This window comes from Gymnoscopelus braueri (assembly GCF_963280865.1).
Source record: "Gymnoscopelus braueri genome assembly, chromosome: 5".
NCBI lineage: Eukaryota > Metazoa > Chordata > Actinopteri > Myctophiformes > Myctophidae > Gymnoscopelus > Gymnoscopelus braueri.
Window position 1 is genome coordinate 9,873,633 of NC_137606.1, and position 72,089 is coordinate 9,945,721.

Sequence of the window (72,089 nt, forward strand, 5' to 3'; positions counted from 1 at the left end):
AGACACACTGGTGTCTACATGACAAGAAAGACACACTGGTGTCTACATATTGACAAGAAAGACACACTGGTGTCTACATATTCACAAGAAAGACACACTGGTGTTTACATATTGACAAGAAAGACACACTGGTGTCTACATATTGACAAGAAAGAGACACTGGTGTCTACATGACAAGAAAGAGACACTGGTGTCTACATATTGACAAGAAAGACACACTGGTGTCTACATATTGACAAGAAAGACACACTGGTGTCTACATGACAAGAAAGACACACTGGTGTCTACATGACAAGAAAGACACACTGGTGTCTACATGACAAGAAAGACACACTGGTGTCTACATATTGACAAGAAAGACACACTGGTGTCTACATATTCACAAGAAAGACACACTGGTGTTTACATATTGACAAGAAAGACACACTGGTGTCTACATATTGACAAGAAAGAGACACTGGTGTCTACATATTCACAAGAAAGAGACACTGGTGTCTACATATTCACAAGAAAGACACACTGGTGTCTACATATTCACAAGAAAGACACACTGGTGTTTACCTATTGACAAGAAAGACACACTGGTGTCTACATATTCACAAGAAAGAGACACTGGTGTCTACATATTCACAAGAAAGACACACTGGTGTTTACATATTGACAAGAAAGACACACTGGTGTCTACATATTCACAAGAAAGAGACACTGGTGTCTACATATTCACAAGAAAGACACACTGGTGTTTACATATTGACAAGAAAGACACACTGGTGTCTACATATTCACAAGAAAGAGACACTGGTGTCTACATATTCACAAGAAAGACACACTGGTGTTTACATATTGACAAGAAAGACACACTGGTGTTTACATATTGACAAGAAAGACACACTGGTGTCTACATATTCACAAGAAAGAGACAGAGGAGAAAGTGATACAGTCAGCTGGGGCATTAAGGCCACTGTGGCCTCAGGGCATGCCATTTTTTAAAGGGGAACAAGGTCAAACTGAGGGGCAACGACGGCCATGGCCTTCGTGGCCTCCCTGAAATCCCTGCCCTGTACACAGCTATAGGGATTGGGAATCCCCACGGGAAGGCATACAGTTTTTCAACCGTTCATTTGTTTTCAGTTTGTTTTGAGTATTTTCGGTTTATTTTCTTGTCACATGTTAGTTGTTTAGTTATCCATTAAATACCCAGCTTTTGTTTATGCTGTCATCATCCTGCATCAAAATAAACATTTTAAATGCACTCAAGAGAAGACCTGATTTACTGTCAACACCACGCGTTGGAAAAGCTTCACACCATATCCCTCACTGGCAATTATTTGTTGTTGGGTTGCCTTTACAATATGTTTTATGACTATATCTGTTCTGTCCTCTTCTCTGAAAAGTATGCACAAAGTTTCTGATCACCGAAATCCCTCTGATCTCATCTATCCGTCCAATTTCACGCAGGCACCACAGCCTTGTGGGAATGGAGGACTCTGGAACTGCCAGTCAGCTGTCCAGAAACGTGAACTGAATTCAACCTCATTTCAGTCTCTGCAATTCCTCACTCTCACTGGGACTTGGACAACCCTAGAGAACACTGCTAACACTGCCACTCTTCACAGAACCCTGCCACTCTCCCAGGCTTTTGGAATATGTATATGTTCCCCCAGCAGAAAGTGTGTGCGTGCGAGTGTGCGTGCGTGCATGCGTGATCGCGGTTTTAGCCGCGGTTGCCGCAGTTAACCGCAGTTTGGGTGGATTTGGGTCAATCAAATATAATTATTAATTAATATCGGATAAACCGCGGGTGAAATATTGCGGTAAATAAATTAATGACATCTAATATATCTATCCATAAAATAGCTAAATCTCTGCATGCTTGTGTCTGTGTGAGTGTGTAGAGCAGCCTCTGTGCGATGCGATCACAAAATGCATTGATTTAGCCTATGGAATGTCGGTGCGTCTTTTTTCTTTTTTTTGTGCTGCGCTGCGCTGAACATACAGACTCTGTATGTTCAGAGCAGAGCAGCACCGATCGCATCGCACAACTAATACTAAAACTAACGGGAATACCAGAAAATAATAATATATACAACGGTTGGTGCGGATGCAGATATTTAAATTGGATAATATAATTATTGTGGTTGGATAACGGGCGGCTAATTAATTTGTACATGCGGATTCGGGTGACGTGAGAGGCCATCCGCGCATCTCTAGTGTACGCGCGTGTGTGTGTGTGTAATCGACACGGTGATAACAGCGAGAGACGTTGCGGACAAGCCGTAAAATCCAGACTGCTCACCAAAGAGCTGTGTGGAATTTCCCATTATCTCTCCCCCATCCTGACATCAAAGATGAAGACAACAGATCAGGAAAAGGGGGGGGAGAAAGCCAGGCCAACCAAATGGCCACATACACACACACACACACACAACTTCCCCCCTCTCTCTCTCTCACACTCTTTCTCCCTCTTTTTGAGCGCATGGAAAATTATGTTTTCACCACAAAGAAGACATTACACGTGACCTCATGGAGAGACATGTGGACAATAATGGACAATAATGTGAAAATGTAGTACTATGCTGTATTTCCAAATGTATGCCTGGTGTTTAGAAGTGACCGGGGCCTGACCCAAGGGGGGCCCATGGCTGACCTGGGTCATAAAACCACACGGAAGGGTTCTGCTTCCCCTCCCGGTGACTCAGAGTCAGCAAATCCCACAGCAGATAAGGATTTAGCATAGTAATGACATTTGACCACACTTCAAAGACATTTTAGGGTATATAGATCCCACACGAACAACACTCTTTGCTCAAAGCCGCCAAGGGATGAACCACCCCCTGGCTCTCCCATCACCAACCAACCAGCCTTCCTAGGGCTCTTCAACACGGAACCACCAAGGAGGAGGTCGAGGTCCAGGCCACTGCAACCCGCAGCCGCGGCAAGAGCAGAGACGGATCAGAAGGCCTCCGCTCCACTCATCTCCATCGCACACGCACCCGAGCCGTGAAATGCGCCCTTCTCCAAGAGGACATCACCGCGGTCAACTCGGCGACCCGGCCTCCGCCACCGTCGACGCCAACTCAGTATTGCCTTTGCACTGAGATTCCCGAACTCTGAGACCACTCGCTAGAACCAGTGCCAAGTTGGGCTTTAAAGCGCGCCTGTGTACCTTTCTCCCGAAATCCAGAGTCTCCGGACTCAGGCCCCTATCCAGGGTCTAAAGGTGTGTTGAACCATTTTGATTTGGGCATTAATCTTAAGGCGACGTTACTGTGTTTACAAGAGAATATCTGTTATAGTTGAGCATAGCTCAGAAGGTTTTACAATAATGCATCCCCAATGCGATTCCTTCTTTTACTCTCTGTGACTTTTTCTCTCTCCTGTTTTCTTATCTCCCCACATTAACTCCATACACAACATAAGTTTCTGTTTCCCAAGCGTTGCTTTATAAATACTTGTAACGGTGAAGTCTGAATAAACCCAATTTTATTGTAACAAGGAAAGTAAGGATGTTTGGTGTCTTTTGTCCGACCAGTTAAAATGTATCTCTCTCTGATTAAACAGACATTTATATAAACCTGTCCAAGAACTCACGTTACATTACAGTGACGTAAGATTCAATAATAATAATATATATATATATACCTATATGTATGTATTATTATATTGTAATTGATTCATAAATTATATTTATATGGTTTATGAGCTAATTACGTCCTGTGTTCATATGCTGCGATCTCATCCAGTGTCATGATCATAACAGGTGGTGCCCCGTTATACGAGGCAGGTTTTTGTCTTTAAGCAGAGAGAATACTAGACTGTGTTGACAAATGATACCAAACATCTACGTTTGAAAACAAACGTGGGGAGCAGTAAGAGCGAAAACCAACAGAACGCGCACCGCGCTTGGATAGGATGTATGTCAGCAAAATTACCGTGCCCTCTTTTTAACTAAACCCTGAGTCCCACTGCAGGCAGTGTGTGCGTCAGGCAATAGAAAAAAAATAGAGTGTTATTTCCCCCCGGAGATAATAAAAGGAAAAGTATTCTTTTAATGTGAGTCCAGCACTCAAAAGGTTGAAAAATATTCTTTTTAAACTAGCTACTTAGAAAGAGCCTTTCCCTTTTAAATTCTGACAAAGTTTTTACCAATGGCCAATTTATGAATAAACACCGACACTCGATGGTAAGTAACTCGAGCCGGTAATTTTAATAAGAAGAGAAAGCGAGATTAGTTAACACAAATCTAAGCTACACCAAGGTAAAATTACGTCAAAACTGGACTGAGATTTATTAACTTTTGTAAGCTTGTTATAATCTCTAGTATCCTCTTAGACCGTTTATTAAATCGTCTATGAGACGAGGATCTCTAAAGTGAACCGCTACTGTAATGCTTCAGCTCACTTAGAATCCTAAAAAGCTAACAGATCAGATAAAGAAAAAGAAAAATACTCGTACTTTTATTTTTCAAACTGGTCCGTAATTTAACTGGTTTCGTGACGATTGCTGAGTGAAAGACTGGGATCGTGTTTGGCCACAGATAGACTAAGAAGCAAAAGACAGCGACAGAGCTGTGTGTTTTTTTTTTCTCTGATCAGAATGCACAGAGCCCATTCACAAATTCTCCAGCAAACGCCATTTTGAATTACGTAAGCAGACCCCGCCCGTTGGCAACGTGACAGCATGTACCACGGACACTAGGAGCGTAGGACTCCTCCTCCACCAACTCTGAGCTCCACAGAAGCCAGGGAAAGCGGGCTCCCTTTGTGCGGGTACTTCTTGGAGTAACGCTCCAAGTATCACGCACACTGCACTGTCGATCAAGCGACAGACACCCTTATGAGTTAATAACTATAAGTAAGCCGTTGTTAATTTTGGTATCCTCTGAGACAGTTTAATACAGTCTCATGAGAAGGGGAAATTCGAGTGAATCACTATTATAGCGCTTAATAGTCACTTAAAATCCCAGTAAAAGCTTACAGATCAGACGAAGAGAAAGGGAATAACCACAGTCGTATCCTTTTTCTCTTCAAACTGATCCGTAATTTAACTTGTGCCGACATTGCTGTCTGAAGGAAAGTCGTGTTTTTAACACAAAACAGCGCCAGGCCTGTACAACCTGCTGACTGATCCTCTCGTGACAATTCAGTTGGCGCCATTTTGGATTGCGTAAACACACCCCTCCCCCGTTGATAACGTCACAGCACGGGCAGAGGCTTTGTGGAGCTAAGAACTCCACCCCCACTATAGTCGAGCTCCAGTGAGACATTCACTTGAGATAAAGATCTGTTGTGGTGACGTTGTGTGAAGACAGACTGGTATCCAGTGTTATATTTGGAGGTTGTAGCTATGAACGGTGCGTTCGAATCGGCGAGAGTTTGACTGTGAGTTGACAAACAAAACCGGAGTGACAAAAGTTTCATCTGGGTCATTTGGTTGACAAATCACAGACAGAGCCTGGTTGATCCAAACCCAACGGACCATATTAATTTCCTGAGTTAAAGTTTGAGCTCGTTTTAAAGTAAAGGGTTAATAAGTTAACTGCTTAATTCGGAAAGTTAATCTTAGTTCAGAATTGGAAACAGATTATTAATTTTTGTTCCTTTGTAGGAAGAAACACAATAGGTCTGGAGATTGTGCAGAGTATTTTCGGCTATAATTCCCGGAAATTTTTCAATGTTCCGGTTTCTAAAGATACTCTGCAGATTGTTCACGTTTATTCTGAAATTTCTATAAATGGATAAAATTATTTAAAAAAAAAAAAAAAAAAAATTTGATTTTTTTTTTTTTTTTTTTGATTTTTTTTTTGGAATTTGGATTAAACACATTTTTTTTTTTTTTTGATTAATTTTTAGAGATTGAATTTAGTTAAAGTTAAAAATAAAAAAAAAAAAAAAAAAATTTAATTTTTCAAATTGAATTTTTTTTCTCATGCTTTTTCTCACTTCTCTCTGATTAGTTTTTCCAAATTTTAAGGAAAGGTTTTGTTTCCTCTCTTCTAATCTCGGTTATTTTGGGGAAAACCCAAAGGAACCTTCAAAGACTTTTCTCTCAATCAAAGATACTTTACTATTCGAACCGAATAAACGTTTATTTAAAAAAATAAATAAACTAAACTAAGGAACCTGGGATTAATAATCCCTCTTAAATTTGTAGGTCTCAAACAAAGCTAAACACCTCAAAATAATTATCAGGGAAACCTTGTCTCATCTTCACACGGCCTACTAAGTACAATTCCACTGTTACTTCACCAGTATTGCTGCATGTACCACTCCTTCTAGTTTTGTCCAAAGTAATAGCTAACACTAGCTGAACGTATTTGGACCAAATACCGAACCCTAGTAGTCGCTCCTTTCGCCCTGACCATTAAGATGGCCTCTGTGAAACAGGTCGATGAGCTACAGGACAAGGTAAAGGATTTGGAAAGTAAAGCTGCTTTGCTGACAACAGCTGAGCAGGAAATAGTACAGCTAAAAAACCAAATTGCCACGATGGAATTAGCCATAAAACAAACTCCACCTTCCCCCAGCGCAGGGCCTGGACAATCAGGTCCCGCTAACGCGAGGATAATTCAGCTAGAAACAGAGGCGCTCGACCTTCAAGACCGCCTCTCTGAAGGACAATTAGTGAAAACTAGACTAACCCAAGCACTCCTGGATGTTCAAACTGATAACACTGACTTTCAAAGTCAAATTAGCGACCTGCGGAATGACGTAAACGTCGCCCAGGGTACGGTAACTGTCAGAGAACGCCTCATGGGGTCCTTAAGGGCGGAAATACATGGTTTTACACAGGAAAGGCAGGCATGGCATAAATACATCTCAGAAACTGACACTCTAATTGCAAAATTGAGACAGGATCTGGAAGTCTCCACACACCAGGTCACTAGCCTAAAAATTGAAAGCCAAATTGCCAGCCATGACTTGACTAGACTAGCACATAGGGACACTTTTCTCCCGCCAGGGAGAGAAGTACTTCCCCCGTCAGGCGGAGCCCCAACTCCCCTACCGGGGATCCACCCTATGTACACTAGCCCAGGTCACGCTCTGCTAAATGGTAGTCAAACCTTTCCAAATACGGGGAGCCACCCTCCACCCTCTGTAACACCAACTGTCCAAAGGTATGAGGCGCCTCTCCCCTCCGGGCAAGCCGGCCTGAGCCTGCCGGGGCAAACCCAGCCAGTGCCACACGGTACAGGTACTCCCCCAAGGTCAGGAAACGGAACGGTGTCACCTCACGCTAACCCAGCCGGTCGACACCTAACCACTGACAATTTAAAAAAACTTGCTAAATTTATCCCACGCTTTAACCCCACAACAGATGGGGACGTGGATACCTACACCTATTTGGAGGACATTGACTACCATTTAGAAGAATATGCCCCTGTCACGTCTGAAACCAAATTAAGACTCATTACGCTAACCTCCAACCGAGAGGTCAGCAGTTTTGTTAGACGGCAGACAGAACAAACCCGCCAAGACTGGCAGGCTATACGTGCGGCAATTATCGAGGAATTTGCCGACCACCAAAGCAAGAGTGGTATTACCGCCGCCATAGGAGTTCGCCACTCAAAGGACGAACCTATTAACGTATACTATGCAAAACTGCGTAGAGCGTACTTTGGCGATCAAAATCTACCCAATATGGAAGAAAACGAATACTTTAAAGCCTTGTTCTTAAGTAATTTGCATCCTTCCATTAAAAAGCAAATTCCCCTTGGGGTCGAACCGAGACATACGCAAGCTAACAAACTCCGCAACCTGGCCCGAGAAGCGTTCGATAGAGATCGCACTAAACCCCAAGACCATACGGTATGCCCAATAGAAAGCCTTGAACTTGAGGGGGGGCACCCTCGCACAGACAGGTCCAACAACGGACCGGGTGACTACCCCTCACATCAAGAGCAAAACGATTGGGAACAATATGAAAGGCAAGACGTCCGTGATCAGTATAGGAGAAGCGACCGCCAGTCTCCCTCCTGGAGCCGACCTCGCTCCCCCTCATACGACCGCGATCGTCCCTCCTCCCAAGATCGTAGTCCAGACCGCGGTCGCTCGCTCTCACGGTATAACTCTGGGACAAGACCTGGATTCCCTGAGTTGGTACAACAGCTCCCAGCTGAAGTCCCCAGAGAATCACGATGGCAAAGCCCAGCCCGTGACGACAAGAATTTGAGAGAACCTAATCACTTTGTTCCAACGTATGCTTCATATGACACCACTTCACAATAGTTCGTGTTTCATCTAAAACATAAGGGGGGTCCGGTATATTTTTAACTTTTTGCGCATAGGTTTCTCAAACTTTGTGTCAAATGTTGAAAAATGGTTTACATTATCATTCATAAAACGTGACCAACCTAAGGGGGGGGCACGATGATACATACGTCAGGGTTACCACGCCAGACGTGGTGGCCCACAATGACAGCAACCCCGACCTGTATCTTGACACCAACACGGCCCAAGCCTGTTGGAAGTAGGACTACCTTCCCACCACAAGGTGGGATGACCGCCGTGTGTGTTGTATTTTGTTTTGAAAAAAAAAAAAAACCTTTATATACATTTTGCTTTGGCATTTTATTCTTACACTTTTATAGACATTTTTCTTTTGCATTTTAGTTTACTTTAAGTCAAAGGTAATTTTGGGTGCAATACCCGCCCAAACGGGCTCTTGTTTTACTGTTATAAAAATCCCAGCATGCGATCTTCCCCTTTCCTCCGGAAAGGCAAGCAAACTAAAACTTTAGCGCATACTGAGTGTGGCCCTACTCAAAACCACCTGTTAGGTTTCAAAGAAAACCCTGTAGGTTCAGTTAGATGTTGGGCTAATGTCTCATTGGCACTATGTTTTTGTTTTTTTATTCTTTCTCTGTTTTTCTCTTCTACTGGGCCCCCATAGAGATTCAGAACCCCATGTAATACCCTGTAAACACTGGCCTTGGCCAGAGTTAACTCCCCCGGTTCTAGGACACAGACGGTCCTGATATCAGCATGGTTTTATTGATTTCTTTTTGGCCCCATTAGAACCTTCTTAGCCAACAGCCAAGCCCGGCGGGCTAAGAACCCCATAGAGAAAGAACACCTTCTTTTCCCTCTCTCTCTCTCTGTCCTTTCACCTCTGTGCCTTTACGTAGGATGCATGCCACTAGACTATAGCAGTGTCGCCTTAGGGTTATTGCCAAGTCTAATGGTGGCCGCCCTAGAAGGCCAGATGGAATGTGTGCCACGCTGTGTGTTCTCTCCCTGTTATCCAGTCGCTGAAATTCTGGTACGCCAGCAGAAGACCCTGGACCTGCGGTCCGACCTTCGCTGGCCTAAATGGGGGTTTGTAATCGACACGGTGATAACAGCGAGAGACGTTGCGGACAAGCCGTAAAATCCAGACTGCTCACCAAAGAGCTGTGTGGAATTTCCCATTATCTCTCCCCCATCCTGACATCAAAGATGAAGACAACAGATCAGGAAAAGGGGGGGGAGAAAGCCAGGCCAACCAAATGGCCACATACACACACACACACACACAACTTCCCCCCTCTCTCTCTCTCACACTCTTTCTCCCTCTTTTTGAGCGCATGGAAAATTATGTTTTCACCACAAAGAAGACATTACACGTGACCTCATGGAGAGACATGTGGACAATAATGGACAATAATGTGAAAATGTAGTACTATGCTGTATTTCCAAATGTATGCCTGGTGTTTAGAAGTGACCGGGGCCTGACCCAAGGGGGGCCCATGGCTGACCTGGGTCATAAAACCACACGGAAGGGTTCTGCTTCCCCTCCCGGTGACTCAGAGTCAGCAAATCCCACAGCAGATAAGGATTTAGCATAGTAATGACATTTGACCACACTTCAAAGACATTTTAGGGTATATAGATCCCACACGAACAACACTCTTTGCTCAAAGCCGCCAAGGGATGAACCACCCCCTGGCTCTCCCATCACCAACCAACCAGCCTTCCTAGGGCTCTTCAACACGGAACCACCAAGGAGGAGGTCGAGGTCCAGGCCACTGCAACCCGCAGCCGCGGCAAGAGCAGAGACGGATCAGAAGGCCTCCGCTCCACTCATCTCCATCGCACACGCACCCGAGCCGTGAAATGCGCCCTTCTCCAAGAGGACATCACCGCGGTCAACTCGGCGACCCGGCCTCCGCCACCGTCGACGCCAACTCAGTATTGCCTTTGCACTGAGATTCCCGAACTCTGAGACCACTCGCTAGAACCAGTGCCAAGTTGGGCTTTAAAGCGCGCCTGTGTACCTTTCTCCCGAAATCCAGAGTCTCCGGACTCAGGCCCCTATCCAGGGTCTAAAGGTGTGTTGAACCATTTTGATTTGGGCATTAATCTTAAGGCGACGTTACTGTGTTTACAAGAGAATATCTGTTATAGTTGAGCATAGCTCAGAAGGTTTTACAATAATGCATCCCCAATGCGATTCCTTCTTTTACTCTCTGTGACTTTTTCTCTCTCCTGTTTTCTTATCTCCCCACATTAACTCCATACACAACATAAGTTTCTGTTTCCCAAGCGTTGCTTTATAAATACTTGTAACGGTGAAGTCTGAATAAACCCAATTTTATTGTAACAAGGAAAGTAAGGATGTTTGGTGTCTTTTGTCCGACCAGTTAAAATGTATCTCTCTCTGATTAAACAGACATTTATATAAACCTGTCCAAGAACTCACGTTACATTACAGTGACGTAAGATTCAATAATAATAATATATATATATATACCTATATGTATGTATTATTATATTGTAATTGATTCATAAATTATATTTATATGGTTTATGAGCTAATTACGTCCTGTGTTCATATGCTGCGATCTCATCCAGTGTCATGATCATTACATGTGTATATATATTAGTTCAAAACGGACCACTCCTGCAGAACTTGAACACATGACTGTAGAGATAATGTGTACCGATTTGCGTGATGTTTGGACAAAATCTGTAGGAGTGATATAAAAAAAACTTTTGCAAAATAACGGCCGATGTGAAGGATTTGGGGCAGAGATTCTGCTCTGGCATCCAGGGAGTGTGTGTGCACAGTTTCACACCGATCGGTCCAACAGTGCCGGAAATTAACTGTACACGGACGGACGGAAGGACGGACGGACACACGGACACAAGGACAGGGGCAAAATCATAGCCTCGGCCACTACTTCGGCCTGGCGATCGACAAAAATCACTGATAAAAAAGAGGGGAAAAGGGGAAAACAAACAGGAACACAGCAGATTTGAAAAGTAGCACAGTCAATCCAGTAAGTAAGATAAACCAAATAATGTCTATGTTCTCATTTGGATGAGTTCAAATTAGTTTGATGTTAGTTGAGGTCACAGTTCCTGTGAAGGCAATCAGAAGGATCAACACAGTTTATCCCTCCTTGCAACATGCAAATCAAATTTGTTGCCGACCGGATACTGCGTTCGTGATATACTGTATAGCGTTTTGAGGGGATTGATCCCCCCCAAAAATCATGTTTTTGCATCAAACGGTTACATTTTGCACATTCGTGGCGCCCCCTGTCGAAGTGGCAATGTTTTTGGCGCTTTGTTGAGTACATGACTCGTGACAGGTTGATTGGGCGTTTCGTTCATGATTTTGGATTTGTTTTTGTTAAATAGGCCCCTCCCACTAACTTTGGCAGCCAAGTACAGTATGTACTGTATGATGTGTAAAATACTGTATGATGTGTTTTTATCACATGGGTCCAGAGATAATGTGTACCACATTTTTGTGAGACTTCAGAACATGAAGCCCAAAGCTGACTGATTGATTGATTGAATACTTTATTTAGAAAAGACATGGAAACAAAATTCACAATACAAGGTCCTCTAAAATGGATCGCTCATAAAAGCACAATGGCTTATTTAAAATGAGATCCCCACGCACTCAAATCATGATGACATTTAAGAAAACAGGCAAATATACACTACTATGCAGAACGTCATACAGTCAGCTTACAGGTTAATGGTATGAAAAACTAAACAAAAAAATCAGTTCAAGGAGGGGGGGGGGTTAGGTTAAGACAGCGCTACTCAACACGCGGCCCGCGGGCCGCATGCGGCCCCAACGCAGCGTCTCTGCGGCCCTTCATGGACAAGCAAAAAATAATAATATATATATATATATATATATTTTTTTTTGTGAAGCAAAGGATAGAAATATACATTTCCGTTCAAATATATGGGTTGCTTCCTCTTTTTTCAAAAACAAAGTGACATACAGTACACAGGGGTGTCAATTGGGTATGGCAAGGTAGAATAGTAACCTAATGCAGGTGTAAGACCATTGTGTTTGTATTGTGTTATAACTGTTATAAACTATGCACTATACCATAGTTTTCTATGCATTTCGGGGCTTTGCCGCGCGCCCAGGATAGGTGTCCCTTATTTCAATCTCTGGGAGTTGGCAAACCTAACCTTGCCATACCTTAGCTTTTGCTGTAACTGACGCCACTTATACACACAAAATAAACAGGTACAGTGAAAATAATATGATGTAAAAATGAACATTTTCTTATAACAATAACAGTGTGTAGTGTTTTACAAAATCAAAAAATCCAAAATAGGACCGCCATTTTTAGCTTGCGGCCCTTTGGACTTTTGGTATTTTGCTGAGTGGCCCCTGAGCCATCTTAAGTTGAGTAGCCCTGGGTTAAGACTTTGACAGGGGCCAGTTTGGAATTGCAGCCTCCTGAAGGTGTTTTTTTAAGGCAGTTTTGAAAGTGAGTAGGGTTTTACACTCCTTTACTCCCTTTGGTAGGGCATTCCACATTTTTGTTGCATAGCATGAGAACGAGTTCATTCCCTAACCACACATTGTCGCAATGGTGTCAAAATGTATAAACCTAATTAGAATACTAAAATCCATCTGTGTTGTCTAGAAAGATGAAGTAATCTGTATTGTAAGCAACACAATACAGAGATACATTACAATATCCACAATCCCTCCGCACTCTGCTTAGCTGTTCAGAATGCTCATTTGTTAACTGCATGGGCTGCTTTGTTTCAAGTTCAATCTATTCTGTTTCTATGGCTTATTGAGCGTATTGCATATTGCCTATTGCATTCCTTTGGCCCCCGTATTGCTGCTTGCAGCTATATTTGTTATTGTTATTTTAATGTGTCCTTTTTCTTCTGATTATCTTTTGAACTGCCATTCATGGAAGCTTGTACAGAACATACTTTCACCCAATCTTTTTACACCTGTAAATGTGTGATTTGAAAATACATTTCAAATTGAAGTTAAAGATTCTACACTTTGTTCAGCATTGACTATTGTGGTTGCTAACAATACTGTACAAAATGTGCCCATAGGATTCATTCCCTTCAGAGCCATACGAGACAGAGCAAACTACAGCAGCCGATCTGGTGGTAATGGATGAGTTGAGCATTAAAGGCTTTTGGCACAAGATAATCCGACCTTTTGCACCACTCCATGTCAGGATTTATGTAAACATACCAATAAACCATCATGTGGCTCGTGTGTAGACATGGTTAGTAATAGAATTGTAATAATTAAAGGCATGCGATGAGAGAAACATAAGGAATGTTTGTCTCATAACGGTCTAAATGCTAGTCTAAATCTTATTGTCTGAATTTCTAGATATATTGCACCACATATATTGCCAGATTAAAGTATTTACCGTAGTGTAATTGTATCTGTAATAGAGAAGATAGATAGAGAAGGTACTGTATAGAAATATTTTGTTCAGGCAAGGGCACTTGAATTGGACACTGTAGGCTTAATGTGGATCGTAACTGATTAAAAGACTAGCCGATGTGCAGCATTTAGTTCTCTCAGCCCTTAGTCCGTTAGCACAAAGTTGAGTGGATTGTGTAACATACTGTACAGTTCCAGCATGTTACCTTAAATTACCTTGGCATGCGAAGGGCCCAGAATACAGTATAGCTATCACTGATGTTAATTTACCCTGTCTGGCCTATGAAGCATATACAGCTGTAGTTAGTATTTGGTCTGTGAAAAAAAGTCTACTGCATCCCTGCAAACAGAGCAGGGAAATGTCCACCCTTTTCTGGTCCATGCAGACAGATGGCTGGTTTTCTCCTCTGAACCGTAATCTCCCCGCGGAAGAGAAAACACAGCAAAGCTGAGATAAAACAAGTCTAATACGGTGAAATCCCAAGGTTTTAGCCATGCTCGGGTGATACCACACATATGGCTCAACATCTGGGTGGGGGCAGGGATAGGAGAAGCTGTGTTGCATCATGTGGGGGGGGGGGGGGGTGGCGGCGGCTCTGAGCCAATACTGTAGGTGAGCAATGTGTGATGGCGCTCTGCGCTCGATCACATTTTGGTCAACCTTCACTAATAGCAGTGGTGGAAAAAGTACTCACATTTTTCACATAAAAAAACGTTCGAAAACAGCAGATACAAGCTCACAACGCATCGCGATGCGACAATGTTGTGAGCTATTTTCAAATGGCCGAAATATATATGGCTGAGGTGGTTAGTGTGTTTTGTAATAATAATCAAAATCTACAACGTAACTACAACGTAATCTACAACATATTCTACAACTCAGCAATAGCAGAGTGGTTAGTGAGCCCGCCAAGGGAGCCAGAGGCCCTGGTTGCCCCAGGTACGATTCCAGACCAGGCCAGCAAATGTGTCGATGAAATGAAATTTGTCCCTGAGCAAGACTCTTAACCCCTAATTGCTCACAGGCCCTCATTGGAAACAAGACCGCAAGGACTTTCATGAAAGGACCTGTTAAAGGAATTATCCTTTTTTAAAGTTTTCATATAATTGTAGTGGAGTAAAAGTATCATTTTTGCCTCTAAGATGTAGTGGAGTAGAAGTAAAAGTATTGAAAATTGGAAATACTGAAGAAAGTAAAAAATACCTCAAAATTGTACTTAAGTACAGTACTTAGTTACTTTACACCACTGCATTTGGTCAACCTTCACTAATAGTAATAACGTTATTCTCCATTGCCCTTTTGGTTTAAAATCCTATTTGTGGATGTTTAAGTAATGCAAAACACTAGTTTGTTGTTTGTTCATTGAGCATTAGTGGTGGATGTGTTACGGATGTTTCCATGGTGATGTGCCAAAGAACAAAACCTTTCATTTCATTTGCATTCCATGGTCTTTTGACTGTTTCGTTCAGCCCAAACCAACCATGCATCTAAAGGTCACACCAAAACAAATCTTCATAAAGCAAAACATAACAATAAAAAAACTATGATGAGAAAGAAAAGGTCAAGATTTGAGATAATGAGAAGTTAAAGATCACCTTTATTATCATTTTTCACCCATGGAGAAAGTTGACTGAAGTCGCATCTTGTTTTTCAGTTCCTGCCCTCATGCTACTGTATGCCCTGCTTCACCCTCGCACAGTTACAACACAGTCAAATCCTGAGCGTTAACTTAACTCTGAAAGTGAGCAAATGGAATTTCTTCATTCTCAGGAGTTAAATGAACACCCAGGGTTTGGACAGTGCACACATCATCGCCACCTGGGAGTTTCCCATTACACGCACAGCTCTCTACAGCTGGCCATCTGAGAGGCTCCAGCAGAGCAAACACCAGGGTTATTATGCTAAACGTCTTGCTCAAGGGCACATTGACAGTTATAGCGATGAAGGGGAGGAGGGTATTCCTCCCCCACACATTGTCACAGCTGGCCAGGAATTCAAACCATCACTAAAGTCCACTAATCTTTGAGCTTTTTTGGTTTGAATTGCATTTTAGGGAAACATTTTTTTTTACTTAAGTGAAAGTATCAATACTGCAATGTAATAATACAGGTAAAAGTCTGGAATTCAAAATGTACTTGAGTAAAGTACAAAAGTATTGCTATCAAAATGTACTTAAAGTACCAAAAGTAGAAAGTACTCATTGTGCAGAATGTCCCATTTCATGCGATGAAAAAAGCTTTTGAAAATAGCAGATCTACAAGCTCGTGAGCTTGTAGATCGGCTATTTTCAAATGGCCAAAATATATATGTATAGGGCTGAAATGGTTAATGTATGTTTTGTGATAATAATCAAAATCTACAAAGTACAGTAACTAGTAACTAAAGTTTTCAAATAATTGTAGTGGCGTAAAAATGCAATATTTGCCTCTGAGATGTAGTGGAGTAGAAGTAAAAGTATTGAAAATGGGAAATACTCCAGTAAAGTAAAAAAAAGTGTACTTAAGTACAGTACTTGAGTAAATGTACTTAGTTACTTTACACCACTGTGGATTCCACATTATGACATTTGTTTTTTTCAAACTGTGCGTGTGTGAGTATGTGCACACACGCTCTCAGCTGATTAACCCAGGTTTTACCACGGTTCTCCGTTTACTACTCACTATGGGATATCAGCGCCCTCAGGCGATGACACAGAGCAACACACACGCTCCCGACGCCAATACTGATTGGCTAAGGGTATGTCACGAGTCCGGAAGACCCGGGAGTATAAAGCTCCCTCGTGACGTAGGCTCTTCCTCTTTTCTCCACTCTGCATGCGAATGCGCAGAAATTCACACACAAGAAAGCAAGGAAATTTTCAACTATAACCCAATGCGGGAATAAGGATTATATCCCCACGGGAAAATCCTTGCAAATAAGTTTTCTCCCGGAACTTATTATTAAGTATTTATTTATTTACCTATCCTCTCAGTTTTCCTTAATTCTTGGTCTGTTCTGGAAAAGCCGGTTAGCTGAAAAAGCCGGTTAGCTGCTAACACCGGTTAGCAGCTGCTAGCTCATTCATTCATTCAGTGGCTAGGCTAATACTAGCAGCTACTAGGCTACGCTACTGGCTAGGCTTTAGCCTGTTGTTTTCCCAGACCGAGGACCAAGATGGAACCACCGAGGAGTTGCGGGTTCGCGGAATGCGACCCCCTCATCGCCGCAGACGACCCCCACCGCGTCTTCATCCACTGCTTGGGGGTCGATCACGCGTTCTGCGCCAGGACCCACCCAGGTGAGACAGATGCGTGCCCTAACTGCACGAGGTTAACCGTTTCTCAACTTGACGCTCGGCTCGTCAGGGCTAGGACCCTGGTCGGCTGGACTAGACGAGATAACGGTGAGACCTCCACCGCCACCGGACCGGGGACCCCAGTCGGGCAGCACGAGCGGCCCCCCGGCTCATGGGACCCCCACCGATGCCAAGACTAGAGCGTCAAGCGTCCACGACGCTGACGCCACCTCCCGCCGCTGCTGCTGCGATGGGGGCTTGTCCCCACCGCAGCATGCTAGCAGTGGCCCTCCCTCCCCCCCCTGCCAGCGAGGAGTCGATGGCTCTTCACGATGACGACATGGCGGAGGACGGGGAAGATTTCCTGGAGCTCCCGTCGTACCAGGACACCCAGGAGGTGTCCACGACGAGCCCCGGACGGGGAGAACCTCCCGCAGCCACCGAGGAAGGGATCCTCGAACCTGTGGCGGCTGGTTTCAACGAATGGCTAGCCTCACTAAGCAACAGGTTGTTAGCAGCGCTGTTCTAGCTTAGCTTGCTAGGACAACACCAGCTCGTTAGCCTCTTCAGAGCCGGCGTCTGTACCACGAAGAACGAGGCTACAATCGGGTGCTTTGAGACACATAAAGGGTTTTCATAAGAGTATGTTGAACTGTTTATGCTGTTTCCGTGTTTTATTCTGTTCCATTAAAATTTCCCAAAATACACAAGCACACTTCCAGCCCCGGTCAGGAGGTCACGACGCTAGGGGTCCCTGGGGGTCCCCGGGCGTCGATGCCCTCCTCTATAAGCCCATTGTCTGCCTATCAGGCCTGCTTTCACAGCATGATAGACAATAATGGGATACTTCTCTGCCTGTTTTCAACAACTGTCGGGGGGCATCGATGCATAGGGATCACTAGGTGGTCCCCGTGTTGATAACCACCCCTTATAAGCCCAAAGCGCTTGGAAAGTCCCTTGGTGACTTTCCAAACGCTGCTGGGATGAATACTGTGCATGGTATGAACAAGACAAAGGTAATAAACCCATTGCTAATTCTATACACCAGTGTACATGGGTCACGCCAGAATTTTCCAATTCTACCATCCATCCGGCAGAGGGCGCCAGAGGCCCACTGTGGGAAGGAAGGTTTGCAAGATGGCGGCGCGGGTCGAAGGTCACCCCAATATTTACAACCTGCCAAGTACCGTGTCACGCCAGCCTCTGGAGGGCGACAGAGTGCTTCCTTCGGTGGAGGTGGCTCCGTCGCTTCCTTTAGCCAGGCCAAGAAGCCTAGACAAGATGGCGACGGACTTTGTAAACACCAAGGGAGCAGCGTGGAATGCTTCCGTACTCAGTCACGTGACCCCCACGCTTGCACGGGCCCTGTGGATTAGGTGCCGACGTCACCTGTTTCCATGGAAACGGATGTCAACGTCTCTTCACTCCTGGTGAGTTAACCGTGACTATTACTGGCTATGGTATGCTAGGTTAGCATAGCCTCCAGTCAGACTGCTGTTGTTTCACTTAGTGGCTGACTAGCCTCACTAACATCGACACAGTTAAAGAGCAGTGTTGTTTTGGTGCAGTGCTTAGACAGTCCCCTAAAACAACACGTGGTGACCATAGCTCTCCTTCGTTCTTGGTTAGCCAAACGACTACAGGTAGCAGCTAAAGGCTAAAGGCGACCTGTAGCTAGGCTAGACTAGACCAGGCTAAGCTTACAGGCTAAGCTAGTTAGCCCTTTGTCTACACTACCACGATGGAGGCTCAGGTTCACTGGTGCCTTGAGACAAACATAAAGGGTTTTCATAAGAGTATGTTAAACTGTTTATGTTGTTTTACACTGTCTTTGTGCTTTATTTTGTTGCATTAAAAATGTACTAAAATACACAAGCACATTATCCAGCCCCGGCCAGGAGGTCACGACGCTAGGGGTCCCAGGGGGTCCCTGGGCGTCGAAGGCCTCCTCTATGAGCCCATAGAGTCAGGCTGATGTTGTTTCACTTAGCGGCTGACTAGCCTCACTAACATCGACACAGTTAAAGAGCAGTGTTGTTTTGGTGCAGCGCTTAGCCAGTCCCCTAAAACAACGCTGCGGTGGGCATAGCTCTCCTTCGTTCTTGGTTAGCCAAACAGCTACAGGTAGCAGCTAAAGGCTAAAAGCGACCTGTAGCTAGGCTAGACTAGACCAGGCTAAGCTTACAAACTAAGCTAGTTAGCCCTTTGTCTACACTACCACGATGGAGGCTCAGGTTCATTGAGTGCTTTGAGACACACATAAAGGGTTTTCATAAGAGTATGTTAAACTTTTTATGTTGTTTTACACTGTCTCTGTGCTTTATTTTGTTCCTTTGAAAATGTGTTAAAATACACAAGCACGTAATCCAGCCCCGGTCAGGAGGTCACGACGCTAGGGGTCCCTGGGCGTCGATGGCCTCCTCTATGAGCCCTTTGTGCCTGACAGGCCTGTTTCACAGCATGGCAGACACTAACGGTCTCTAATGGACGCCACAGTACGAGTCCGCTGGACCGCGTGGCGACGTCATCGGTCCCCGTGGAAATGTGCACGTTGCCCACGGGACTGATAACAGCAGCGCCTCCTCCCGACTCGCTCGCTCGGTGAGCAGCTTTTGGGAGGGTTGCAATCCGAATCTGTTTTTATCCCAGTACATCAGCGTTGCACTGTGTTTTACTGGTTAAGCTCAGTACGGCAGTGACACACTGTGGTTGTACTGGCCAGGCTCCCCTGAACAACAACAACACATTGTGGTTGAACTGGGGTGTTTTCCACATGCCTTGTGTTACTTCCTATGTCAGACGAGTGTGTCTCTCTCAGGCGGAAGATAAAAGCAGCCATGACTCTAAGAGAGAAGGTTCTCTCTCTCTCTCTCTTGAGCATGAGCGTTACCAGAGAAATATCTACGAATCAGAACCGACTGGGTTTCTGTTCAAAGCTTTTTCTGGTGAGAAAAAGGGGGGGGGGGGCGTACGGCCCTTTCTGAATCTGAAGGGCCTCAACAAGTATCCATTTCTTTGTTGACGACCGTAAAAGCTGTTGCAAAACGGTACATCAGGGGCACTGATGGGCGGGCATCAACCTCTAGGTTGCTTGCCTCCACGTTCCAGTCTGGCCTCCACACAGAGAATTCCTGCACTTCGGCTACAAAGGGGAGTGTACGAGTACACGGTTTTTCCCTTTGGTATGTCATTGAGCCTGCGAGTGCTCGTGCAGTGTACCAATGCGGCCATAGCTCCACTGCGGCGACAGGGGATCGGTCTGTCGACTTAACTTCGACGACTGGTTAATTGCTGGCTCAGAGGTGGAGGTGGCACGGCACACGGCCGTGGCCCTCTCCCACCTGACGTCGCTATGTTCACAATCAACGTCCAGAAGAGCGTTCTGGTTCCATCTCAGCGGACCACCTTCTGGGGGATCTCGCTGGACTCGAACACGCTCAGAACGCGGCTGTCCAAGGGCAGGTTAGACAGCGTCTTAGCTTGTGTGAGGTCTTTTCGCGTAGGGCGTCAAGTCACTTACAAACTAGGCATGCAGGCGGTGAGTCTCATGGCTTCAGTCATTCACTTAATCCGCTTGGGCAGGTTCTACATGAGACCTGTATAGAGGTGGCAGCGGGCTCTTCGGATCCCACTCACCTCAGGCTTTCAGCTAGTGGTGGTGTTTCCAGGGTGTCGTGGAGACACTCGGATCGTGGTCGCAGGTGGCTTTTCTGTCCCAAGGGGTCAGTATAGGCGCTGTGATATCACAGAAGGTCATCACCACGGACGCCAGCCTCACGGGGTTTTTCCTCGCTCTCAAACAGTTCGGTGCTCGGTTTCCGGGTTGTTCTGTCTCGATCAGAACATACAACACCGCGACCATGTGCTATGTCAACAGGCAGGAAGGTTTGGCCTCCCTGGTGTTGGACGGATTGGCGTGCGAGATGGCGCTGTGATGCGACTCACGTCTCGCGTCCATTCAGGCGTTCCAGGTGCCGAGCCTCCTGAACGAACTGCTTTATGCTTTCCCACCAATAGAGCTGATCCTCCCCATGTGGGGGAGGGTCAGGCTCCAAGGGTTGTTGATGTTGCTGGTGGCCCCAGCATGGGACACGTAGAGGTCAGGAGGTAACTCCTCTCCTTCACGACGTGCCTTGGGCCCTCCTTGTCGGCAGGGACTTGCTGCGGCAGGGAGGGGGGACGCCCTCAGGACCTAGACCTATGGGTCTGGCCCGTGAGAGGGTGAATTTGAGCTCGTGTGGCCTTCCCCCTGACGTGATGGCTACCATCCAGGGCGCAAGGGCCGTGTCCACGAGGAATGCTTACGAGGTCAGATGGGGGTTGGAACAGTCACCAGTGGTGGTGGCTTTCCAGGCCTCGATGTGTAGCATTCTTACTTTCTGCAGAGAAGGCTAGATCGGGATTTATCCTTCTCAACAGTGAAGGTGTTTTGGGGCGGCCATTTCGCTTGCCACGAAGTTTCGATGGCAAGACGGTGGGCCAGCACCCCTTGGTGCGCCGGGTTTGTGCGGCGCCAGGAGAGCCAGGCCGGGTAACAGGCTACTGTTCCCAGCCTGGGATCTGACGGTTGTGCTGGAGGCACTATGCTGTCCATCGTTCGAGCCTTTTGAGTCTGTGGATCTGAGGATCTTTAGTCTCAAAACGGTCCTCTTGGTGGCCCTGTCTACGGCTGGAAGGGTCAGTGACATGCATGCACTCTTGATGAGTCCGGAGTGCATGAAGTGTTTTAACAATGACAGGAGGGTTTTGCTTAAACCTAACCTGACGTTCGTTACCAGGACCGGGGTGGCCCCGGATCCGGGTGAGTTGGTAGCCTTCCATCCGCCTCCCTTCGTTTCGGCGGAGGATAGGCGGTTGCATTGTTCTGTCCAGTGAGAGTTGAAGCTCTATTGTCAGAAGACAGCGGCCAATCGCTCATCGACGTAGCTCTTTGTCTCTTTTGGGCCTTGGGGTTCAGAGGAAGGCGGTCAATAAGGCAACGTTTTCTAGATGGATCCGAGATGCCATTAGGTTGGCTTATGTGAGTAGTGGTGACCCTGTCGGAGGGTCTGAGGGCTCACTCTACTAGAGGCATGGCTACATCCTGGGCTCTCTACAGGGGAGCTTCGATCCAGGAGATCTGTGCAGCCGCAAAATGGGTCGTCCCAATCGACTTTTGCGGTTTTCTACAGCCTGGACGTGGCGGCGTCATCCTTGGCGCGCGCGGTCCTAGGCGTAGCGGCTGCCTCCAGGCCAGTGGAGGGAAGGGAGTAGGCTTGGGGCTTTCTCCCTATTTCTCGACTTCCTCTGGGGTTTCCGTGGGACCAGCTGGGCTGGCTCCCAGGAGATGGGGCCCTGTTCCTCATATTGAGTTATGAGGCAGGCTTGTGTCTGCCTGTTAGTAAATAGGCGGACTCTGGAGTCTGTCAGGGCCTAGCTTGATTATCTATCCCGCATCCCAGCCCGGTGGGTTGGGGGCGCCCATGGGGCCATAGGTCACGTCCAGGGGGGACGTGACCTAGGAGCTGAGGGACGTGCGGGGTTGTCAGGGTTGTGTGGCTCATTACCTCAAGGGGGGTTTATGAATCCCATAGTGAGTAGTAAACGGAGAACCGTGGTAAAACTAGAGGTTACGAATGTAACCCCGGTTTTAGTAGGTTCGGAGTTTACTACTCACCAGACACCCCTTTCTGTGCGCATTTGGCATGCAGAGAGGAGAATGTTAAGAGGAAGAGCCTACGTCACGAGGGAGCTTTATACTCCCGGGTCTTCCGGACTCGTGACATACCCTTAGCCAATCAGTATTGGCGTCGGGAGCGTGTGTGTTGCTCTGTGTCATCGCCTGAGGGCGCTGATATCCCATAGTGAGTAGTAAACTCCGAACCTACTAAAACCGGGGTTACATTCGTAACCTCTAGTTTCTCAGGGCTTTAATTGACATTGATTGGCTCTGTACTCTATCACTAAGACAAGGTCATAGCTGCTTGTTAAATCCCTATTGGCTGTAAGTAACCTACAGAGAATCACATGAACGCGGCTTCATTCCAGTAATGAAAACCTTCAATGTACAACACTGGCGCAGCTCATGGTTTACATTAATCTTTGGATAACAAAATCAATTGTGTGTTTCCCACATAATGGATAGTGATGTGTGTTGACAATCAATTTCCTTCCATATGCATGTAACCTAGGGACTTAATGTGGTTGGTTACTAATAAAGACATACAAAAATATCAGTGGTGTAAAGTAACTAAGTACATTTACTTAAGTACTGTACTTAAGTACAATTCTGAGGTATCTGTACTTTACTTGAGTATTTCCAATTTATAATACTTTTACTTCTACTCCACTACATCTCAGAGGCAAATATTGTACTTTGACTCCACTACAATTATTTGAAAACTTTAGTCACTAGTTACTTTTCAGATATAAAGTATGATATTATGAAACACACATTAACCACTTTAGCCCTATTTTATACCTAGGCTATTTGAAAATAGCCGATCTACAAGCTCACAACGTGTCGTGAGCTTGTGCTATTCTCAGACAATTTAGTACTTTTACTTTTGGTACTTTAAGTACATTTTGATGCCAATACTTTTGTACTTTTATTCAAGTCAATTTTGAATTCTGGACTTTTACTTGTAACAGAGTATTTCTATAATGCAGTATTGTTACTTTTACTTAAGTAAATCATTTGAGTACTTTTTCCACCACTGAAAAATATACATCTGACCAGTCAATTGATATGGATTTTTTATGAGCGCATAAGCATTATAATGCCTAAAACTCTGATTGATAAAAGACAAGCTCATGGTGGTATACTGTACCATAGATACACACAGACCAGATGGGTACGTGAGGTTCTACCAGAATGCCATGCCTGACTGTCAGCATCACAGAATGAAAGGGCTGTTAATTCTCACAATTCTACAGTCTGTTGACTGCAGAGTTAACAACAGCATGACAGGCTAAGAGAAAACTACAGAATAGACAGTTAGATTTCCTTGGCTGACAGTTTGGGAATGTCAGACTATAGCTTAGTGGTAGAGTGGGGTCTCTGTGAGTCTCTGTGTCCTTCAACATTTACTGTATGTTGAAACATCCCTGAGCAGCACAGAGTCCTTCTGTTCACTCACTCCATGTTGCCCTGGATAAGAATGTCGATGTAAATGGTTGAATATATATATAATAAAAAAAGAGAGACATGTGGTTCTCTGCAAATATTGATTATTTTATTAGCAATTTAGTCTATTGATTCCTGTTTTGATTAATTGGATGATTAATAAGAATGAATGATAATACGTTTTATCAACGTAATCGAGTAAAACGATTCGTCTGATTAACCACTTAAGCCCTAATTTATACTTTGTCGTAAAATGGTGTCACACACAAATAGCCAGACTAAGCTCACAATGCATCACATTGTGACGTGTTGAAGATCTGCTATTTATTTACTATGGAGATATGTTCGGTTCCACTTTCTATATTGTATTCAAAAAATGTTAAAGAAAAAAATATATACTTTTTTTTTTAACCTTTATTTGATTAGGCTAAAATGTATTCTCTTTCATAATCGATTAAATCAATTAGTTAAATTAACGACCGCACCCTATATGGCTCTGCAAGGCGACTATATAATAGGTGGATGGATGTGTGTGTATCATGTTCTCTCCTAATACTTCCTCATGTATCTATCTATAGTCGCAGCCACGATCTTGTACACCTGACCTTTGCCTGATAGGCCATAAACGTGATTAATGCAGAATGAAAATAGAACACATCGGCAGCATGACAGACGAGGACGTGGTGAGCAGTAATCTTTAAGGACTATTAGGAGCCACAATGGATACTCACTGCCATGACATAGAGCGCAAATTAGCACCGCTATAAGGTGTCTGACACATACAGACATGCCATGATGCCGTACATATCCTGAAGATCACATAGAAACCATGTTTTCTAGTCAGGCACCACCATCATCCCTGGGATGAGAGATGAATTATAAGGCAAGGGAGCTGACTGCACCCGAGCTGAAAAGCATGAGGACATTAATAGCTCTATCATGGGAATACATTTCACTATTCATTACCTTCCCCAGTACTGAAGACATCCTTTTAACGTTAAATCATTGTACCGTGGTACAGTACAGTACTGCTATCTGTCTTGTCTCCCGATGGCGTTCTTTTGAAAGGCGGTGCTGCTGTCTGTGTGAAGGGGCTTTATCATAGTTAATACACATTAAGGTGTGTAATAACTCAACGGGGAGGGGGCCGGTTGGGGATTTGACAGCTTAACTCATTCAATCCGGGAACGCATTATCTGTCATTTTTTGATTTCTTTGTGCTATTCAAAAATAGCAGATCTACAAGCTCGTAGCGCGGCACCGAGTGCCGCGCTACGAGCTTGTAAATCTGCTATTTTATTTTGAAAAATCGTGAAAATGTGTGCAAATCTTTGAATACATATTTTTTAAAGCAAACATTTGTAAAATATATTGTTCCAGGGACCCCCCCCCCCAGAAGCAAATATTTGAGTTACTAATGTTTACTTAAAAATATATATATTCAAAGATTTGCACACATTTTCAAGATTTTTCAAAATATAGCAGATCTACAAGCTCACAGCGCGGCACTCAGACAATTGTAAATGTAAAATGACAGAGATGCGTCCCTGGAATGAATGGGTTAAATTGCAGATGGAAACATTTAGGTGGTGCACAACAGTGCTCTGGAAGTCATACAGTATGACATGGAAATGATCCATCGTGATCAATCAATCGCTCAATCAGACTGTATTTATGAAGTACACTTGGTACAGTACATTAAAATGCAATACAATGAGCTTTACATTAAGTGAAAGGGCACAGATGGACAGTATAATGAAAAGATTATACAAAAATACCAACATTGACAGATAAAATCGACGTGGGGAATCAAATTGGAATAAATTGGAATAAAATTCCAAGGCATTTAAGTTAATTAATTTTAAAGGATATAGATTTATTTTTAAATCTATGTCGGGGTATTATTCCTTTTTCATACACAGTAAGTAAGTACACTCTAGAGTACATTTTTTAACTCTGAGTACATATTTGTATGGAGTTAAATCCTATTTAGACAATATGGTGAAAGGTGACACGTGTTCTAAATAGCGACTCTGCTCATGCGCAAGGTGAAAGCACACAACCAGCTACGCGAGCAGCATTAATATAATATGATATAAGGATGTCAGGAAACTGGGAAAACAAAAACTCTCTGCTCACCAAAAACGAGAGATGGACTAACCGTAGTGGCTGTACAGGGCACGCAGTAGGCCTACAGAATCACGCCTTCCTCCTGTAATGTCTCTTCATTCATGTCCAAATAGACATCTGTGATATCTTGACTTAATATTATCTTAATAATCACAATGCTTATTATCAGTAAGGTTCTTTATTTAAACCACCCATTAAAGCATGTGCGTCAGAGCTCCCAAATGGAGATAAACTGTTACTGCTGCATGTTGATCAGAGATAGATAAAGAAAGCCAGCTATTTGAATATTATACTAAAAAGCAATCAAATGTGACTACTTACTCACCGTCTCTCCTCCTCACTGCTCTCTCCAAAAAACGCACAGCAACGACTACTTTTCAACTGTTTTCTCATTTCTTATTAGACATATTATTAATGGTTAATGGTTTATCTGCCATTTCCGAGCATGACAATTATTCACGTTTTTGGTGCCTCCAAGCATGGCAAATTGGCTTGTGCCACCAATGAAACAGGCTCTATGGATAATCTGGCCCTCGATCATTAATTATATTTGAACTTCATTCCTCTCAGCAATGTCATTTACCATGTTGAAACATGAGTGATGTTTTGAATTAAATGGATTTTGATTGCAAACCGTGTGCGCAGGTTGCAAGCCCACAGGACAGTCAATCTGGACTTTAGACCAGGTCAGAGCTGGTCTGAAGCGCAATCCCCTTAATATGAATATTATTATCTTCATTTATTTAAATCAAGACCATGTTCACATGGTATGGAGCACAGATCCATAAACAGTTTACAATACATAACGATATTCGTACAGACGCAGCAAAAGGCATGGCATGCATTATTTGAACAGAGGTAACGTTTTTCAGAAAAGCACCCAATTTGGCTTATCAGATTGCATTAATAAAATTCATTTCAACATACAGTAGATGGGTGAGTTAAATACACCAACAATGTGCCTGACCACACCTAATTTTTTAAGATGAAGGCACCCATTGGCGCACATGTGGGCCCAAGTACATTTGGTATACAATGTGGGCGCTGGGCCTGAAAATATATATCAACTGCGTAGCAATGACCCTTGCTCTGCACTTTGTGCTGTAATGTGCCACGTGTAAGATAGGTCCTTTACAATGTACTGTAGATGCACTTCTTCCTCATATATAACATAATCTGATACATAAATGATACATTTATACATAAATTACATTATATATTATACATACATACATACATACATAATATAGATGTTCTAGCATTCCTATTTCATGATGATTGACCTTGCCACTTTGAGATTGTTGAAACTATTAGTTGTGCATTCAAGCATACATTGCAATTCAGTCCCCTCAACACACGTGCACACGCACACGCACACACACACACACACACACACACACACACACACACACACACACACACACACACATCACACCACCATCACCCGTCTTTCCTTTATTTGGCTTCTGTCACAGCATTCATTTCCTCCATTTCCTCTCCGCCATGATGTTAATAAGTACACAGGCTGCTGAGAGGGACAGCAGGGCTCGGTTGACAGCGGAAACCATGTACCGCCGAGCATTAATACCCTAGAAACCCGGTGGTATGGATGAGACAGATGGAGCTGACAGTCAGACAGGCTGAGGGCAGCCTCACACAGGGGGACATTACTGAATGACTAAGGAAGAAAGGGGAAGTGGGACGTCCGGCTCAGTGACAAGAGACGGGGGCAAAACAAAAAGTGCAACCATATACCAGTGAAAATCTATCGTACAATTCATCAAACTCAAAGTGCACCCATCTCCTGTGCACAGGCAGCATGCATGCAAGCATTTCACACGTTGGAGGTACATGTACAGTACACACAACGCTACATGCTCTGTAGCCTATGTGTAACACATTGAAGTTTTTAGATCTAGTTCAATTTAAAACTGAAAAAATTGTTGCCTGCTCGGTTTAACATGTTAATTTATATGTAATCTTCTCTGTAGCTGTCTGTCTGTGCTGTGTGCAAAAAATCATCCATTCTCCTCAGTGCCTGGAGCAATTGATCTGCATTTGCACACAGCCATTGACCATTACCATGCGAACGGAACACAAAGCCCGTTTTTCGCTTTCCCAAAATGTGAGTTGTTTATTAGCGTTTTTATGTAAAAGAATGTTGCCATGGTTACGGCTCCCCAACTGTGGGATAGCCTTCCGACCTATGGGATGAATGATCAAACTGCGCATGCGTCCAATCCATAGACCCACTGTGTTACACTGTTGCCGTCTGCCACAAGCACACACAGAGAACGTGCTTAAGCGGCGGCGGGACGCGCGTGCGTGCGGGTCTGCCACAAGCACACGCAGAGAACGTGCTTAAGCGGCGATGGGACGCGTGCGGGTCCGTCCTGCCGTGTGTGTTTGTGTGTGTGTGGGGGGGGGGGGGGTTCGCGTGTGTGTGTTCACTGTGGGTCCAGGACGGCGCGGCGGGACACGTGTTTGTGTGGGGACGCGGCAACGGAACGCGCGCACGTGTCTGTTGGAGCTGTTGCAGGTACCAACAGTCACTTTCCATCCCTGATGTACTATCTGTGCACAGTGCATAACCCAAACTGCATACACTTTCGCTGCTCATATCCCCCGGCGGGTATGGTCTAGTAACTAGTTAATTGATGGGTTGAGGGGTATGGTGTGATGTGGTAGTGTTGGCCTCTGTGTATATACGTTATGTATATTTGAATGTGCGTATATGGGTATATGCATGCATTCGGGTGTATATCTAGGAGTTACCATAGTCAACATTCAATATTTACATTCATGACTTCATTCTTACACACACCATGTGTGTGAAAGTGTGTGTAAGAATGAAGTCATGAATGTAAATATTGAAACATTTTGAGTGTTCAATTAATACGAACAACGTAAGTAGTTTTGAATGTAATTCCGGATCATTTTTGAGTGTTCATTCAATATGAACTTTGTAACTATAAATAACTTAAACCAACATGTATAAAGGATAGGCATAAATAAGCTATGAGCTTCAGCCTATTCCTTTTATAGTATGAAATATTGAATTACAGTGTGTTATGTTTTGGGATAGTGTTGATGTGGATCGAAATAATAACTAAAAATAAAAATAAATGTCTGAAGGATCTTTGTTTGGGGCTATAGACATGCCTGTGGGATTCACGGTATGATGATAAATGTACTTACTGTAAATGTTTTGAGTACATTCAAGTGCTGAAGCAAATTTAATCATCTATTTTGTACTTTGTCTTGCAACAATGTTGACTATGGTAACTTCTATCTCTGCAGTCAACAGATTGTAAAATATTAGGAATTTACCTGGTATTCTGGTAGTAGTGGTGTGTTCTTAACCTGACTCTGCCAGATGGGGGCGGTATTGAGTAACCACGTTCCTCAAGACAGAAACAAATGTGTGACGCAAGCTTCTTGGATCTAGAAGCGTCAGGTTGCTTCAGGTTAGAAGCATGTTTAGCGCTACCATGTTACGCTATAAACGTAGTTTGACCTGCAGAACATTTTCGAAGCCAAGCGTAGCCATCCAAAAAACTTCTGAGAAAGCGTAGCTGATACACAGGAGGAGGGGCTGGGGGCAGCAAGAATGTAAACTTCAGTTCAAATAGCCTTTTTCAACTGATAATGTGACGTCTGAGGTGAAGGCTTATGTGAATAGTGTCTTGAGGTGATAATGACCAATGGTCATTGGAGTTTTTAAGTAATTCACACATTAACTACTTAATTAAGCGTGGTTATTTCATTCTGTGACATACGCGTGCATATGCGCGCGTATGTGCCGTGCGTATGGGAGGGAATAATTATAGTATGCCCTCAAAAAAACCTAGAACACACCACATGGGTAGAAGCGCTAGATTTAGCCAACAAGTACCCTATTTGTCTGTGTGTATGATACAGTACCACCTCGATCTTCTCTTTTAGAAATGTTTTCGGCATGATGAATAATATGCGCTGGTGGTTCTCGTTCCAAAGTGAGCACAGCAAGCTAGCACAGCAAAGCACAGCAGGCTCTTCTTCAGACTCTGCTAGACATAATGTGCTAAATTGTTATGTCTTCTGCCTCTCCAAGTAATAAAGTTGCATGGTCAGAGTATGGCAAACAAGAAACAAACTATACTGAGTGTAATGTGAAAAGGCAGAGACATTCTATGGAAATTGCATTGCGAACGATTTGATACCCCTCATTGTGCTTCCATTATGAATATACTAAATTACTTGTACTAATTTGATACCGTTCCTATCACTTTACTAGTACAGACAAATAATGGTTTTGTTCTTTTGTTTCTCGTGCATTTAGATATGGCCCACTCTGCACCAATTTAACGCCTGTCCGCCCTGGAAAGCAGTCTGCTCTTTTGTGCTCCTTCCAAATGTTTCCTCCTTTTCTTTTCCCACAGGGTCTTTCATTTTGTTTCCTGTCTTAATTGTGGGCCTGTAAAGCCCTTTGAGACTGCAACAGCGATCAAGGGCTATACAAATACATGTGACTTCACTTTACTTGAAAGGCTGAAATGCGAGTGAAATCACCCCTAGAGAAAACGTGGGTTTTGTCTGTCAAGCTGTTTCGGCAACGCTTCTCATTCTATTGCCTGTCGGCTATTCCATTACTGTTCTGCCTTAGCGCTGCATCACTGTGTGATATTTTTTGATTCTCACAATTTCCGGAAATAATGATGTGCAGCGTGAAGGTTTTATTGAGACATAATAACTACTGACCAATACAGTATGTGCACATATTCATGTTGTTTTTTTTCCCTTCCATTTTCTAATGGATAATCTGGCCTGACTTTGAAAGCCCTTGCACACTGAATACAAATTAGTTTTTTTTTTGCACAAAATAAACAGTCAATGAAAATGTTTAACTAACACACACTTCTCTCTATGACCTCTTGCACATCTACTCTGAAACGTTCATCCAGCAGAGCTGTGACAGTGGGTCAAACCGAACCCAGTTCGATTCCTGCGTGTTTTTTTTTCACAAAACAAACGTTGGTTCTTCAGCGGTTCTTTGCAGTGGTTGCTGTGCTATATGGCAAAACCTCTTTGTATGAACAAAGAGCATGTTCAGCACCTGTATGTGTTTCTAGAGGTTCTTTAGGAGTTCTCTATTGGTTCTTCAGCTTAGTATATTCACCTCTAAAGGTTCTATACATCACCATTTGACAAAGGTGCTATAAAGCACCTTTAAGATAATAGGTGCTGTATAAAAGAGGTATTGGTACCTCTCTCACCCTTTAACCCCTTAAACCCCTTAAACTATATTTGGTTCACTTGGGTCCCTTAGGAGTCTATACTCGCCCCCCCCCCCCCCCCTTTCCCCCTCTACATAACAGTATATATCTTGCAATTTGCAACTGGACCTAGACAAGTATTCTAGCTTGCCAAAATAAATTATTATACTTTTACTGCTCCTAGTATTGTATGTCTTTATGTCTTGATGGATTGAATACACAGGACCACAATGGAAACAATCCCTCAGGGCTTTTTGTGTTATACTTTTAGCATTATTGTATAACTGTACTTGCAAACTGTTAATTAAAGTATTCAATCAATCAATCAATCAATCAAATGTCTGGGGCACAACAATTGAAAAGTGATTAAGGACCACACCCTAAAACAAAAAAGAAAGCATGACAGACATAGGAATTGACCAACCACAGACCTCCTTAGACCAACCATGGACCAACCATGTCGCCTTATTAAAGACAATATATTAATTAAATATTAATTCATTCATTCATTCATTCATACAGCCAGGCCAATCAAAGGCTTCAGAACCTTCCTCACTGGAATTGATGATGGGAATTAATGCCGGTCGGTCGACTCTGACCACATGAGATTATCTCTGCAGTAATCTTGCTCCTCGGGCTGGCAGTGGCTTCGCAAGATTACTGCCACAGAGGTCAGTGCTTTCATAGAGATAAACAAGGGTAGATGATTTTCTATGAGCATTTGATAAAAATGTGACCCGTTTTGGAGCGCAGCGCGTAAAATGTATGCTTCACCGCCACGGTTCGCCGTTTTAGCGCTCCTTCAGCAGCTGCTGCTTCTAAATTTCTGCGCTTTTCGCCGTTAGTTGAGTCTTCTTTCACTTTCTCCCCGCCGTTTGGTGCCCCCCAAAGGTTGGTGCCCTGTGCTTCAGCACCTAAAGCCCTTGCGTTAATCCTGCACTGTCTGTTAGGGATTCTTTTTACATGTAAAATCATTTACATTTCATTTAATTTCAATCTGTATTTCAGATTCATAATTAAAAACACAACACAATACAATTTAAATAAAATGAGAAAGTTCATGGCTGTGTTGGAAACATAATTTGTCAAATCAAACAGGTACCAGCTGGCATATTATGCATCAATTACTTTCTAAATCACAGATCCGTCTTTGGCGTGACAGTCACCACACACCACAGCATAACTCTCAAACTCTCTTCTCCAATCACAAGGTGTTCCCCACGAGTAAACTATAGTATCACTCCCACTGAGTTCCACAGTCATGCAAACACGTTTCTCCTGCGATGCCGCACAGCATGTAACAGTGGTGGGAAAAGTACTTTTTTACGTACAGTAAGTAAAAGTATCAATACTGCAAAATAGAAATACTCTGTTGCAAGTAAAAGTCCGGAATTAAAAATGTACTTGAGTAAAACATCAAAATGTACTTAAAGTAACAAAAGTAAAAGTACTCATTATGCAGAATGTCCCATTTCAAGTTTTCAAATGATCTTTTAAAAATAGCAGATCTACAAAAAAATAGCAGATCTACAAGCTCACAATGCGTCGGATTGCGATGCATTGTGAGCTTGTAGATCTGCTATTTTGAAATGGCCGAAATGTATATAGGGCTGAGGTGGTTAAAGTATGTTTCGTAATAACAATCAAAATCTACAAAGTAACTAAAGTTTTCAAATAATTGTAGTGGAGTAGAAGTACAATATTTGGATCTGAGATGTAGTGGAGTAGAAGCAAAAGTATTGGAAAATGGAAATACTCAAGTAAAGTAGAAATACCTCACAATTTAACCTATAAGTACAATACTTAAGTAAATGCACTTAGTTACTGTACTTTCCACCACTGGTAACAGTACCTCCGAGCCTGGCAGTCTCTCCTCCATTCCCAGGTCTACACTTTACCTTCGCTCGGCTGACTTTTATTAATGCCGTCCCTGCTTCAATATCCATCACTCTTCTCAGGCAAAAAGTCTCTGACAGTTAATTAGATGTGGGATTCTGTAGAACTATATTAGAAGTCAAATCCGAAAGGAGCTGAACAGTAAAAGCCAGCCATCATCGTTCACAAGCGTATGAAAGCAGGGAGACACATAACTTTAGAGATGCTACATTCTGTAAACTGTTAGATGCTAGTTTCTGGAGAGATATATTTTATGTAATGTTAAGCTAATATTTGAAATGCAAAACCATGTAAACAATCTTCTGGAATCTAAAACAAAAGAGCATTAATGGACATCACAAACATGGACTCTTAGATAATCTTTATAATTAAATAGAAAAAAATAATATATAGCCATTTCCAGTTTTGGCAATTAATTAAATACTCATCTATCTATCTATCCTATCTATCCTATACTATAATTCACAGAATATCTGTCTGTCTGTCTGTCACCAGTGGTGTAAAGTAACTAGTACATTTACTACAAGTACTGTACTTAAGTTAAATGTTGAGGTACTTTTACTTTACTGGAGTATTTCCAATTTTCAATACTTTTACTCCTCTACAATTATATGAAAACTTTAGTTACTTTTAAATAAATAAATTATAAAAATAAATGATTATATAAAACGTACATTAACCACTAAATGGGTTCCAAATTGTGGGATAAAAATGTAAAAAAAAACTTCAGCCCTATCCTAATATACACTAGAGAGTCGTGCGCATGCGTGGCTGTTTGTGTGTCTGCCTCTCCAAGCTGTCTGTCTGTCTGGGTCTCCAACAAGGCTTCGCTTCGCTTTCGGTTTGCATGTTGCAGTGAGGTTTCACTTTCGGTTCGCATGTTGCAGTGAGGTTTCACTTTCGGTTTGCATGTTGCAGTGAGGTTTCACTTTCGGTTTGCATGTTGCAGTGAGGTTTCACTTTCGGTTTGCATGTTGCAGTGAGGTTTCACTTTCGGTTTGCGTGTTGCAGTGAGGTTTCACTTTCGGTTTGCATGTTGCAGTGAGGTTTCACTTTCGGTTTGCGTGTTGCAGTGAGGTTTCACTTTCGGTTTGCATGTTGCAGTGAGATTTCACTTTCGGTTTGCGTGTTGAAACAAACACCGGTGTTGCAATGAACGTCAACACGCTCTGTCTCTGTCTCCGATGTGCGGCCCAGGCTACTAGACGGGAGGCCCGCGCAACCTCTAGTTTTATACATAGGCTATTTGAAAATAGCCGATCTACAAGCTCACAACACGTCGCGAGAAAGTGAACATGTTAGTACTTTTACTTTTGGTACTTTAAGTATTGATTTGTACATTGCAGTATTGATACTTTTACTTAAGTAAAACATTTGAGTACTTTTCCCACCACTGTCTGTCACACACAATTTGTCCCGGGCGTAACTTTGACAGCATTGGACCGTTAGGTCTCAGAATTGGCACGTGTGTCTCATGAGCTGAGCCGAGCGGAATGGCAATTCACACTATTACTCAAAAGTCTGTGACCGGTGAGGCGGTCAGGGAGGTGGCCGGTCATTTGATCAGGGAGGACATGCATGGCCACCCTGGGGGCGCCACGTCTGCACATGTCATGGGCCCATTCTGTAATTCAGGAATATTTGTATAATTCTGCTAATATTTCATGTTTTTACAATTATTTTTGTTCCATAGAATCCAGATATGTCAATAAGAAAGAGAGGTTGTGCATCAACAATGGGGTTTCTCAGTGGAGTGCTAGATCCAAAATCCAGTATACACATCAAAAATAGGAATTGAAAAAATCCCAAAAAGGTAGCACATCTAAAATTTCAAATCAATGGAGGACAAAATCCTATTTTCACTGCACTGGCTCCCCGTCTCAGCCAGGATCGACCGCAAGGTCCTACTAATCACCCACAACTGCATAAATGGACATGTCCCTCCCTATACCTACAGAAATGAATTAACCCCCCACAAACTTCCACCCACACCCTCAGATCTGCGAGCAGATTCCTCCTCGATGTCCCTGGTACAAATCTACGTACTATGGGGGACCGGGCCTTCTGCTCGGCAGCGCCGCGCCTAGGGAACAGCCTTCCTATTGACCTGAGAGCACCACAGACCCTGGACTCTTTTAAATAAATAGGACTGAAAACGTTTTTGTTTCAGAGGGCATTTTCGTGTTGAACTGTTATTTAGTCACATTTTTAACTTTATATGATTGATGATTTGTTTTACCATGTGGCACTCTGAGATTCCTTGTGAATGAAAAGTGCATTACAAAAAAAAATATATTATTATTATTATTATTAAGTATAGCCCACTAACCCCTAAACGCGCCAACAAACCTGCAGTATATCTCCCTATACTCACATCCCTTCGACTTTTCCTTATCTTAGCATTCAGTGCAACAGAGAATCAGAGATCTTTATTTTCTGTCATGTTTCAAATCACCAGGCATGACACAAAGATTGCAGCACAACAGAACAATACTATAGCTCGCTGCATCACTGTCACTGATGGCCCAGGGTGCAGACATACATACAGTGTAACAGCAAAAGAGGACCAGGCCTGGGAAAATGACAAAGAAGGCATTGAGCTGGCTGGGCAAGCAGGGTTTGGCTTCATGGTCAGAACGAGGTCCAGCTAGGGAACCAGAACAGAGCAGCCAAACAAGACGAGGACACCAGAGCAGGCAGACTGGGGTCCATGATCAGGAACAAGCAATGTAGAGAATACGTTTAATCCATCTGACAAGGTGAGAAAGGCAGGGGAGCGTATAAGGCTAGATTTCGGAATAGTTGCTGCAATCTGCCTCCCACACACCTGTCTGAGGCTGTCTCTATACTCAGACAATCACAAAGAGAGAGAGAGAGAGAGAGAGAGAGAGAGAGAGAGAGAGAGAGAGAGAGAGAGAGAGAGAGAGAGAGAGATTAGAATGCATGCAGATCTAAAAATAAATGTATTCCCGCCAACGGCTCACACTGCCACTTCCAAGACACTCCCTGAATATTTTTTTCCAATCTGTATGATTGTGAATGCATTACTTCAGACCTACCGTGCCTCCAGGAAGGCCTGTGATGTCCCCGTTCACAACAGAAGTGCTTCTATGGGCTACACCAAGCCCCCAGAGTTGCTGAGAAACATTGAAGCCGCCACTCCAGTGGCCAAAGCTAGAACTGCAGGCGGGGAGAAATACATGCACGAGCAAAACATACTGAGATATTTATATATATAAATATAAATATGTAAACATATTACACATAAATACATAAGCATTTACATTTAAATATGCATCTCGAGTGTATTTGATAAATATCAATTTCGGCACTATATATCCTTCGTCTGGGAACCTTCTTCCGCCAGCTAATATAAGCTTTGATCTACAATATGGATCAAGCTGTGTATCGTGCTCTCGCCCCCATATGGCTTATTGTCTCAGCTTGATTAACTAGCAGAGCACATCTGAATTATGACAGCCGGTATCCATATCATTAGCTCTGAATAATCAATTGCAATTTGCTCTAGTGAGAGAGAGATGGCGGGAACAGGGTATAGACACCTTTTGAGAAGTGACAAAGCTTTATTTCCAGGCTCGCACTCCTAATTTAATTCACTCATTCTTTTTAGCCTTCATTAGCTACTTTAAATCTGATATCCCGGTGTTTGTTATGGCATTTTGGGGGAAAATAAGATACAAAAAAGAATAAAAGCCTAAATGTTATTTATTTTTGGGGGGGGGGGGCTCTAAAATAGCAGATCAACATTTTCAGAATGTGATGCTTCGTAAGATTGTAAATTGTATTTTTGAAATAATTTAGACATTTGCGGTTAAGTGGTTAAATCATTGGTTCTCAAAGTGGGGTCCGGGGTGTGCAAATCTTTGAATGTGTATATTTTTGTTCAACTCAAATCTTCACTTTTGGGGGGTCCCTGGAACAAAATATTTTGAGATGGGTGTCCTCGGCCAAATACATAATCATTTTGGGGTCCTTGACATGAAAAAGTTTGAGAACCACTGGGTTAAACCATCTTTGCAGGTGACCATACATGCTCTGTTTTTGCAGCACCTGCTGCCCAGCTGCCCAACACACCACAGTCTCCACCACAAACCAGACCACTCCCGATTGTACTGTGTATACTCCTAAAGGGTATAGGACTCACAACTAACCTCATATAAGGATGTGCAGTGGTGGAAAAAGTACTCAAATTGTTTACTTCAGTAAAAGTATCAATACTGCAATGTAGAAATACTCTATTACAAGTAAAAATCCAAAATTCTAAATGTACTTGAGTAAAAGTGCAAAGTATTGGTATCAAAATGTACTTAAAGTACCAAAAGTAGAAAGTAGTCATTATGCAGAGTGTCCCCATTTCACACGTTTTCAAATGTATAAAAATCATTTTAAAATAGCAGATCTACAAGCTCACAATGCGTCGCATGGCGATGCACTGTGAGCTTGTCGGCTATTTTCAAATGGCAGAAATATATATAGGGCTGAAGTGGTTAATGTAAGTTTTGTAATAATAATCTAAATCTACAAAGTAACTAGTAACTAAAGTTTTCAAATAATTGTAGTGGAGTAAAAGTATAATATTTGCCTCTGAGATGTAGTGGAAGTAAAAGTAAAATCAAATCAAAATTGTACTTAAAGTTGTACAATGCAGGTTCACAAATAACGATTTTTAGCAACCTCTGCTGGTCACTACCGTCACTGCATACAATTTGTTTTCACCGGAAGCCGGAAGCGTTTAAAAAAGCGTTCTTTTAATTGTTTTAAATACTATCTGCGGATCGTTTCTCTTAGCCAGTGGAGCATTAGTTACCATGAGCTGTGTTTTCTTTTTCTGTTGTTTTTCGATCTTCCAAACCTACATTCTCTTAAAATCAGCGTGAGGTTCCTTTTTGTTATTAGCACGGTAGTTCCTGGCCAAACAGGAAACCGGTGCATTTACCGGCCGGATGACGTCATTTTCGCGGGAGAGTCTCCCCCGACATCGTTCAATAGAAAATATATAAATAAAAGGCTTTCGGGGGTGAAATTCATGGAGTGGGTGTTGTGAAACATTTGCCACTCACAAAAGATATACAATTTAACTTTAGTTTTTGTTTTAAAGTTACCTAGTATTACTTTAAGTACAGTACTTGAGTAAATGTACTTAGTTACTTTACACCACTGCTAAAGGGTAAACCATAATCTCACTGTAAGGATGTCCCCATAATGCCCTTTACATTCATTTACACCAGCCCTCATTTCACGGAATACATTTGCGAAGTAATTCCCTGTGAGAACTCGACTGCAATTCAAAAATAATAAGTGAAACACACCGTAATGACTTAGCCTATGCGGAAATAACATCATTTTCATAAAAGCCTGAGGAGTATTAGGCCGTCCGCTGTTTCATGTAGGGAACCAGGGGTCTCTGAGCACGGTGAAATAATTACAGCTCAAGTCTGACCTCCTTTTAGTTAAGTCTGACATTGGCGGCTCTTGCTGTGGGTATCTCTCTACAAAGAACCCTCCATTTGAACACTTTGTGTTTGATTTATGCCTCAACCGGATAACATAACTCAGTCCTTTTATAATGCCCCGAGTTGACCCTGATAAGTGGTAGAAGGAGACTCTCCCACAATCTTTCCCTCCTCTCCGCGGCTTCTGCCGTCTCCTTGTCAGAAATTGAAATTCAGAAAAAAAACTCAGCTGCTGCCTCTGGAATTACTGTGTGCGCGTGTGTGTGTGTGAGTGTGAGTGTGAGTGTGAGGGTGAGGGTGAGGGTGAGGGTGAGTGTGTGTGTGTGTGTGTGTGTGTGTGTGTGTGTGTTGCGTGCGTCGCATCGCAATGCATTGTGAGCTTGTAGATCTGCTATTTTCAAATGGCCGGAATGTATATAGGGCTGAAGTGGGTAATGTATGTTTTGTAATGTATGTTTTAATAAAAATCTACTAGTAACTAAAGTTTCAAATAAATGCAGTGGAGTAGAAGTACAATATTTGCCTTTGAGATGTAGTGGAGTAGAAGTAAAAGGTACTGACAATTGGAAATACTCCTATAAAGTAACCTCAAAATTGTACTTGAGTAAATGCACTTAGTTACTTTACATGATTGTGTATGTGTGTGTGCGTGTGCGTGTGCGTGTGCGTGTGCGTGCGTGCGTGCGCGTGTGCATATGTGCGTGCTCGTGCGAGAGCGAGAGAAGGAGCCACCTGGACAGGCCATTTGCGTTATGGTTCATGATTTACCAGCTCCGTGTGAAAGGCAGTGATGTGCGAGGCAACTCTATGAAGCGACATTAATAATGTGAAAACAAACAGACTGTGGCCTCAGCCAAGGTTTAAAAACCCTCCTTGGCTTTCTCTCTCAGAGGTATGCTGTAGCTTAACGGATCTCAAATCATCAGCTCAAATTTACATATTCACTTAGATATTCATGCCCATATCCTGGGGTAATTTGCATTCCTGTGCCAATCACCATGCATGCAAGCCCACCTGACAATACTGAGACTTCCAAAAGTCTTTACCAGTCTTAAGCTAACTTTTCAGCAGTGGTGTTGATTTTCTGTGAGTGGGTGAAGACATGTAGAGTAGGCCACGTTGGTTCCTTATTTCCATTTCTTGCACCACAGCAAAGCCCCAAAAAAGAAGCAAGGCAGAAAAATGAATATTATATTAAAAATGATTGCTTGGAGTTTGACTTCTTCAGAAGAAGAAATGGAATTGGTAATGCAAGATGAAAGTAGTTCTGGAAAAAGTTCTTAAACAGGAGACCGCAACCGCACTGTAAATACTCCAAAACGTGCAGTGTGCACGTGTGTGTGCGTGTGTGCGTGTGAATGCGTGTGCGTGTGTGTGTGTGTGTGTGTGTGAGTGAGAACTTGCGCCACATTTTTATAAACTACTTAGTATTGGGGAGAAATTATACATTCTGTGGTCTTGGTATTTGAAAAACAACTGAATTCATACATTTTACTCGGAAAGTGTACTAGTGATCGGGTCGGTTTAAGTGTTCAATTAAAATTCCAGACTTCACTATGCAGTCAAGTGAAAACCCCTGTGAATTTAACTTTTCTCTTGTAAATGAAGGAGAGAATATTTTCAAAGGCTCAAGTGGTCGGTATCTGAAAGAAGCAGGGGTCGTCCATTGAGACGATACAGTCCATCTGCTCCCAATTAACTGCTTTCTTTTACACCTGTGTGGAGCTACTGATACACACACAGAGTTCCATTTGTAAAAAAAAAAGGGGGGAAAAAGGGGGAGGGGGTAAATCTTCTTAACCACTTTTTATACATTCTATATTGACCTTTATTTATTTAGGGTTGACCGTTGAGAGCCAGCTCTCTTTTTCAAGGACACCCTGAGTAGCCTCTAACATGAACCATTTAAGCCGTGGCTCTGTTGCCTCCGGCACCTGGAGAAATTCAGGGTGTGCCCTCGCATCCTCACCATCATAGGAGGTGCACTTCCATCCTTGTAGGAAATACACGCAAAGCGATTTGTAAAGACTGAGAGTATCATCAGGGATAGACACATCACCCCAGTGACCGGTCACAGCCTGTTCACACCACCACTGCCTGCACCCTCGACCTGGCAAGCTTGAACCGAGTTTCAAGAGCCACAACAAGAGACTTTATCGACTTGCACTATACTGAATGCACATACATGTTATTTAGACTTAATGTACCGTAGGATTTTATTAGCTACATGATACATGTGATTTAGGACTTCTTTTGACATGATACTGATTTTAACATGCTGCTATTTTCAGGCTTTTTATGCTCATTATATATCCCTTCTTTTACTTCTAATTATGTCTTTCTTTTTTAAACTGCAAACGTGAAAGCCTGCATGAATAAGAGTTAGTTTCACCTCACTTTTACCTGTAACTTTGTTGTGACAATAAAGTTGATTGATTGATTGATTGATTGATTGATTGAAGCCCCATTACATTCAGAACTGCAAACTCATTCACTCCCAATTTTCCACCGTAGTCGCCTCATCCCCTCGCACTTCTCTCTCCTCCTCGTACACCAAGGAGGCCGATTTTTGCAATTTTTTGGGGGGGATATTACTCCTACAGATTACAGAACATCACGCAATATCTTTTACACATTATCTCCATAGTCATGTGATCAAGACGCATCTGTCCAATTTTTCATATTCCATCCTGATTGGCTAAGATTGCCTTTTGCAGGAGTGGCTTTTTTTTAACAAAATGCCTCAAATCATGAACGCAGCGCCCGATTGACGTAAAACTTTGCACGAATGGCGCCACCAGCAGGCCGAATTTCTGTATAATACATTTATTTCAGCAATGAGAAGGCTGAAATGTACACAACATTAAGGTAAAACAGGAGAGAAACAAGATTCCTGTTGGATTCAATGTCATCCTTTCCTCATTCCTCACATAGAATCCGTATTGCATTGTGCATTTGTGCGTTTAACGTTCCCACAGTGGAGCAGTAGTAAAACTGCCTCCAAACTTGGCATAAATGTAAGTCATGGGTCGAGACTTTGAACAGGCTACCTTTATGTTCAAATGTCATACAGTTCTTAAACTTTGACTTACAGTCAGATTTTGCTCCAGATCTTGGCCTCTAGGGTGCCAGCTCAGCGCCCTACATCTTTGTATCGATTTCAGACACACACTCACACTTCTATACACTCCGTAGAGGTCCACGTTTCTGACGTGGTCCGCCCATGTGATATCAAGTGCCATTCGTAGCGTTCTTGTGTACAAACCATCCAGGTTCTTTTCCTGCTAGCTGTGAGCGTCCATGTCCAGTGACCTTCTGACCTTCAGATCCTGTTCCGTCGCGGCAGTCCAGGCGCCGAGACTACCAGTATTAGTTCTCTTCATTTCTCTGCTGTGTCTGAGACTAGAGCAATGTTCATAGTCGAGATTGACCATGAAGTCTCAGCCTATCTGAGCAAAACTTCAGTCAATATGTACTGTATGTATATTGGTAATAAGAGAAAACAACCCTAAACCTCAAATGTATTGGCTTCTCGCCTCTGGCTTCAGTTATGTCAAACTTAGCAAACAATCCTCTTCAGTTTTCCTGGCCAATGTGTATGGAACTGTAATCAGCTCAGCCTGATGAACAACACAAGGCGCAGTGAAATGCAAATTCATATTGACTCATCCATAATCAAAGTGAATAATTATTCATGCCCTGCCAAGATCCATTGATAATCTGGTTTTCAGGGTAGGATTTTCCCTCGGAAAATGACACATTAGATAGACCATATTGTTTCTCTATTAGGAGTAGAGTAACATGTTAACCAGTAAACTTACAGTACGCTGGTTAACAAGTGTAGTCAATCATCCCAACATAACTAAGTGATGTTTTTGATTATGTAATCGGTTTATTTAATTGTAATAGAGTGTTGCATGTTTATTTGTATTTGTTTTATTTTTTATCCCACGATTTTGTAACCCATTTTTTCACCCAGTGCCAATTGCCTAAGCTTGTAATCCTGGGCACTACTCTCCCTCTGCCAGCCTGGGGAGAGCCCCGAACTGAGCTCATGCTCAACGGATATGTATTTGACCGCGGACCCCCATCTGAAAATGTTTTGTGCCAGGGACCTCCTCAGAGGAGAAGATTTGTGTAACAAAATTGTGTTTGAAAAATTCACGATTTCAAGATTTTTCAACAATTTTTACAGATGTACTAGCTCGCAGAGCCGCACTGTGAGCTTGTATATCTGCTATATTTGAGAACCACTGTTTTAAACCAATGTTCTAAATCCTAAGATTATGTTGCTATATATAAAAGGTAAATATCTAAAATGATACAGATGCTTTCCCGGTTTTAATGGGATACATTATTATCCCAATTTAATTTGAGACTGTTCTATACAGGCTGCCTTTAGACAGACACACACTGCTTTCTCTGAGGGGTGAAAGTTCCATGTGTGTGGCTGACCTTACAGGAAACATCAATCTCACCATATCCCTTCCACTGCCTGTCATGGAACGGGAGAATGTGTTACCATGGCGACGGTGTCTAAGGCACAGCCACCGGTGACACAGCTTCTCGCCAGTCCTTGTGCACAGACGCACACATGCACATAATGCACGCACGCACGCACGCACGCACGCACACACACACACACACACACACACACACACACACACACACACACACACACACACACACACACACACACACACACACACACACACACACACACACACACACACACACACACACACACACACAGTCAAATCCTGAGGGAGGTGACCTATCTGCACATCAAAGAGAGCGGGACCATGCTGACCCACCACTGTTTTAATGCAGCAATACTTTTTCTACTGATCTCTCTGTCTACAAGTGGGAAGGGATGACTTCAAATGCCTTCTCAAAGCTGACAAAAGGTGAGAGCATAGTAGGGCTTACAATATTGGCATTTCCCAGTAGCAGCATGCACTCACTGAATCATTCCACTGCCATTCTATTCTTCAAAGGGGCCATCACAAAAAAGGAAATAAAATGTGATTTGGATTACATCACATTAATGACAATTCCTTGGATCATTATGCAGCTCCAAGCCACGCCCATTTTCAAGTTTTCGGCCATGTTGCGTGTTCTTAGCAAAACAGTTTTTGCTACTACTCCTGTCCAAACCTCACCCAGATTGGTACACATTATCTCTGTTGTCATATGATCAAGGATGTGGATTCTATTACGATTGACTTTCAAAGTTTGCTGGAGGGGCCCGTTTTGCACAAAATGCTACAAACACCGCTGGACCCATCGCCCGGAATACTTTGCACGCACACTCCCACGGTTCAAAATTCCACACATCATGAATGCAGTGCCCGATTGCTGGGAAACATTGCACGCACAGTCTCACTAAGCCAAGGAATAACCTCCATCCAAAATCTTTAACATATCCTCATGGTGGCGCTACAACAGCCCACTTCACGTTTCTGTAACTCTTGAACCGTAGGTCGTACAATCGACATCTTTTTCCCCTGGATTCATTGGATCATGACGCAACGTATAGGCCCTGTTTGTGCCAGATTTTCTGCCAATGTGTGTTTTCTTCAAAACACACATTTTGCTACTACTCCTACAGACTTTATCCAAAACTCACACAAATCGGTACACATTATCTCTGGGGTCATGTGATCAAGGTGTATAAGTTCTATTTTTCAGATCCCATTCCAAGTGGCTATGACCTTTAGTCGACCCAGCCTGGCAGAGACCTGTGCTCCGAGGAGCACCTTTTTCTAGTTTAACTGCGAAATGGTGTCTGAATTGTGTCCCATTAGCTGTACCTTTTTCACTTCATTCGTTTCATTTTACCGTTCCTGTTATTCAGCTTTTTGTGTGTTGTTTCATAGCTGTTCCTGATATTTTTCAAATATGACTTACCATCTAATTAATTCTCACTTTACATGCTTTTTTACTTTTCTCTATCTGGTAAACACTGAATCTTATGTACTGACAGTGTTGGTCTTCATTAACCACTTTAACCCTGGCATTCCTATATTCCAGGCCTGTAAAAAAAAAGTTCGGCGAAAATAGGTGAAGAGATTTGGTAGAGAGGGGAGAAATGAGAGTACCAAGTACAGATCCCTGGGGGATCCTGGGCAACAAATTAAATAGGGTTCAAGTGGTTAAATCAGAAGAGCAATACAAGTCAATGTGCAATAAATACAATGCTGCGTGTCGGGAATGTCAGGCAACAAAAACACTATTTTTCTCACGGTAAAAGGAGTCCCATTTCCCAGCTGCTGTAGGAACAGGGCAGAAATTCACATCCCACTGACTTCATAAAGATTCTATTTAGAATGTCCACCGGTCATAATTTCCCATGTCTTTAGTACAAAAGCCCATTTTTTCCTCTTGCCCTTGTTGGGTGGCATGGGCCGTGAAAAAACACAATGGACCCCGCCGCGGTGAGAGATTCAATCTCATTTTCATTTATATGCTAAGTCGGCAACAACGCCTTTTTTATGTCTCGCAGCCATCATCATCAGTAATCTCAATCTTTTTGACGTGAAATGGAAACGCAGCTTATTGTTGAGTCGCTCGCTCCGCTCAGATCCCAGCGACGGTGTGTGGGACAGAGGGGTCAGTGCCCAGGTCATGTGACTCCAGGACCAAGTCCGGAGGACCCTGAGTTGGACTTGAAAGAGGATTGTGTCAAGGGCCATGAGGTCCTTCATCTCATTAAAGTCCCACTCCCAATGGTTGTGGTGAACAGGCACGTGCATACATAGACATCAAAGGGGGCTTCAGCCCCCTGCCCTTTTACCCCCTCTCCAGACCATGGATACAGCGTTTACTAAGGTGAAAGAAATGCAATGGCCCCCCTTTCCATGCCGTTCCCAAAGGCAGTATTCAATTGCCTTTTCCGAACTCTCTGGAACTTGAATGTATAGCATTTCCAGAACCTGGCAACACGAGTTGCCAGGTTCTGGAAAGAAACAAGCATCCAGTGTTAAATCGTTCGCCATTAACGGTGGGCTCGCAGGAAGTTTCAGCGCATGTTTGACTATCATGAGACTCCACAATGACTAGCAGTAGAGAAAAAAACAACTTTGCATCGGTTATAATAGACAAATCTCCCTAACCCAGGCGCTCCCATTATGACAACGGAGGGGGTTTAAAAAATGACGACAGGGGAATCTATGGAAAAAAAGAACGCCACTTTTCACGTCGGTAGGTGAGTAACGAGACATCAAAGACAACACTTAATTTGTCCGGTATTCTCCTTTAAAGGGACACTTCACCCAAAGTTTCAATGGATTAGTCACCCCATGGAGACTTGAATTCATGGATATTTTTTTGTTTTTGTCTCATTCCTAAGACAATAATTTGATGACCAGCGGAACCGCTGCCGGTCATCAAATTATTGTCTTAGGAATGAGACAAAAAACAAAATATCCATGAATTCAAGTCTCCATGGGGTGACTAATCCATCGAAACAACGTATTAAGTTAATTAAGTTAATTAAGTGCAGTGCCCTGCACCGAAAATAGTCGATCTACGAGCTTGTAGATCGACTATTCTCGGTATTTCCGCCAAAAGTGTCAGCCCCTGCCCCTCTAACATTCTCTGCACGTCCCTGGTGGTGAAGACAAAAACCAAAATAAAACAAGCAACAGAAGAGAACAACACTGCAAAATGTAACAACACATTGAGTGCCAAACACGAGGATCTACGGATTTGCAAATACACCCGTCGAGTACCATAACCGTAGATCTACGTGTGTTTTTATTTATTTTATTTTGTCCACATGGGGCGCTCTAACGCAACTTAGGAATGATCAGCGGACCCTGTAAAATGGAATGGACGGATGTGAATCCTGTCCAAAAAACGTACCTCCCGTCCACTCCAATGATAGGATCTTGAGAAAAAGGTCCTTATCTCCATAGCTTTTTACCGCGGCGAAAACGAGCCATTTTCGACGGGCGATCACTCTTTGGCGGATCGCGTTAGAAATATTATTGTTCCAGTCGTTAGTCGGGACCCTCGACCATCGCGCACACACTCTTTGTTTACATCCGGATCGTCGTGGCTTCTACAGCTCTAAACAGATCAGCGTAAACGGTAAGAATGGTGGCACTGGATGTACCCTGTTTTAAAAAACCTCTGGACCTTGATGTGTTAAGTGGCCGTCATGCTCAGATTTAAATTAGTAGGCCTACTCTGGGTTTTACACTACTGAAGAACAAATCCGAACAAGGGTGATTCATAGCCAAGAGTAAGTGAATACTTCAGAACAAAATAAGTCATGCAAGAGAAGTGTCTGACGGTAGAGAATGCATGGCTCCTTCAACTCTCTACATAAAAAGCCAGAGGCTTGGAAACTAGACAGACGGTGGCTGATTGTTCTTTTATTAGTTTTTTGTTTGTACATCATATTTCAGCTCTTTCTCGATCCATTGCATGTAATAATGGAAGTTACATGATGTCAGTCTCCTGAACGGAATGCGTTGCGTGACTCAGTGAATATTCAGACATGGTGTATCATCGAATCTGTTTCCCTGACAATCAACACCCACCCACCCCGCATGTGTCTCTCTCTCTCTCTCTCTCTCTCTCTCTCTCTCTCTCTCTCTCTCTCTCTCTCTCTCTCATACCGACATGTGAATGCAGAAGTTCAGAACAGCATGGTGGTGGACCTTAAAACACTAAAGCTCTCTGGAGAAGAAGCTTACTGTCAGTTCTATAATGACGCGTCTTCATTATTCCCTGGGCACTTTAAGAGGCCAAGGTGGAATCTCGTTTTTTTGGAGGAGGGAGGGGGTGCCTCGTCATTAGCTGCTGCATGCCAGCATTAGATGCCGTAATAAAATATTCATTGATGTGCTGCAGAGTGTCTGAAGTGTTCAGATGCTTCAACAAGATTACCTTCATTTATTAAGACACAACAATGGTCTAGGCGGAGGAAGTAAGAGCTTGTGTAACCTCCCAAGGTAGCTCTGAAAGCTCAAATCTATCCCGGTTAACCTTTTTCATTGGACGAAACACATGTAGATGTGGCGATGTGTTGATTTATATTTCATACACTGCGCCTGTATGCTGAATTCGCAGGCAAGTAGGTTCAGACCACTGAACTCCTTGTCTCGTGAGATGAAATGGTTTTCATTTTATGCATCAACGGAAATCGCTAAAAATAAAGTTTCTTATTAATTTGGAACAGAATAAAAGATACTGGTCCTTATCCTTCAGCAGTCTCGCTTCCTTTCATGGTCAAAGGGCTTTAGCAATTCATTAACGGTTGATAAATTACCGTTTTGTAAGTTTCCTTACATCTAGAGATATTCTCAAACAGCCTGAATATCTCAGGAAATAGCATTATTGCTGTATACAAGAATGGATCATTTCAAACTGTTAATACATTTGGTGTCTCTCCGGGACCCAAACCGAGAAAAATATATTAGGAATCAATCACTTAACCCCTATTTAAAAATATATATATATATATCTACAAGCTTACAAGAGCTTGTGGATAGGCTATTTTCACCATCTTTGAACATGTTTGAAAATGCTACTTTTTCCACCACTAACCATTAACCACTTAAACCCCATATGGTTGACTTTTTTGTGTGTATGTAATCTCGACAGCATTGCAAATGAGGGTGGACCTCAATGCTCTTTTCAAGAATAAATAAAGGTTTCAATCAATGTTTGTCTCTCAGAAGAATACAAATGGCAAGAAGCAATTAACCTGTAAGAGACCGCAGGCATTTGTTTTTTTTTCATAATTATGCCGATAATCACAATGTAGGTTGTCAGGATCTCGCTGTACGCAGCACTCAAAGTCTTGTACATTTCAAGGAGTAGGCGGTTGTGCCCTTACTGGTTATGTACCATATTTTCCAGGCAATGATTTAACTTTGTTCAGTACTTCACATTCCTAATGGCCACATCCACACTGATACGTTTTAGAATGAAAACAATCTCGGTTTACGGGAGCGTTGTAGTACGGCGCCCCGGAGTGGCCATTGACAGCTGATTGACTAGATTGTTTGCTCAAGATCTTTTTTGTTCTCACGTTAAATTGTGCGCACAAATCGCTCAATTAACTAAATTGTGTGAACAATTTAACCAACATGTGGGAACAAATTATATCTTGAGTGAACAATTTAGTAAATTGTGCGCACGATCCAGTAAATCGTGCGCACAATGTAGTTTTATTTTCTGTCAATGGCCACCGCAGGACTCCGTATTTTAGGAACATTTAAGAAATAATGTCTGTCCATAACACGCCTGAATAAAAAGGTTGACATTTGACAACAATACCGTTGATAAATTCAAAAGAATGTTTCCCCTTTCTATTGATGTAGTCTCTGGATCTAACTAGGGATTGTTTTACTTCAATGTGTGTGCAGTCATTGCTCCCTTTCATTGTGGCTTAACGTGTTTGGTAGAATTGAACAAGACTCTTCAAGTTGGGCTCTGTACACAGATTGATGCATTTATTCGTGGTGAAAAATAGATCTCATTTGAAAACAAGACAAACTAGAAAAAGTGCTCCTCGGACCACAAGTCTCCGCCAGGTCACGTAGGTTATTATGTCCTCCTGGTGGCGCTATAATAGGCCAATGTGAAAGGGGTTCCATTTCTTCTTAGGCTTTTCACAGCAATCGGACTCTGCATTCATGATTTTGTTCCAAAAATGTGGTTTGCTATATTAGACCTGCTGGTGGCGCTATAACAGGCCAATGTGAAAAGGGGGGCATTTCTTCCTCGGCCTAGGGGGAATGTGCGTACAAAATTTCACGGAAATCGCACACTGCGTTCATGATTTGAGGAATTTTGTTCAAAACGGACCTATCCTGCAAACTTTGTAAATTAATGGAACCTCGACTGATGATAAAAATCTATGCGATGCACCCATATGTACGACACTGCAGCAAAATGACAAACAAAAAAACGTAGTTGAACAAAGTATAATCTCTATAGTCGTGTTGATCACATGACTATAGAGATACTGTGTACCGATTTGTGTGTTGTTTGGACCAAATCTGTAGGAGTAATATCCAAAAATGTGTTTAGCAAAAGTCGGCCTCATGGTGACGCTATGACAGGCTGATCTGAAAAAGTGTGGGGCAGAGGTTCTGCTGGGGCATCCAAGGAGTGTGTGTGCACAGTTTCACAGCGACCGGGCCAACGGTGGCGGAGATTAGCTGCTCGCAGACAGAAGGACAGACGGACGGACACACGGACGGACACACAGACACACGGTCGGACGGACAGGGGGCAAAACATACTCTCTCGCCATGCCTTTCGGCCTGGCGGAGACAATGATGTCGTACTATTGCAGCATAATATTCTGTCATTTCAGTATGGATGTACTTATGACACAAACAGCAGTTTAAATTCATTTGAATCAATTGCATGAAATAAATGCTCTGATGAGACTGATGTTAACATACTGTACAGTACAGTATTGATGACATTAGTCCTGATCATCTTAGTGTATGCCTGCCGGTGGCAATACTGTACTGTACATGAGCATGCTTGGACACACAGTGTCTGCATGCTGAGGAGCAAGATGCAAGTCCACACAGTCTGTCCCAGTTCCCCGCCTCACTGAACCGACCATAGACAGTATGGAACGCCCATAGACTCTACAGACCGTAAATGAAGCCTATTTTTCATCTTTCTATGTCCGGTCCGAATACGCAAATAAGAAACCGCTAATTAATGTATGCTATTGGTTGGGACCAGAGCGGGGGTGGGGAATGAATGCTATTGGTTGTGTAGCTTGTCAATCAAATCATCAGAAGGTAGTCACACCCCTCCTACAGCATCCCCTACTTTATCATTAATTTTAAAATAAATGGGAGCATGATTTACCAAAACGCACATCATGGTGATTGAAAGAGGACTTTAAACTATAGCGACTAGAAGCTATGGTAGTTATGACAATGTTTATTAAGGTAATAAAATCAAGTGTAAAGTTTGGCAAAACATCCGCTTGAATGGAGCTTATTTACTTCTGACACCAGCAGGGGTAAAACAGCGAGACTACAGGCCATTCAACGGTCTCTTCCTATATAGACTCAATTTACAATTCGGAAGCTGGCCCCTTGGAACAGACACCATACCCACCAGTAGGAGTCACTAGTGCACCCACAAGGTCACAGTCCCCTCGCCAGCTTCCTGCGAACACTGGGAGTTGAGGCCAAGCATAGTCTCTTGAGCCCACACTGTTGGCTCACACACATTTCAAATGCTTCCGCCAAACGATACAACGGGAAGCACAACGGATAGAGGATACAAGCCAGCCTGGCAGGATCTCGTTGGCAAGGGGGTCCATTGGAAAACAGAATTCTAACTCTCAGTGCAAACCACACTCAATCTGTGCCCAACACACACACACACACACACACACACACACACACACACACACACACACACACACACACACACACACACACACACACACACACACACACACACACACACACACACACACACACACAATGATTGATGCTTCTTGTAAGAGTGTACTGTAGAGCTCTCTGCAGTGATTAAGGTCCAGTATTCATATACAGCCTTTACAACATTCCTCATTCTAGCTCTGTGTTTAATTGACTCAGCCAATTTTTTTTTGTTCTGGACGAGACAGTTCTGGACGAGACAGTGATCACAGTAACCAATGGATAAAACATTATCCTCATTAAGCACTATAGTGCATGAAACATTAGCTGTCAGTGCCCCCAAAACAACTGCAAAACACCTGCAGTAAAGTCCTGAGTGGGTTTTGGCTTCTTGTTCCTATTAAACTACAGAACAACAACAATAAGAGAAGAAGGAGTCTGGCATTACAGCGCCACAAAATCCATCTGGTCCCCGTATGTCGTGCCAAATGGTATCAGTTGTTTTATTAACAGATTTTATATTGACTAAACTCATCAATCTCCCAAATTACTTTTGACATTTTTTTGTTTGAAAGCTTTACTTATGATTTAGTGGCAGTTGGCGGCTCTGTCTTAGTAATATGATACCGTATAACATCACAGCCATTTGATGGATGTTTTCATCCAAAAGCGATAGGCTATGAGCGTACATATATATATATATGTTTAGCTTTGGGTATATAGCCCTGGTGTCATATCCGTTATTCAGGTAATGAGCTGTGGGAAATGTTAATGGTCACATCTGTCATAAATGGACAATGACATTCAAACGTAAATGCAGTCAATAGGGGAGTAGTGTGAGTGGGTGTCTGGGGGGGGGGGGGGGGGGTTGGGCAGAGGGACCTCTGGCCTTATAGGTCCACTGAGACAGGGGGCCTACAAGAAACACCACTCAGCAGGAATGCTCGCTGTATTTGCTGCTCCGTGTCTTATGGTGATATTTGCGTTTGCTGGTTGTGAATGAATTTTTTTATTTCTTCCTGCAACCATCGACTTGAAGGCACATTACTGTTTGCTGCACCCTTTTCACACACTATCATAAAACATGTAATAACTGCAGCTAATAAAATAGATAGTGGGCACGTTTGATTTAGTGTTTGACTAGCTAGGGTTCATGCTTACTTTACTTACAGTACTCTGATCTCACACTTGTAAGTCGCTCTGGAAGAGTGTCTGCTAAATGTCTTAATTGTAAATTATAATTATACATTTGGTTGGGCGAGTTAGCAAGTATTGTCAATACTGACTGTTGTCAGTTTTTGCTCATTGGCATACTCAGTGGTGTAAAGTAACTAAGTACATACTCACTGAAAAAAATAAGTCGTTGGATCTATGTGATTGAATAGTGGACATTGGTTGCACACTAATCGTTTGCATTGGCAGCACTCAATCCAGTTGTCTAGATTAAACACATCAATATTAACTTCACCTAATGTAATTGAACAAAGTTATTCATACATGTTTCAATCACGTTCTGGCAACATGATTCAGTCATGTTATTTTAACATCATTCCATTGATTTATAAATGTTTCAATCACGTTCTGGCAACATGATTCAGTCATGTTCTGGCAACATGATTCAGTCATGTTCTGGCAACATGATTCAGTCATGTTATTTTAACATCATTCCATTGATTTATAAATGTTTAAATCACGTTCTGGCAACATGATTCAGTCATGTTATTTTAACTTAATTCCATTGATTTATAAATGTTATAATCATGTTCTGGCAACCTTATTCAGTCATGTTCATTATTCTAGATACATGATATGATCATATTAGTCCAACACAATTCAAATAGTGCAAATACATTTTATTTCAAATGCAGGGGAATACAGTAAAGTGCATTGTGTAATGTAAAACACTGCATCAAATGAACATTTTCAACAAACAACAATATAAACATGTTAACATTCTTTTTTTAATACATTTTAGCTAATTTTAGACACCCACCTGTTATTTTACATTAGATTTTTTTTTTGTCTTCCCCATTAGTCACATTCAGAGAGAGATTCACAGTTTGAGAGAGGTTCTCTTGTATTCAAACAGAGTCAAAATTCTTAAAATGCATTTCTTCAAAGTCCAGGACTAATTCAGTCCAAACATATGGAACAAGATGCATGGTATTTTCTAATGTGAAAGTGGTCAGAATATTTATACATTTCTATACTTATTTGGGCCGTGAGTGAGAACGGACATAAGGCACATAAAAACATCAAACCCATTAAAACCGGGAAAGTGCCATTTTAGATTTGAACCACTTTAACTAACACTATTTATACTAACTATTATGTTAAACTTTGGCCATTATTAGTATAAAACATGACATGTTTTGGTCAACTTTAAGATATTAAAGAGGCAAACAAGAGTCTGAGATTCTTTGACACAGTCTTCTTCAAAGACTGGTAGAATGTGTGAGTACCCCCCCTTCCCTTCACCCCCCACCAGTGAGCATCACTCACACTGGTGTAGCTTGGTCTTCAAGCTTTGTGCTTTGTGGGAGAGGACCCCACCATCCAACTCCATAATGATCTTCTGCAGTACCTCAAATGTGCAGCTGAGCTTTTTTGGGTAACTCAGGTTCAGAGAGTAAATCAGTCCCAACAACATGGCGGCTGCAAAAGCCACAGTCTCCAAATCTTGAATGACTGTGACCCCCTCCAGGACAATTCTGACATCGTCCTCACTGGCGGTGTTTTTTAGGCTGAAGATCCCCATGGTGGTCTTCTCAATCGCACCTTCAACGATCGTCTCATCCACATCCTAGTGTTCACAAAAAGGATTATTAGTTAAGAAAAAGCATTCATGAGACCAGCATTCAACACAGGAATCTCAATCATGAGTCAAGACTGTGATATAGCTCTGATTAGCTTGTAGTCAGGGGATATTAGCAGAAAAATGTCCAATCTTGGAATAAATTCCTTACCAAAAAAAATATTCACCAATGCGTTTGTAAAAGTGTCTAGTAACACATCTCACAAAGACTGAAATGCAGTTTCCCTAGGGGAATTTTTGACAGCTGCGGAAAGTTGGGGTGATGGTTATACCCACCATAACCTTATGCGGGGGAAAAAATTTAAAATGTAATTCTGTTTTAAGTAGCATGTGAGGGGTCAAACTAGGGTGTTTTTATGATTCTGAATCCATTGCAAGCATTTGTTTTGCACCAAAACCACTCCTTGGGCTAAAAACGGCCCAATCTCAATGGGCTTTTTACACAAAAAGTATACCTGGAAAAGGATGGCTATGGCCGTTTTATTTATTTATCTGTAGTTAATGAGATGCACTGTGCTTTGAGGCTGTGTCACTTTAGCTTCTTTCTCATATACAGAGTGGTTTGATCAAGTCTGATTACACTTTTTGTACTTTTTTGGTTGTCTGGCACCGAAATCTACAACCTCACAACGTGTTGTGAGGTTGTAGATCAGCTATTTTTGGTGAGACACTGGTGTGCAACTAAGTCATGTGTAAAGTATGACCATCATGGGAGATGAAGCAATCATTAGTAGCCCATGTTTCTCAGCCAACAGTTTAGTTGTTAGTTAAATAATCAGCAATCATGCAGTCACTAAAGGAGTGATAGAATAATTAGTCAGTGCTTTTAGTAGTATTTACCATTTTAGTATGTGTTTAAGTCACAACTATGTAATTCAACTACAGTACAGTTCATTTGAGTAGCATCACACTTGAGCAGAGTTAACAGAACACTGACGTCTGAGTGCTCAGCTAAAAAAGAGCTAATGACAGAGAAAGTTCTCTGGTTCTTAATCTAAGATGTACAAATGTATACACTTTACAATTAGTCACTTACTATGAACTCCTGCACAAGGTCTCCAGGATCCTCGTTGAGGTAGAGGCAGAGTCCTTTCATTAGGAGGTCCCTTCCCGCATCAATGTCATCCTGAAAGATGAGTGACAGAAGAACAGAATACACACTTAAAACTAAAATACACAAATGCATAAGGTCCTTGCAGCACATGTTTGGCAATACATTTAAAAAAAATGTGCTGTGCATGCACTATCATCATCAACACAAATCCTGCTCCAATGGCCACCTTTCCCTTTTAGAACATTCTATTTATGACCAGGACCACAACAAAGTTCCATACTTTATAGCAGCCCACCCCACACCTCCCCCTGAACTCTCAAAGGAAAGCAATGGGTGGAACAATGACAAGCCAGAGTGACTCTTTTCCAAAAAAAAATAAGAACCAAGGTCCAGAGGTTAAACTTGGGCTAGACACCTAGCTTAACCGAGTAAGACCTGAGGCCAATTCTAAAACCGTTTCCTGACAAAATTATGTTGCTATATTTCAGTGTTGCTCAAACTTTTTCATGTCAAGGACGCCCAAAACAATAATGGCTATCTACACGTTATAAAACTTGATATGGTGAACCAGATCAAGTTGATGGATGAGGAGTCTGGCGACTAACGAGACTTAAGTATCTGAGAGGAGAAAGCCGGGGTGTCCCCACAGGGTCCCACCCAGAGGATTCCATAGGCTGACATTACTGTACTCTGACCTGTGTTTAGCCTCACTTCCTGCTTTATGTCTAGCGACGTCCTTTCACTTGCCCACCTAAACATCTACTAAAGTATCAGATAACTTACAGTGTCCATGTTGTTGGTCAACGCTTTCAGTTTTTTCCCTTTCTGCCCAGTTGTGCTTTCAAACATCTTCAGCAGGTTTGCAGAGTACAGGTCCAGCTGTGATAGGAACTTAGACTGCAGAGGAATTGTGGTGATCCGTTTGAACTCATCATTAATCTGAAAGCACACATATGGCTTTATGAGACAATTTTCATTAATATGGCACAGCGTTTACACAATAAGTCACATACACTGTCACTAGTTCATACTAACCTCAGTCACATCAAAGAGAGCAGGCCATCTCATTGTGAAGTCGCTGATCATGGGATCACAACCAATGACTTCGTGTCTTCTTAAAGCGAATGTTCTCTGCATTTTCATCTTAACAGTCTCTCTGTTGTTACGCTTCTTGATATCAGACAGAAGTTCAACTCGAATGTTTTCCAGTGAATCGTCATCTTCTCCACTCGGAAAGGAGGGGCAGTAAGCCACTTCACCTCTCTTTGGCTTCTTAACAGCAAAGGCAGGACTGCGTCTGCCATCTGGTTTGTGCTTCAAGGCATTTACAGTCACTTCCCGACATCCCATCTTCCGGAGAATTGTGCGATAACTGGACAGCTTATTTTTAATACTCCTTACCCATCCAGAACATCCAGTCTCAGAGGCTACCTCTGTTAAGCAAGGATGTTTCTGGATGAGTGCCTGTGCGATTTTCTCAGCATCCATGTCTGCGAAATAGACTTTGTATTGGACTATCTCCTGGTTCAAACCCTGAAGTATGTCAGACCTCAGCTTTGGATCAGGGATCAGCCGCGTCCCTTCTTCTCTGTAGACTTGGCTGGCCTGCTCAAGCTTCAGCTCTGCATCATAAGTAAAACGGGGAATGTGGAAGACCTCTGGCCAAGAAGACCTAGGGGAAACGGACTCTTGAGATGAGAGCATCACAGTAGTGTCAGCAGGTGAAACGGATGAGGGTTCACCAGCGTGATTAGGAACGTGTGTCGGAGTTAATGGGCCATTGTCACAGCCCCCAGCAACAACAGGTCTGAGGGGCAGCACTTTGACTGTAGCTCTGTCTTGTATTTCTTCCATGGAAGTCAAGTCCTGGAAGATGTTTCCAAAAAGTTCATCCATGAACTGCAGTCGAAACAGGTCCTGAAGTTGACACTGCCTCCTTATCTCATTCTCCAGTTGAGTCACGGTATCTGGCAGGCCCAAGGGAAGGACCACTCTCTGGCTGCTGTTCTCCCCCAGGATGACTCTGAGAACTGCCGAGGTTGCCATGGTCCACCTTCTTTGTCTAAGGAAAAAGAAAAGCACACTCATGATACAAGTTGTAGTCAATTCAAGAGGCAACTTTGTTCAAAGTTGAATTAACCTGAAAAAAGCACTAGTATTAATAACCGTATCTTCACAGGCATGTTTTCACCACACAGGACTGTGGCTATATTGAAAATTCACACCTTTTGGGTTAAAATGTCAAGTTATACCTCTAAGATGTGAAATTAGTGATAGAAATCATAGCTATAGTGTTCAGTAATAGGGCTCTACGCGTCTCTCCAGCTCTAACTAAAATACATTTTCGGGTTGGTAGCTAATTTGACCTCATCAGCAAAGAGTAACCATTTATCAGCTTGTTTTATAGTGTTCCAGTTCCATTTTGTCTGCTCATTTCTTTACGTCATCACTTCCAATTTCACTCGTTTATCCTGTATGAGTCCTTCCTCCTGATTGGATTAAATTGGTACAGCAACCTGACATTTCTTTTTGTGTATTAAGAGCTGGAGAGACAGGAAGACCCATACAACACACGTTTAATTTGTTACCTTATCACAGACAGATTGACCTTTTCAAGGTCACCATCCGTACATTTCCAACCCGATACTCAGCCAGGGGGTAATCATCGGCAAGTTCATTTACATCTACAAGATTCAGTCCTCGTGTAGGAGCTGGAGTCAGCTCATAGGCTCTATAGTGCTCATTATACCATCCACACAGCTCTTTCAAAATGAAACACAATCTCTGATCCAAAATGCATATTTGACTAATTTCCCCAAATTCAGGTAGGCCACCTTCAGACCCATGGGGAACTACCATCCCTACTCTGTAGTTTATACCCTTGCTCCAAGCATTTTTAGCCAGATGGATTTCAGATAGGTCAGGGTATCTTTGCTTAACAGCTTGAGCTATCTCCTCCTTCAAGATATCTAATGGGACTGTAGATACACTTGACACATCTAGCGTTGGTTTATCAAGACTTGGAGATGACAAGTGGTACCCCATCATGAATTGATGCTTCACAGCCAGTGACAACGGCACATTTTTAAAGCAACTGGTATGTTTAATAACCTTTTTAAAAAAACTGTGCTTTGCCTCAAATCTTAAAGTCCAAAGTCCCACAAGAGGTCCAAACAACCTAATCAATGTGGGGTAATGTTCCAAGTAGTGGTGTTTAGGCAGCAGTCTATTTTCAGGAAATAGCTCCTGATATCTTTGTCTATGCTCTGAGATTTTGCAATCAAGGTAAGCAATGGACTCATCATTGTGGACTGGCGCAGCAACAAGCTCCATAATCTCTTTTAAATCCATCAGAACCAGCCATGCTGGCTCGCCCTCAGGAATCTTAGTCCCTATTAGAAACGGGAGCAATCTTAACAGGCACCAGTTTTCATGTGCATTACCACCTATGGATTTCCTGCTTGAAAGATTTTGTGGCACAATATGAGGCTTATTAGTTTTATCAGTCCACTTATAGGGGAAGTTCAGAATGGCATTATTTATGCCCTCCAAAGTAATATACTTCTTGGATATAAATAATTTGAGACACAGTGCAAGTTCAACAGGTACAACGCCCTCAAAGATATCATGAGCAATGTCAGGAGGGTACCCAGTGAGGACATGGAAATGAGAAAGAGCTTTAGTCAAAGGACAAGCTTGTTTTACTCCAAAACTGCTAGTGCCACTCTCTTTAGCTGACTTTACATGAGCCTCATGTTGCTCTTTACTTCTGAGGCTGAACTTTCCTGCTCCCACTTCTTGTGATTGGAAGTCTGCGTTACTTGCAATGCAAAAACGGCAACAATAATGAGCTGTGAAACCTTCAACGAAGCCTGCAAGTGAGTGAGCTCCCAAATTGTCTGCTGCAACAGTTTGAACTGTACCTTTCAGAGTTGTTCCCAACTCCGAAACAAATATGCCTTCTTCTTCCAAAGCCCTGAGATCTTTTAGCAGTGGCTCTAAAACTTCCAAGCGATGTTTCTTTAGATCATCTGTTTTGCATAAAATGGCTAAGTAAATGGAGGACAAAGAGGAATTGGATTCTGGGGGTAGGTTACTGAGCACCCAGTATACACCACAAAGTTTGTGTTTCTTACGGGAGGTGCCCAGAGGATTACAGACTTCAAAGTCATCCGCATACAATCCAATAGATATTCTTAACTCGTCACCTGAGAAGAAATCATTTTTCTTAAAATGTTGGCCATCCCTGAAAGACCTATACAGATTCAGATTTTCTGCCTCTGCTTGTGGTCTGTGATTACCAACTACAAGGTCCAAAACATCTTTCCTATTCAAGAGCACTTGCAGGGATTCCAGAATGGGAACATACTGAAAGGTTTTCTTTTTTCTAATATCCAGAAAATATTCAATTGGCTCAACAACTTTGAAGTTAGCCTTATAGTATTTCTTACGTTGATATGAAGAACTCAGAGTGCCACCTTTCTGTATAGCTTTAGTTATAGGGTTAACTGTGCACAAAGTACTGGCTATTTCCTTTATGATAGATCTGTCAACTTGGAGATTGTGCTTCTGAAAAACTTGACCCAAAACATTATCAGTAATGGGAATATACAGAGAGCTAGTTATGCGGTGAAGCTCTTGTAAGAATTCATTGATTGTTTTACTTGGTACATGAGAAAAATGTTCAAGTTTCAACAAAGCTGCAGCAAAGGAGTGCTCAATTACTTGGGGAAGGTCCTCTGTGGCATCAATATTACTATCTGGTTGTACATCAGAGCATGCCTCACCTACTACATCATCATCATCATTTTCTACAGCTTCTTGGTCAACTGTTGCGGTAGTTGTCACAATATCTGGTTTAAAATCTAATAAAGAATAAGAACGATGTGTTCTGCTCCTGTGAGATTTAAACGTGCCACAGATATTTGTTTGATAGTTGCAACCCAAAAACATGCAAGTCACTACTTCCTCTTTCTTCAGGTGTGCATTAATGTGAGTCCAATAATCTTTTTCAGAGGCAAGATCTTTACACGGGCATAGATGGCAGCTAAATGTACAACCAGCTGAACGATTGTGACTGGTAACGGTCACATGACATCTGTTTAAATGAATTTGAAGAGCATTCCAAGTTCTAAAAGTACAAGGGCAGCTTGTATATATACACATAAAACGAAAATTTTTCCCATGAATCGTATGTTTCTCTCTGTAATGTTTTAAAAGTTGGGACCTACTAGACACTGCTACAGCACACACCTTACACAGCCACATTCACAGCAACAGTCACTGAAAAAGAAGAGAATGTTGCAATTAGTGATCATCAATAAATCCAATGGATGTTGTTGCCGTCTGGCAGAAACCCATTTTTTTATTATTTTAATACATGAATGCCCCATTTTATACTTCATCATGGCAGTGTCACAAGTAGGGAAACTCACAGCTTGATGCATCAGGTCGTGAGATTGGCGGTTACAGCAACAAACAAATTGTGAATATATTTTGAAAATCTTCACCTATAATAAAATGCAAATTTGGGTTGCCAGATTGAGTAGTTAGGTGCGTATGTCGATTATATGAATATTTAACCAATGAAAGTATTAACAATAACTTGTGACTGAACAACTACAGGCATGCAAACAGCCCCAAGGTGAAAAAGGTGACAACATGTTGTTTTCTTTCGGGTCAGGTGTCACACAATTGCCCTATTTGGGTTCAAAAAGGTGACTGTAGCTGAAAAGTGACACTTTTGCATGTCTGCAACTACGTTCATTCAATGTTGTGGACATGCAAGGTTTCTGCCCAACAGCGATGATATTAAGCAGATCATTTGATATTAAGCAGATCATTTGATAGTTAAGGTAGAGGGGAAGTGAATGAAGTCATATACTCACCACAAGAAAATGAGCCTACAGTACAATGAGCCTAGTTGACAGCGTGCCGGAGCGTGACTTGGACGCAGGGCGAGATTCAACCCGCTACACGGTCCGTTTGTCTGCAACACATCAACATACAACAGGTTACAAACATACAACGGTAACTCTGTAGTTTTACCAAAGTGTTAAAGTATTCATTCAAACATTTCTACAACATTGACCGCATAAGCAGTCATTTTTTAAGGTTAACAGGTTAGTATTTACCAGTGGAGCAGGGACGACAGGCTTGACTTGGATGCAGGGCGAGACTCAAGCCGCTATAAACGTCGTTTGTCTGTAACACACCCACATCAAACAGGTTAAAAACATACAACTGGGGTGCCATATTGCACTTGGCATCACAAACGGAGAGAACAGAGTTTGTGTGAGTGAGTGTGTATGTGAATCCAACAGTTCTTTCACAGCTAGCCTTAATGACCTTCAGCCTGATGGAAGGGTCTCGTAGTGGTGTGTGAGGGGTCCTTGACTTGGATGCAGGATGACACTCAACCCGCTACACAGGTCGTTTGTCTGCAACACATCAACATACAACAGGTTACAAACATACAACGGTAACTCTGTAGTTTTACCAAAGTGTTAAAGTATTCATTCAAACATTTCTACAACATTGACTGCATAAGCAGTCATTTTTTAAGGTTAACAGGTTAGTATTTACCAGTGGAGCAGGGACGACAGGCTTGACTTGGATGCAGGGCGAGACTCAAGCCGCTATAAACGTTGTTTGTCTGTAACACACCCACATCAAACAGGTTAAAAACATACAACTGTGGTGCCATATTGCACTTGGCATCACAAACGGAGAGAACAGAGTTTGTGTGAGTGAGTGTGTGAGTGTGTATGTGAATCCAACAGTTCTTTCACAGCTAGCCTTAATGACCTTCAGCCTGATGGAAGGGTCTCGTAGTGGTGTGTGAGGGGTCCTTGACTTGGATGCAGGATGACACTCAACCCGCTACACAGGTCGTTTGTCTGCAACACATCAACATACAACAGATTACAAACATACAACGGTAACTCTGTAGTTTTACCAAAGTGTTATAGTATTCATTCAAACATTTCTACAACATTGACTGCATAAGCAGTCATTTTTTAAGGTTAACAGGTTAGTATTTACCAGTGGAGCAGGGACGACAGGCTTGACTTGGATGCAGGGCGAGACTCAAGCCGCTATAAACGTCGTTTGTCTGTAACACACCCACATCAAACAGGTTAAAAACATACAACTGTGGTGCCATATTGCACTTGGCATCACAAACAGAGAGAACAGAGTTTGTGTGAGTGAGTGTGTGAGTGTGTATGTGAATCCAACAGTTCTTTCACAGCTAGCCTTAATGACCTTCAGCCTGATGGAAGGGTCTCGTAGTGGTGTGCGAGGGGTCCTTGACTTGGATGCAGGATGACACTCAACCCGCTACACAGGTCGTTTGTCTGCAACACATCAACATACAACAGGTTACAAACATACAACGGTAACTCTGTAGTTTTACCAAAGTGTTAAAGTATTCATTCAAACATTTCTACAACATTGACTGCATAAGCAGTCATTTTTTAAGGTTAACAGGTTAGTATTTACCAGTGGAGCAGGGACGACAGGCTTGACTTGGATGCAGGGCGAGACTCAAGCCGCTATAAACGTTGTTTGTCTGTAACACACCCACATCAATCAGGTTAAAAACATACAACTGGGGTGCCATATTGCACTTGGCATCACAAACGGAGAGAACAGAGTTTGTGTGAGTGAGTGTGTGAGTGTGTATGTGAATCCAACAGTTCTTTCACAGCTAGCCTTAATGACCTTCAGCCTGATGGAAGGGTCTCGTAGTGGTGTGTGAGGGGTCCTTGACTTGGATGCAGGATGACACTCAACCCGCTACACAGGTCGTTTGTCTGCAACACATCAACATACAACAGATTACAAACATACAACGGTAACTCTGTAGTTTTACCAAAGTGTTATAGTATTCATTCAAACATTTCTACAACATTGACTGCATAAGCAGTCATTTTTTAAGGTTAACAGGTTAGTATTTACCAGTGGAGCAGGGACGACAGGCTTGACTTGGATGCAGGGCGAGACTCAAGCCGCTATAAACGTTGTTTGTCTGTAACACACCCACATCAAACAGGTTAAAAACATACAACTGTGGTGCCATATTGCACTTGGCATCACAAAGAGAGAACAGAGTTTGTGTGAGTGAGTGTGTGAGTGTGTATGTGAATCCAACAGTTCTTTCACAGCTAGCCTTAATGACCTTCAGCCTGATGGAAGGGTCTCGTAGTGGTGTGTGAGGGGTCCTTGACTTGGATGCAGGATGACACTCAACCCGCTACACAGGTCGTTTGTCTGCAACACATCAACATACAACAGGTTACAAACAGCAAAGTACGGCATTCATTTATGGAGAATGTTAAAATACGGAAATAAGAGGTTTCTGCTTGACAATATATGCAATGTGTCCCTCTTGAGTGAGTGTGGAAATAGTGGCCTTCTACATCATTAAAGTTGCATCACCCCTGCTCCATTTTGTAGAGCAGGGTCAGTTCAAATGAAACATAACATTTTTTGTGTTTGAAACATAATTTTTTTTTGTGTTTGTTTAACAAACACGGTTGTTAGCAGTTACATATGTAACCAAATGGACAAAATAGAAGTTACTAAATACATGAAAACACTACTGACTACACCAGTTGGAATTGCACCTACAGCCATTTAAGGTTTTAACTTTAAAAAGAAGGCTTTACAGAGCTTTAAAACTGGGTTGAGGAGCTGAGTGAAGACACCATGATTTGCAGAAGTTGACATTTTATTCACTTTAAATTAAAACAGCAAGTAACAATTTATGCCACATTAATACTGGTTAATATTAGTTATAGTCTTCCTCAAAAGTTACCATTTCCATTTTTGACTCGATAAACAAATACATTAATACACAGCACACAACAAGGGTTTACTGAAATCTCAAGATATGGCATATAAAAAGGAGGGAGGACCAACATTTTAATAAATCATCGCTAAATTCCAGTTTTATTTTGAAATTTGTCTCGTTTTTAGGAAGTCCTTTAATCTGAGGCTGGATTGAAGCAACACTTTGGCTAAACCAGTGGTTCTCAACCTTTGCAGGCCGCGACCCCCCGAAATAATCATATTTGAACTGGGGACCCCCCAAAATAATCATATTTGAACTGGGGACCCCCCCAACATAATCATATTTGAACTGGGGACCCCCCCAACATAATCATATTTGAACTGGGGACCCCCCAAAATAATCATATTTGAACTGGGGACCCCCCCAACATAATCATATTTGAACTGGGGACCCCCCAAAATAATCATATTTGAACTGGGGACCCCCCCCAAAATAATCATATTTGAACTGGGGACCCCCCCAAAATAATCATATTTGAACTGGGGACCCCCCCAAAATAATCATATTTGAACTGGGGACGCCCCATTTTGTTTGACTCCGTTCCACAGATAAATATTGTGAAAATAGCAGATCTACAAGCTCACAACGCCAGCCGCTATTTTCACAATGTTTGTCTCTTTCTTATATTAATTGACAATTTGGCCAATGTTTTATACTAGTTCATTGATTACTTGTGTTTTTACTTTCTTTTTAGGTATTAAAAAGGTTTAAAAGTCCTTAAATTGTCACTTCACTATCATCTGGGGACCCCCCAACATCATGTGGGGACCCCCCTGGGGGTCCCGACCCACAGGTTGAGAACCACAGGGCTAAACAATGTGTTTCTACTACGAGTATAATGTAGACTAGATGTGCCTTTATTTTCACCCTTTGGTGCATAAATAAGTTGCTGAGACTGCACTTCAAGTGCACAACTATTAATAGTCTAGCTAGCGCGACACGTGTGATGAACAGAGTCACGGTTTGATCAATATAACGTTGTTAATAGGCACAAACATTACTAGGCATGGTGGTTCACATGACGCTCGTCTGTACCAAACAAGTGCTACTTGTTCCTGGTATTGGAAATGTCTCCATTACAACCCGTACATCTACATAAACGTTCACATTTCAAATATAAAGTGATGACCCCACGGCCACGGATGTAACAAATCAAAACGCCTGTGTCTAAGTACCCGTATCTTCCGTATTGTTCGATAAAAATCTTTTTAATCCAACCGGTGGCCATTTTCTCAATTTCCATAAAATGCTTTCAATGACGTGACCCTACCGGTTGGGAGGTGTATTGCAGTCTCTGATACATTATAACTCTGAGAAAATGGCCGCCGATCAGATTAAAATGCTTTTTATTGAACAATATGGATGATACGGGTACTTAGACCCACCCGTTTCAACGGGTTATATCGATGCACACCTGGCGACATGTTGGGAAGCAACACCGTTGTGTGATGGACAGAATCAAGGTTTTACTAATAATATGACACAGGCTAGCAGCGCTAGCTGCAGGGACTAGCTAAACTAGCGCTAATGCTGCTGCTAATGTTAATGCAAACAGCGTTGCTGTTAAGTGTTGACATTCCCTACCAAGTACGTCTTTTGAACGATAACAAACACATTAGGCCTACTGATATGAAATGTAAACCTTATAACGTTTAGATGGATGGATTAAGGGTTTATATTCTTACCGTGTGCCTGAGGGGATGCTTCCATCAACAAGTGGATGAAAAAAGAGGGAAAAGCGAACTTCCGTCCGCGCGCTTATTAGCGCCCCCCTCTGATCTTCCGGTGCAATTGAAACGCGTCAGGGCAATGTGATTGAATCACTTTCAGAGGATGATGTCAAGCTTCATGTTATCTCAACACAATGTAATCAGGTTTTTTGGTCAAACATTAATTGTTTATGTTGAGCACATATAATCAGTTCAATTATATCCCATAGGCCAACTTCTCATTTTTTTCAGTGCTGTATACTTACTGTAAGTACAATTTTTACACATTTTAGTACTAGTATAGTATAAAATGTGAGTAGGCCTACTTTTTCCACCACTGGGCATACCTCAATCATACAGACATGATTAATGTAATTAGCTACAGCTGTCTTTATTCTGCTATGACACATGGGTGAAAAGGGTCCATTGTGTGATTCATTAACTGATTTGTTGATTGTTCTGGCCCTGCTAATTATTTTATGCCAATTGAATAATATTGACAGCAGTAATTAATATCAAGGGTGATATTAGATGGCAATTGTTTAGTGACATGTTAATGAGTGATATAATATAGATGTATGTTTTTGTATCTGAATTGTATTAGATATGGACAATGTAATAACATAGTTCCAAAACAGAGAATGAAGCTAATGTGATACACAGTTTATAGCTATTGCTAATTGTCAACCCCCTGTCCATTGACAGGTTGAATTTATTTTACAGTACATGCACAGTGTAATTAAAATATACATTACGTTTAAAGGGCAGGGTTTTCTTTTTTTCAAACAAGATTTCAATTTCTTATTTCTATTAACACAAGAACAATGGCTTCTATTATAGCATGCTAACTTCACAGGAATAGAAAGCTTACAGTTTCTATTAGCTTGGATTCCCCATCGATGATGTCACTGGTAGGTGGGTTTCTGAACTGTCCACAGCCCTCCTCCTCTGAGACACAGATGAGTAGATTTTTTTTTTTAAATAATGAGCATTAGTGAGGACCAATTATATGAAGTTAGGTTGAACATGGGTGAAGTCATCCTTTTACTTTTGTTGTTGAAATAGATATGTCTATATATACATTTAATCGCATTTTAGTTGTAAATGTGTTTCAAAGTTGATGGCCCTTTGTGGAGAAAGCTGATTGTTGTGGTATTTTACTTTGTCATTCACCATGCTCCTTGTTAATCTATTACTGTCTTGTCTTTGGATATTATCTGGAAAGAGGCTCTGGGGCTAGACTGTAGATACTGTACATTTGAAAAACGAATTTAAGAAAACAAAAATGGGTAAAGCTAAGTAGATCGTATCTTTTCAGAATGTGACAATGATGCCCGCCGACAGGCTTTTTATCCATTATATTTAGTGCCTGATTGTGTAAGGATGTGAACTGTCTGATCGTAGATGATGCTTCAGTCCATACTGTCATACAATATGGAAATTTTGGGGAAAATCATAGCGTGCATAAATAACTGATCTGCCTGAGTGTGTATGTACTGTAGTGCTAGTGACTGATCAATAGAATGAAAAGGTAGGCAGCGGTTCCGGTAGGCGGCAGGAGGGGAAAAAAAGCGTGTTGTGGGGCGCCCACTGGCCTAACGGTCCAGGCGCGTACCACATATAGGTTGGTCATCGCCTGATAACACATATATAGGTTGGACACGCCTGACAGCTTGTCGCGGGTTCGACTCCCGATCCCGACGACCTTTGCTGCGTGTCACCCCCCCCATCTCTCTCCCCATTTACTGTCAGCCTATACTTTCCTATCAATAAAGGCAGAAAAAGACCAAAAGTATCAACAACAAAAAAAGAAGGAAAAAAGGGGAAAAAAGCGTGTTGTGTGGGTGGAGATGCTCCTTGTCCAGGAGCTCGTTCTAAAGCTAACTTCAGGCTAAGTGATGTTGGTTACCATTTATTGTGATAGGTCAGCTGATAAAAAGCAGCCCACCACATACACACACACACACCATACGCACATTTCTCAAAAATGTTACCAATTTCAACTTTTGAAAGCACGCCACTTGACCCAAAAAGGACACTGACCAGCACCTTTTCACCTTTTGGTCATTTGTCATAGGTTTTTTATTGTAAAAAGGCAGTGCCTTTTTTATTTTTTAAAGGAGGACAGTGTGAAAATACCCCGAGAAGTGATTTAAAAGATGTCAAAGGTTTCTTTCTTTTTTCTGACAGCAAAAGTCTGATCACCTTTTGACCTTAGTCTGGGCTTTAGAACAGCTACAAGAACTCAGACTGAGGATCTGACATAGCTGGGGGATAGATGCAGTGCCATACGACTTCCTACATCAGCAGTGGTGGGAAGTAACAAAGTAAATGTACTCAAGGACTGTACTTAAGCAACATTTTGAGGTATTTGTACTTTCCTTGGGTATTTCCAATACTTTTACTTCTACTCCACTACATCTCAGAGGCAAATATTGTACTTTTACTCCACTACAATTATTTGAAAACTTTAGTTACTAGTTACTTTTTAGATTTAGATTATTATTACAAAATATACATAACGATCAGCCCTATATACATTTTGGCCATTTGAAAATAGCAGATCTACAAGCTCACAATGCATCACGATACGACACATTGTGAGCTTGTAGGCTTAATGACTAGTGTTACTGAAGTATTTAAAGCGGGTCATGTTTGCATGTTTGGAATTGTAACAGCTGAAATCAATAATATATCCATAATAATGTATTCCGATATTAACCTGCGGGCCACATTAAGTGAAGGTGGCCAGTTGCCCATGTATGTCCTACATTAAGATTTCTGACCTTTACTTCAATATTTTCTGTATGGCTGGGTACTGTTTATTTCCAGATTACTGTTTGCCCGGTTCAAACACTGAAATACCTCCAAACACTTTTACCTTACTTTTGGGTTATCCTTTCCCAACCAAATCTACTGCATAAGACATGCTGTTGAGTTTCTGTAGAGATTCATTCTAATGGATGTAATTAATCCTCATCACCATCCTCTAAACATTCATTAATTACAATTTGAAGAATCGATTCATTCAAAATTGATTCATTCAGTTTGGAAAAAGTACCACATTTCTTTACTTAATATCAATACTGCAATGTAAAAATACTCTGTTACAAGTAAAAGTCCGGAATGAAAAATGTACTTGAGTAAAAGTACAAAAGTATTGGTATCAAAATGTACTTAAAGTACCAAAAGTAGAAAGTACTCATTGTGCAGAATGTCCCATTTCACAAGTTTTCAAATGTATAAAATGTATGAAAATCTTTTGAAAATACCAGATCTACAAGCTCACAATAAGTCGCATCTCGACGCCTCTGAGATGTAGTGGAGTAGAAGTAAAAGGACTGAAAATTGGAAATACTCCAGTAAAGTAAAAAAAATATCTTATACAGTACTTGAGTAAATGTACTTTGTTACTTTACACCACTGGTTTTCTGTTATCAGATTATTTATTTTTTTGTAATGTGATTACTGTAATCCTGACACACGCAGTACTCCCCATCCCTGCTTAATATGGTAGAACATAAAACAATCCCCTGCTGGTCCACATAGGCTGAAAGTCCTTCCTCAGCGTGTTTATCAAGCCAACTGTGTTACTCTTCTCACTTGGCTGCTTTGTCTTATTGGAATCAATGGGAGACCAAGGTGGTTCACTCACTCCATTAATTTAGTATCATGAAACTGCCACCTAGTTGCAAACCCCAGAGTAATATATACAGACAAACCCACCCGCCTGTTTGTTTTTCCAACCGAAAGAGGGTGTGGGCCATACTAATGTCACTCGGAAAGAAAGAGGGGAGGCAGTGTGATTGTGTTGATTTAATCCACTAAGACCGGGAACGCATCTCTGTGTCATTTTTAGATGGCTATTAAAAAAATAGCGGATCTACAAGCTCATAGCGTGGCACCGAGTGCCGCACTATGAGCTTGTAGATCTGCTATTTTAGAAAAATCTTGAACATTTTGTGCAAATCTTTGAATATATCTTTTTTCAAAGCGAACGTTTTTAACTCAATTCTTTGCTTCTGGGGGGTCCCTGGAACAAAATATTTTGAGATGGGGGGGTCCGCAGACAAATACATATTCATTTTGGGGGTCCTTGACATGAAAAAGTTTGAGAACCACTGATATGTATAGCGACGTACGTTTAAAAAAAATAAAACAGTAAGGATTTAGAAGACATTTGTAGAATCCCCCAGAGGTAAAGATTTGAGTCACAAATGTTTGAGTCACAAATATTCAAAGATTTGCACACATTTTCACGATTTTTCAAAAATAGCAGATCATCTGTGTTAAAATGACACAGATGCGTTCTCGGTCTTAATGGGTTAAATGAGCTTATTCCACTGAGAAATCAATCAACCTCACCCGCTACCAACCATAGAAAATGTGCACAGTGACCTGGAGTGCTCTGTGGCTCAAATATTTCACACGTCAGTCAATATAGTATTTGCGATTAGGCTCTGTTGTCGTCGGCAGGGGAAAGACATGCACTACAGCAGTGTTGATTTCGTCGGCTAAAACCATGACGGAAAATTTCGTTGACTACCTTTTTTCACTGACGAAAACTAAATAAAGACTATAAATATAAACTAAGCTATGATGACTAAAACTAAGACTAAATATATTGACAATTTCGTCAATAAATAAAAACTAGACTAAAATGTTAGTGAGGGACCGGTAGAACTAAAAGACAAGTCATTTTATGGTTGGTTGCATGCTGAAAATAGCCAATCTACAAGCTCACTGCAATTTTTTTATACAAGTGTAAAATCAGGCATTACGACACCATCAAGGCACCGCCACAATTTTAGTCGACTAAATCAACTGTAGATTTAGTCGACTATAATCTTATGATATTTAGTCGACTAAAACTAGACAAAAACTAAAACATTTCAGATGACTAAAATATGACTAAAACTAAATGGAATTTTATTCAAAAGACTGTAAAAAACGTGTAAACCTGTGCACTTGTATTTCAGTGTATTGTGAATAAAATGCCCTGGAAAATAAGCACAAAGACTAAAACCTAAAAGAAAGAAAGAAAGAAAAAAAAAACAGATGTTCACCTACCTGTAAAGCACCAACATTCATCCGCATGCACTGAATAGATGTTTTTATTAATCTGAATATTGCCTCATTTTCAAGGTTTTAAAGGGATAATTCACCCAAAGGCAACTCTTTATGTGTCCTACTGGAACCGCTGCCGGTCATCAAATTATTGGCTTAGGAATGAGAGAAAAACAAACAAATATCCATGAATTCTCCATGGGGTGACTAGTCGATAGAAAAAAATCGTCATTTTAGGGGTGAACTATCCCTTTAATAGATGTTTTCTTTAAATCTTTTTGATGTGTTTAACTCTAAATGCTTATGTACATCGATCTACTGTCTATGTAAGCATTTACTGTACACTAATGTTGACTTTTTTCATTAATTAATTTTCATTGAAAGCTTCAAACCAAAACAGTTGACCGGCATCAACAAGTGTTGAGTAGGACAGGATATCTTGGGGGTCGCTGACTGCTCCTGAATCCACAAGCATGCCAAGAGTGAAATATTAACCTTGCGGGTCTAATACAATGGTGTTTTGTCACTGGGTTTGGGTCTCTGTTGGGCATCGATAATTCTCACCCTTCAGGACACCGGTCATCCATCTGCCTGTCTGCCCTTCTGGCCATTATTCTCATGAACAAACATAATCGAATTTGCTTGCATCGCTATGGCGTAAACCATAAAGAATGGATATACGCCTGCTGTCCAGTAGCTATGAATTATAGCTTGTTCTAAGGAGGCTGGAAGCAGAGCGTAGAGGGGAGTTCACAGTAAGATTATTATTGTGTTTGCTCAGGCAGGCCCATGCAAGCTGAGATGAGTTGATGTTTCCAGACCACATGGTTAACATCACTTCACAGTTTGACCAGTGGTGTAAAGTAACTAAGTACATTTACTCAACTACTGTACTTAAGTACAATTTTGAGGTATTTTTACTTTACTGGAATATTTCCAATTTTCAGTACTTACTTTTACTCCACTACAATTATTTGACAACTTAGTCACTATTACTTGTAGATTTAGGTTATTATCACAAAACATACATTAACCACTTAGCCATTTGAAAATAGCCGATCTATTGTGCTTGTAGATCTGCTATTTTCAAAAGATTTGTATACATTTGAAAACTTGTGAAATGGGGACATTCTGCGTAATGAGTACTTTCTACTTTTGGTACTTTAGGTATATTTTGATAGTATTGACCAATACTTTCATACTTTTACTCAAGTCATTTTTTTATTCCAGACTTTTACTTGTAACAGAGTATTTCTACATAGCAGTATTGACACTTTTACTTAAGTAAAACATGTTTTACCTTTTTCCACCACAGCTGGTTCCTGGTGTGATCCCTGGCTCCTCCAGGCGTAGTGTCAAGTGTCCTTGACTAAGACACATCCAGTGTCCTTGATTAAGACACATCCA